The following is a 69,899-nucleotide window of genomic DNA, read 5'->3' as shown; positions in this document are numbered from 1 at the left end:
CTATCTTGGACCAGAATTTGGAATGCCACACGTAGCAAACGGTTAATGATCAACCGGTCACCCCTCTCCAAAAGACCGAGAACTAATAGGGCCATAAAATGTGTGAAATATCTGCCCCCGACCAGACTAGACATGACAGCAAGGGAGTGGACATTTATTGGTCTCCCCTTTCGATAACGTTGTTCTAGAAGCAGCCCATGGGGAACCATCCCTGGAGGCAGACCACTTATCTGGAGAAGATTCCCATGCCCTCGGCTCACACTTCCCCTTGCTGGCCAAGACCCCTCTCCCCTGCGGCACTGCTCGGGGGACAGGTATCCTTTCCCAGGCTGTCATTTGGGGAGACAGCCTGGAGTCGTTTAAACCGAGCATGTGTCAGTCCCTCAAAGGGAAGCGGCGGGAGTGGGGGGCTTGGACAGTTGGGCATCCTCTCGGGCCTCCGGTTCTGCAGCTGACACCTGGGGAAAGGGCTTTCTGCAGAGCTGCTGACCTGTGCCAGTTTATATGCTAATTCCAGAAATGATTCTTCCTACATTAAATAAAAGCTGAGGAATGTTCCAAAGGTCTGAACAGATTGTACCATTAACAAACAGGGGAGCTTTGAGCGTGTGAACCCAGTTCAGCACAGACTTGCCTAAATTTAGGCCCACGTGCTCCTTCAGCTGACTTGGCCCAAATGAAACTGCTTCGGCATCTAAAGCATCCAAGTGCCCATCTTGACCTTGAGGTCCCCTTTCAAAGCAACTTTCTGAGAAAGCAAAAGACTGCGAAACAGACCTGGAACAGCCCACGCCACCAGAGTGATTGACGGACACCGAGGAAGTCAGCGGCATCAGGAGGTGCAGGAGGTGGCTCCCCCGATCCGAGGCAGGGCCGGTCCCCCACTCCCCTCCCCCCTACACACTGGTTTTCTCTCTGTTCTTCCCACCTCCCCAAGGCCTTCCTGCTTCAGAGGCTTTGCACGTTCTGTTCCCCCTGCGCCACTCTCTTGACCCGTTTCCCCGACTCATCCCACTTTCAGGTCTCTTCCTCAGAGAAGCCCACCCTGACCACCAGAGGAGGCAAGTCCGTGGTTATACACTCATTGGGAGCTGCATCTTCCCTCCTGGTGATCCTCACAATTCTAGTGCAATTATCATTCGTGCAATAATTTGTTCAGTGTCTTTGGCTACCATTCGGTGGTGAGAGAAGGGACCAGGTCTGTCGTGTATCCCCAGGGTCTAGAAGATTGTTTGCCATAGAAAGCAGAGGGAGGGAGAGAGGGAGGGATCGATGGATGGATGATTAAATGAATGGACAGGTGGATGGATGGATGGATGTTTGATAGATGGATGGATGGATGGATGGATGGATGGATGGAAATAATGATTGGGTGTTGGATGGATGAATGGATGGATGGATGATAGATGAATGAGTGGATGGTCCTCCCTGAGCCTCCATTTCCTCATCTGTAAGAAGGGCATACCATGGGGAAGTGGCAAGGATTAAGTTTGGTAGCGTGCAATGCCAATCCAGTGCCTGGTACACAGGAGATGTTCAACAGTCAACACGCATGTCGATTGATTGATTGATCTGAGACTCTGAAGGGACTGATGTTCTTCAGGGAAGCCCGGTCAGAGATTCCTTTAAACATGGCAGAGCCCTGTAAACAGAACTACCCTGGTCCCAGCACTACCTCTCGGCTCCTTGTTGGTGCTGAGCCTGACCCTGCCTTTAAGTAGACAAGGAAATGGCCACCCCTCCCAGCTTTGGTTTCAATCGTTTGTGGTGCCTGGTTAAAGGGACTGTCCTGACATCTCAGAAACGTTCTGGAGCCCAGGGTCATGAGCGACCCCTGTGGACACTCACCTCCAGACTGCCCAGCTCACAGGCAACGGATGTCCCAGCCATCAGGGAGAGCATTAAAAATGTGCATCGGCCCCCATCCCTCCTCCGCTCGAACCCTGCAGGGGCTCCCTGTCTCCCTTTCCCACAGAGTCCCTGTGTCAGCCCGTGATCCCTCACACCCCAGAGTACCTCTGCCGCCCACGCAGCCTCCTTGGTGAGCCTGGACACACCGAGCAAGCCCCCCTCAGGGCCTTTGCACATGCTGCTCGCTCTGGCTCTTCCCCCAGATCTCCACCAGGCTCCCTCCCTTCCTTCCTACAGGCCTCTGCTGAGATGGCCCTTCATCAGAGAGGCCTTCCCTGACCCACTGAAAACGGCAGCACCCCGGCCTGGCCTGAATCCCCAACACTGTCAGACACACCAGACAGCTCCTCTGCTTCCCTCCACCCGCTCACCCCCTACTAGAACGCCCGCAGAGGCAGGCGCTCCTGTCTGTCCTGTTGTCAGCTGTACCCGCAGCCCTGGTACCCAGTGGGCACTTCAGTGGATGGATGGGTGGGTGGATGGATGGATAGATGGATGAGGAGTCATTCATTCACTCATTCATTGAATAATAATCAAACTAATAATAGTGGTCAGTAAGTGACTCCACATGGATCCATCAGTGATAGGAAAGTGCCCGGTCGCAGGTTGGCGTGGGGTTCCTAGGTGGGCGCTCGGAGGACAGCAGGGCGCCCCTCTCTCCGGAAGTGGGGCGACGCTGAGACCCAAAATGTGCATGAGAGGGTGTGTGTCAGCCAGAGGGAGGGTGTGCGTGTCCTGGGGCGGCAGTCACAAGGGACCACAAAGCGGGGGCTCAGAACAGCAGAAACCAATTCCCTCCCAGTCTGGAGGCCGGAGTCTGAGATCAAGGTGTGGGCAGGGCCATGCTCCGCCCCCAGGGGAGGACCCTTCCTGCCTCTTCCAGCTTCTGGGGGCTTCTGGAGGCTCCGGGCATCCCTGGGCTGTGGCCGCGTCCCTCCAGCCTCTGCTTCTTCTCCACAGGGCTCCTCCCTCTCTGCATTCTCCCCTCTTCTGTCTCTTCTGAGGATGCCTGTGATCCCTTAACTTGGTTACATCTGCAGAGACACTTTTCCAAACGAGGTCACATTCACAGGTTCCTGGGGGGGCAGGGGGACTCAGGCACATCTTTCTGGGGTCACTACAAACATCCTGGACAAAAGCCCCAGTGGGGAAGGTGAGCGTGACCAGGTGTGACCCTCCCGCAGGGCTGAGGGGTGGGGACAGCAGGAACCCTGTCCCCTGGATGTGACCTGATGTGGAAGAGGCCGAGTTGGCCACAGCAGCATCTGGGCAGGGGCCGCACCTGCCATGCTCACCACAGCATCCCAGGAGGGTGCAGTGCTGATGTGGTGCTTAGCAAACCCCGGGCTCAGCAAACACTTGCAGCGTCAATGGCAGGGCCTTCCTTGAAGTTCCAGCACAAACACAGTATCCCAGGCCCTGGGGCACCCACTGTGAGGGGCCTGAGGACCCTCCCAAACGAGCTCTTGGCATGGGGGCCAGGGGTCCTCCCCAAGTGGTGTGCCCTGGGCTGCTCCCTGCATCCCTGGATCTCAGCTTCCCCAGTATCGGAGATCTGAGGCAGAGGTCCGCAAAGGCCCTTCCTACGTTAAAGTTCTCCTGTTCCAAGAAGGTGCGGGGCTTGCCTGTCTGGAAACCCACTCACCTGAGGTATCACCCACCACCCAGCCGCTCACTGAGCAGACAGCTCACCCCGTGGGCATCAGCCGCCAGGCCTCCCCGTACCCCCTCCCCAGCCACACGTCCCCTCCTTCCCCTCCGCCTGGACCCGCCCTTTGAACCATCCATGGGGTTCTCCTTCTGCCGCCCAGGGGCTGCGGTCCTTGAAAATCCCGTCGCCGCTGGTTGCCGTCCCCCTGTCTTTCTGTGGCCAGGCCCCCCCCTAGCCAGATGCTGTCGCTGCCCCATTCGTGAGCAAGGGCTGGCCCGGTAGCTATGGCCGCCGAGTGGCCCCAGGCAGGATGACGGTGAGAAGGAGACCTGTGTCCACGGGCGGGGCGGGCAGGAGGCTCAAACAGGCTCAGAGAACCGCCCAGGGGCGCCTTCCCACAGAGGCCTCCCTTGGAGGCCAGGCCAGCAGGCCTCGGGGGAACTGGACAGTTTGGTTTGCTTTGCGGATCTGGATGGACTGCAAATGCACAGCTGCACACCGGGTGTGCCGAGCCGGGCGACCTGGAGATGCTTCAAAGGGCTGGGAGCTGGGCCGGGCGGCCAGTTCACACGGCCATGGTCACTCACGCCACCTGCCAGCCGGTGGTCCCCCCCAGACCCTGCACACAGAGCGGGGCCTCCGAGCGCCAGCTCCTTGGCCGTGGGACGCGCCCGCCAGCCAAGCGCCGGCCTCTCTCAACGTCAGATATTAATCAAACACATCCTGATAATGATCAATGGAGGCGGCTTGGCAGAGCGGTTCTGGCAGGGCTCCAGGCCCACCTCCAGCCACAGGAAAGTTGAGGATGGCAAAAGGGATCCTTGGCAAGGGACGGCACATTGTCCCCGGGCTGTGGGAAAGTGCTCTGTGAGCGAACGTTTCCTTAAAGCCAGCTTACAAGGAAACATTTGCGATGGCCTTATTAACCACTGCCAGCCTGGCTGAACGGGACACAAATCAATTAAGGCCCCATCCGCGGCCCAGACTCTGAGAGCCTGTAAGTGGCCCGATGGAGCCTCGCTGCCCCGGAGCAGGTGGTGGTATTTCTTTTGGTTTTCACACACGTTTCCAGGTTGCCACCAGGGAAGCCCAGCCCCCTCCCACCCCAAGCTCACTAAAGCTCCAGAGGGCTCTGGCTGGCATAGATGGGCAGTGGCTGCACACGGTGGGGGGCCTTGGGGCCGCCACGCAGGAATGTCGGGGCCTGGCGCAGGTTCTGAACCTGCCAGATGGCCCTGCATCCTGGGACCCAGGCTGGTAGCCAAGGAGGAGCCCTGGGGCTGGGTCCACAGCCCTCCAGGCCTCTGCACAAAGCCATTTGTCAAAGGTGTTTCCCAAACGTCTCTCGAAGGAGCTGCCCTTTGAGAGGCTGGCTTGGGCTCAAGCCAGGCAGAGCCGTCTGGGGCTCTTGGCAAGAGTACCAGCCATCCTGAGATCCAAAGCCCCTCTCTCCTGCTTGTCCCCGCTTCTCTGGGCCAGGTGAGCGAGCCGCAGGGCACCAGGGGCCGGCGAGGCCAGGGTTGTCTGACCCAGACGACCACACGGGGGTGGGGACCCCCGGACCCACGCAACCCCCCATCACACAAGCTCCACGGTGGGGCCCCCTCAAACAGGAGCTTTCCCAGCACCCTACTCCGTGTGGGATCGTTAGCTATTTGGCAGAGAGGCCCGGAGCGAGGGGGTGTGAGGCCAGAGGGAAGGGAGACCCTGCCGGCTGACGTGGCGTCGGCATCGAGAAGGAAAGACGGTCATGCAGGCACGAGGGGGTACCGTAAAACCAACAAAATGTGAATTCCTCTCCATGGGGCCCCGTTTCTGAACAAGGAGGCTAGGTGCAAAGAGATGCATGCTTTTCGCCATGCGGCAGGGGCGCTGGCAGCCTGGTGGTCACACTGCCCACATTTGTCTTCTGGTGGTGGCCACACTTCCGCACAGCCCAGTGTCCTAGCAGTCCAGCATCCGAGGAAAGACTCTGGGATGTCGCTGATGCCGGGAAAGCCTGCATTTCCCACTCCCGACGTCTCCTGTGCCACCCTACTAGGACAATTAATCTCTAAACGTGTCTGATAATTATAATAGTTTCCCAGGTTCGTCCTGTTGGCACTCACCATTAATAATGCCAATAAAACCTATGTTGGACCAAAGTATTCGGGAGAGAGACAAGGTCCGCAAGACCCTCCTTGACCATCTCCAGGAGCCGGGACCCAAGCCACACACTCAGTGAGGCTGGTCTGTGCTGAGCGCCGGCCCTGGGCCAGGCACTGGGGGCCGTGGCGGGGATGGGGCTTCCTGCTGGTCTCTGGTCCGTCCTCACTGCAGGCTGGCCAGGTGGGCACGATCATTATCCCATCCTGCAGATAAGACAACCGAGGTACAAGGGGTTTGTGCAGCCACCGGGCGGCAGGACCGGGACCCTCGGCCGTTCCTGAGGACGCTGCTCCTGGCCCCACACTAACCGTCTCTTCTCTGTCCTCTCCATTTCCTTCAGAGAATCAGGCACTGACGTCAGTGTGGTGGTGACGTCAGCAGACCCATTTTACAGACATAGACACTAAGGCCAAGCAGGCTCAGTAACTCACCAAGACCAAACAGCTACCAAACGGCAAGGCCGGCGTTGGAACCCAAATTGAGCACCAAACTCCAGCCCTGATTCCTGCAGCCCCTCCACGTTGAGAACCCTTGTGTCCAGCACGCGGCCACTGGAAGTTCTGCTGGGTTCATTCACGTCCCCCCACCCCCGAACCTCAGCACGTGACCTTATTTGAAAACAGGGCCTTCATGGATGTAACTAAGATGAGGTCACCTGGGTTAGGGTGGGCCCTAAAGCCAGTGAGTAGCATCCTTATAAGAAGAGAGAACCCAGACAGAGGGACAGCCACGTGAAGACAAGGCAGAGGTTAGAGGGATGCAGCCACAAGCCAAGGATTGCCGGTGGGGCCCCAGAACCTAGAGAAGGCAGGAAGGATCATCCCTCAGCGCCTTCGGAGGGAGAGTGGCCACGACAACACCTTAATCTAGGACTTCTGGCCTCCAGGCTGTGAGAGGAGAAACCTCTGTTGTTTAAAGCCACCCAGTTGTGGTGCTTTGCTCCAGCCTCCCGGGAAGTTAGTACTTCACCCCAGCACCCTGTGTTCCGGGAGGAGGAGTCATGCAGGTCAGCTTCCGCCCTGCCACGAGATCTTTCTCTTCCTGCCACGTTACTAGTTGACTGGGGATGTGGGTGAGCTTGGTTCTGGAAAAAGAGCAACAGGTGCCAGAACTCTCCACCAAGGAGCACGGGTCCCAGGCCACAAAGGACGGCCGATCCTCCCACCAGGACCCAGGAGGGGCCCTTCTCCAGCCTGGGTGGCCTCACCCCCACCCCTAGCACCCCTCCCCCGCTGCGGTCCACCCGACAGGCAGGGGCAGAGCTCCGTCCTGCACACCTTCGCGGCCATGTGGTCAAGCGGTCACTGCCCATTAGTTATGTGGCAGAATTATGTACCCGGTGGAAAGCGAGACCATCCGGTGCCAAGCGCCCCCAAACACGTTCCTCGTGTCTCAAAACAGTGCCAAAGGCATCTGATCAGGGTGAGGGCGTTCCCAGAGCGGGGTCTCCCAGCCCTGCGAGACCCTCCTCGAGGCCCCAGTGCCGGCCGGTCTCCTGCCCCTGCCAGCCCGCGTCGGGCTCTGCAAGGGACTCGGCCCGTTTCCCTCAAGCCCCTCACCCCACGACACCTCTGGACACCTCTGATGGTAACAATATCCCCCACCTTCTGAGCTAAAATCAGTCTCACCGGGGTGACCTCTAACCCTGGACAATCCCCAACATAAGTGGCCAACATTTTGGTTTCCGGAAGCAGCCAGCCAGGCACGCACAGGGGGTGGGGTGTTGATGCTGGGGGGGAAGTGTTCTGGAATGTTCTCAGCCCCAGTTCCCTCCTCTATAAGACAGAAATGAGAACGCATGAGCCTCTGGGGGCAAAGAGAGACGCCCTCGGCAGGCACCCGTCTGCCCTGATGCTGGCCGAGCCCCCAGAGGTTTCTTTAACCGTTTTTCCAAGGATGTGAGCTCGGGTCCCTTTCATCCCCCTCCTTGTTGATTTCCCTGGAGCACAGATGGTGAGCCAGAATCTCTTCCAGCCGCTGGGGTGGGAGGTTGCTGGCCCTGGACAGAGAAGAGTTGGGATCTGTCCCCCTGTTTCCTCGTGGTCCATCGTCCTAGCTACATCCTGGTACCTCCCAGGCACCACTGAGCCACACCTCCAGGGCCTGGGCCCACCTCACGGAGCCCCGTCCTTTGTTCCAGGGGGCAGGAACAAGAGTTGAGCCAGAGACAGTCGGCCCCCAGGGGTCTCTGGGCCCAGAGTAGACAGACTTGAGTCCCTCTGCCAACCAGGTGTGACTCAGCCCCGGTGCAGGTGACAACAAGCCTCTCCAGCGAGAGGCAGAGCAGATCCCACATCTGAGCACAGGACACACAGCCCTGGCAGACGACCAGGGACCCCTCCCCACCTGACCCCGCCTGACCCCACCTGGGCCAAGTGGCCACACCTCCCACAGTGGGGGACCCGGGCAGGACAACGGGGTGCAAGGAGGGGGCTTCGTCCTCTCACCTCACCTTGCCCCCTTCCACCCAGCCCCGCGGCTGCTCAGAAGTGGGATGGGGCAGCCCTGGGGGCGGGGCACGGGGTCAGGCCGCCATTCATTCATTCAGTCAACAGATGCTTACAGCGCACCCCCTACGTGCCTAGCAGTATTCGGGGCACCGGGGACTTGGCAGAGGATACAGTAAAGTCCTCGCCCTTGTGGAGTCTACATTCCGGTAAGGAAGGCAAACAACAGACAGATACCACACTCAAGGCACCGTGGGGAGGGGTCACACTGAAGAGACCTGGGGAAGCAGCGGGGGGGGGAGCCCACCCGCGACCCAGGTTCCTGGAAAATATGGCCGCACGAACCGAGCATCCATAGAAGCGAGAGGTCTTTTCAGCCACGACGGAGGGGCCCTCACTGCCCACCCCCAGCACCCGGACTCTCCCTGTAGGCAGCTGAGGCGGACACCTCCGGTGCCCCTGTGGGGGAGACGGGGCTCCACGGTGTCACCGCAGCAGCCGGCAGGTGGGCCCAGCGCTGGGGTCACTGCAGACCCACCCAGAGGGGTTCCTTCAGCCAGAGAGGCCTGGGCCACCACCCTGCCCGCCAGACGGCACAGCCTGCCAAGTGTGGTCACGCCATCCCCCCACTTTCAGGCCAGGTTGCCCTCCGTCGCATAGCCTGCAATTCAGCAGGTGTTTACTGTTGGCCCCGACACATCACTGCCACCACTCCGGTCCCGTGGCGTCCCTCAGACCAGCTAAAGCAGTGACAAGTGAGCCCTAAAGGAGGTGGTGCCTGCCAGAGGACGTTCCCAGCATGGGCCTGGGAGCCAGGAAGGCTGCAGAAGGAGGAGACCCTTTGCAGAGAAGGAAGGGGGCAAAGTTCCAGACTGGGGCACCTGGCCCCGGGCTGAGCGGGGCGGCGCTGGAGTTGGGGTGGGGCTGGGGGTGGTCTAGGCCGGGCCTCCGGGGACCCCCGCCGCTGGAGCTCTGCTGCCCTCTGCTGGCCAGATCTGGTACTGTGTACATGCCAGGGAGCGTCTCCAGGCATGTCCTACCTGGCCCTCTACCGGGCCCTGCCTCTGGATGCCCAGGGCCTCTGTCTCCAGCCCCCACCTGTATGCACATCACCTGTGGGACCCCCAGCCCACTGCCAGCAGGGGCAGCAGGAAGAACCTGCATTTGCTGTCACCTGAGTGTCTGGTGGATTGACAAGGTGCCCGCTCCAGGCTCACAGGCAGCCCTTCCGTCCTATCTCACACACCAGGCAACTAAGGCCAGAGGAGAGACGGGGCCCAGTCACAGAGCAGGGTCCTACTGGGCTGGGGTCAAGCCCTGGCCTGTGTGACCTCCAAGCCATATGGTCACCTGTGCTCTGCTGTGGCTCAGCAAATCTCCCACTCAATCAGTGGGCCTCCTGGGAGGTCCCCTAGACCCCTGTGGCTTACGGGGCCACACTAGGACGGCTGGTAGCCCACGGGTGGCTGGAACACCCACCTCCATCGTGCAGCCGCAGGCCTGACACGTGGACACATGCCTTAGGGCCCAGGGCAGGCTGTTTGGATTGTTCCCGTGGTACCTGGACCCCGAAAGTCACCACGTGCATCCTCTTCCTGGCTCACCCAGGCTCACCCTTGGGGCCACCACTTAGGAGATCCCCAGACCCAGGCTGCTTGGGCCTAGATGTGTCCCAGAAGTTGCTTTGGGTCACCTCACTAAGAACAGCGGGAAACAGGACAGAGCATCATCTGTTTTGCTTTTTTCCCCTTGAGCACTGGCCCCACTGGACGGGTCTGGGCTGCCTGGAGCTTGTGATCTGAGGTCTCAATGAGCTTAGCAAAAAAGAAAAGCTGCAGCCGCTTCGCACATTGTCAGGGGCTGCGCGAGTGCCCTGGGGTGGCCGTGACGAGGTACCACGAACGGCGCTTGGGGCACTCCCCCCAAAGGCTCTAGGGGAGGGTCCTTCTTCCAGGGGCTCCAGGCACCCTGTGCTCGTGGCTACATCCCTCCAGCCTTGCTTCCATGGCCACGTGGCCACGTGGTCTCTCCTCCGTGTGTCTCTGCGTCCTCTTCCTGTACAGACACCTCACCCTGTTCAGGGTCCACCTTCAATCCAGGGTGACTTCGTCTCGAGATCCTTAACATATCACATCTGCAGAGACTATTTCCATATAAGCGCACATTCACCGGTACCAGGGGTAAGGACTCGGACATATATTTTGGGAGGGGTCACCATTGATTTCCCTACAGTGGTGCCAGGGAAGGGAACACCCCAGTGGCTCCCAGAGTCCTGCCCCCAGCCAGCAGCAAGAGCATCCCCTAGGAACTGGTTAGAAATGCAAATTCCCAGGCCGATCTCCCCAGGCCTGCTGAATCAGAAACTCCAGGGTGGAGCCCAGCAAGCTGTGTTCCATAAGCCCTCCAGGCATCCTGAGATTTGCTCAAGTTTGGGGACCACCTAAATGATACCAGAAAATACCATCCCTTCCTGCCTCACTAACCCATACGCACAAGAGTCCTGCTTGGGGTTGCACTGGGTGCCACGTTTGCTGGGACTCATTTTATTTATTGGGATTGAGGAGGCATGAGACATCTCGTTCCCAGGCCCACACCCACCTGTGACTTAGGGGTGGGGTCAGTGGTGGAACAGAGAGAAAGGGCAGTAGGAACTGGGGAGGGGGTTCATTCCTGCGGGGGGACCAGAGAGGCCTCCTGGCAGAGGGGGCTGGGCCAGCCTCCCCAGCCACGGCTGACATCAGAACTGAGCTACTTTCACCATCCTAATTCAGCGACCACGGGGAAGAATCCTGCCACGGTTCCGGCCTGTGAGCGTGCATGGGAAAAATCAAACTCTGAGGGCTTCCCTGGTGGTGCAGTGGTTAAGAATCCGCCTGCCAATGCAGGGAACGCGGGTTCGATCCCTGGTCCAGGAAGATCCCACATGCCATGGAGCAACTAAGCCCGTGCGCCACAACTACTGAGCCTGCGCTCTAGAGCCCGCAAGCCACAACTACTGAGCCCACATGCCACAGCTACTGAAGCCCACGCGCCTAGAGCCCATGCTCCACAACAAGAGAAGCCACCGCAATGAGAAGCCCGGGCACCGCAACAAAGAGTAGCCCCCGCTTGCCACAACTAGAGAAAGCCCGCGCGCAGCAACAAAGACAAATAAATAAATTTATTTTTTTAAAAAAAATCAAACCCCACTGCGTCATTCCCTTCTATATGAACACAGGCCACAAGCCAGGGTGACGGTAGGACCACCGGCCCGTCATCAGCAGAAATCACAGGCACATTTCTCACTGTGGCCACTGTCGCCCATGTCTCAAAACAGGCTGTGGGGCTGCTCTGTCACACATGGGGGTCTGATGCTGTTTTGTTGACAACTTTTCAATATCATTTCCTTGCACCCCGTGTTTTTTAGGTTATGTTTTTGGCAGGTGCCCAAGGGCCACTGGCATCACGAGGGCTATAGGCTTTAACCCTCTGTCCAATCTAGAACTTTCTAGTTCATTTTAAAGCAGTTTGCACCTACTTTTTCCACAATCAGGACATAGTATGGAGGGAAGGGTGGGCATTCAGTCCTTTCTTTAAACATCTCTCACGTTCCCGCCATCCAGAGGAAAGACCCACCGGCCCGAGAATTTCTGGGTTTGCGTCTGTGCAGACACACCAGCGGGGGATGCTACAGATGATGTTTCCACCTGCACCCGGGAGGCATGACATCCCAAGGTCGGAGCCCTTTGGACGTAAAAAGTATCGACAAAGGAGAGGGATAAAAACCAGCTCCCCGATTCTTAAGCCCCCTTGTCCACTAGAGACTAGAAAGCGCCCAGAGGGGGAATAGGTAGGACTTGCACCGCTGTGCTGCACCTCTTCCCCACATCTGACAACACCACACCTGTACTGGGGCTCAGGGTCCCCTGGAGGGCTGTACCCCACAACTGGGGACCATGCACTGAGGCCAAAGCAGCACGGCAGCACCCCCAGACTCCAGTCAGTGGGGCCAGGACCACCTGAGGCTTCCCGGGGCCAGATGTGGGTGATGCGGGAAGGGGAGAGGATGCTGGGATGGAGCCGTTTGAAGACCTGTCCAAAGGGACCCCTGGGAGGACAAGGGTCTCCAGCGGCAAATGTCATCCCCGGGGACAGTCATGGCACCTGTCACAAGAGGCACTGGACGGGTAGGAGGGACCCAGCAGAGCCCCAAGGAGTCAGCTCTGAACTTGTGCCACCCGGGAAACCGTGCCCTTCACCTGGAGCCTCCTCTCCCCTGAGCCCACTGCGGGGAGGGGCCTCCGTCCGCAAATCAGGAAGGAAGAGCCGGGAGGGAGAAAGCAGTGACCACATACCGGAGCTCCAGCCATGGCCCGCGGGACGTGTCCGGTGGAACTGGGAGCACCCCAGCCTCCTCCCTCCGCCTTCCCTCTGCTGTGCACTTCTCCAGGTGATGCTGTGGGGCAGGAGAAAGGAAGGCACGCGAGCCTGTGCTCGTCCACATCCTTGGACACAAGGTCCTTCGTGCCTCCCTCCCTTGAATGGTGGGACACCTGTATGGACTTCGGAAACTGACTATCAGAGCCAGAGTTTTACTTTCTTTTTGGTTTTTTTTCTGTTTGGTTGGTTGGTTGGTTGGTTTTTTTTCTTTTTCTTTTTCTTTTTTTTTTCTTTTCTTTTGGCCGTACCACGCGGCATGCGGGATCTTCCCCGACCAGGGATCAAACCCATGCCCCCTGCAGTGGAAGCACGGAGTCTGAACCACTGGACCGCCAGGGAAGTCCTATTTCTTTTTGTTTTACGTTAAGGACCTGTGAAATTTTGGAGAGGTTAAATTGACCGTGTGCCCTAGGTGTGCCTCACGACCCCGTCTGTGTCCAGGGCTGGACCCTGTCTTTCTCCTAAGTGAGAAAGGGAGCTCGTGAAAGCTCACAGGTGGGGTGGGTGAAACTCCCAGACAGAGGGAGCCCACTGGCCTCAGTGACCCAGCCCAGGGAGGGGCCTGGACTCTGTCCCCAGGTGGAGGAGGTGGGGCTGACGGGGCCTCTGAGGATGCTCCTAAACATCCAAGTACAGGTGATACACTAGGTATCACCGGGTACCCGGCACTGGGCGGGGGGAGGGGAGGGGGATCCCCAACGGAAGGTTCAGCCCTTCCAGGTGGAGCCCACCCAGAGCCCCTCCCTGCCTCAGCCACCGCCAAGCTCAGGGTGACAAGGTGCTCGCCGAGTGGCCCGTTGACAGCTGAGGACATGAGTACAGAGAAGCCAGTGGTCCACTAAGACCCACAGTCATTGTGGCCGAGCCAAGGGCTGGAAACCCAGGAGCCAACACATGGGAAATTCAGGGCCACAGCCGTGAGGACAGCAGGCTGAGAGCACGTGGCCTCCGAGACAGCCCTGGGCTCATACTCTGCCTTGCCACCTGTGGGCTTGGGCCCCTGAATCTCTTGTGCCTCAGTTTCCCCACTTGCAAGACGAGGACAATGACCCCCACCTACAAAGAGCTCAGAAGTGCTATTTGCATGTGTCTGAAGTGCAAATACTGCACCTGAGCCAGCACAAGGGCTTCCTAGACGTCATTTCTGCAGCCGCCTATCCATCTCCTTTACCAGTGAGGGAACCAGTGCCCAGGAAGGCCAACCACGTGTCCCGGTGTGCAGAAGGCAGGGTGCAGACCCAGGCCTAGATTCCAGGTGCCCTGGGCTACTTTGGATAGTGGCTAAGACGGAAGAAAGTCACAAGGAGCCCAGCCTGCGCCCTGAAGGTCACCTCATCATGCGTGTCACCTCCCACCTCCTGTGGCGACACACAGAGCCCACCAGGGCCTCAGGGACTCTGCCAGTCCTGCAAGTTACACCTAACGCTCCAGCACGTGCTCTGTGAATTCTCCCACTGATGCACAGGGGGACGGAAACAGACACAAGCCTGGGCCAGGAGAGGAGGCAACGCCATCACCAGCTGTGTGGCCATGAGCAAGTTCCCCAACCTCTCTGTTGCCTCAATTTCCCCACCTGTCAGGGGTGCCACAGCTGGGGACTTCTCAGGATTAAACAAGCCAGTGTAAAGTGCTCAGAAAAGCATCCGCAGAGAGCAAGCACTCAAACCGTGGTTTTTATTGTGACTAATTATCACTGTAACAATTATTCTCCTGAGGGTTCCCTTAAGGGAAATAAAATGCTGACACCTCCTGTGTGCACTGCTTCACAGACTTGAAAGGAGGTGTTTTCACATCCTTACCTCGTGGGGCCCCCACGGTGAGCCCTGAAACACGCGGATGACAAAACCAAGGCTGGGGAGGCTGCAGTGGGTAGGGGCTCGTTTCCCTTTTCCCAGAGGCTGCCAGGAAGCTCGGAGCTGGCCTGCAGCAGCAGAAGGTCCTCAGGTGTGTTTGCAGTCCCTTCCCTTCCTCCTGGCCCCGCCTCTTCTGTTTTCACCCCCTTTCACTTCTCTCTCCCACATCTCTTGGTGGCTGCCGGCTTGAGTGTGGCTGCCCAGGTTCCCTGCTGCTCCGTGTGTGTTCTGGTACACAGTGACCCCCAGGACATATTTGTAGAGCAAATGCTAGTGTTTGACGTGGAACTCCTTGTGTCCTCTCCGGCATTAGATGGTGTGAATAGCTGCGGATTCTTTCATGCACAGATATTGGCTGCGCGCCAGCTACACGCTAAGCACCGCAGGCCCTGGGGACAGAGGAGGGAGTGGAAACACCCCACTGTGGGCAGGAGTCGTCCAGGGGAGTAGCGTGAGAACACAGGACTGTGGACCTGGGAGCGGGTGGCTGGACCCCCATCTCTCCCCACTTCTAGCCCGGGGGCCCTTGGCGCTGTCCCAGCCCACTCCACCCAGCCCACCCAAGACTAGGCGGGGCCCTCAGGGTCCAGCCGGCTCTCCACGGCCAGTCACGCAGTTAGGGCACAGACCCTGAGCCAAGGATGGGCGGCACCGTCTGCCTGGACCCTGCTGACCAAACCGTGCATCCCGTTGAGCTGACATCTTTCCCTGAATCCTCTGCCCAGAGGGGACAGTTTGGGCAATTCTGACCACCCAGAAAGGGGTCCTTTCTGTAATAGCTCCTTCCCAAAATGTTGCTTTTTAAAAATTTACCAACAGCAGCTGTGTGTGCTCGTTACATACTTGCTAAAAGAAAGCAAACAAGGGAAGGGGTGGGAAGTTCTCTACCTGTGGTCTCCGGACCGGCAGCAGCATCACCTGGGAACTATTAGGAATGCAGGTTCCCAGGCCCCGGGTGCTGTGTGGTTGGGGGCCCAGGACTGGTGTTAACAAGCCCTCCTCCAGGGGATTCTGAGGCTCCCACAGGTCAGAGCCAATGGCAGAGACTCCTGCCCGACGCTCAGCCCTCAGCCGGCACCAGGCTTCAGCAACGGGTGCGGCTGTAGAATGGCCTCGGCCGTGGATTCTGGTGTCAGCAGCTCCTGTATCCCCACACATCTTCCTGCCCATTAACTGCGATGAAAAAGCAAAGGCCAGGCAGGTCTGGCTCACCTGGCGACAGGTGTTGCAGGGCCCAGGCACGGATTAGCCAACTGCTGTTGGACCCAGGGCAGCAGCCGGGCCGCCCAGGTCCTGCAGGTGTGGGCCAGCCGCCCTGGTGCGGCTCCGATTGTGTTTCCCAGGAGAATAGCTCGGCCGAACGTGATCAGAGGGCCGGGGGGACGCAGCATCTGCTGGCCACTTTGATGTGAGGGGCGTTGTGAGCCCCACGCCCCCTTCTTTGGTTTTTAAGAGTGGCGCAGCGTGCCTGCCTTCCACTTTTTTGTTTTAAGCGAGGAATTGTTCTCATGTTTTAATAAGAACCACCAATTATCAGCAAGGCAGGAAACCAAACCCTGGCTGTTTTGGTGAAAGACAAGATTCGGAGACCACATGAAACACCCGCACCCGCTTGCTGGGACTCCGCTCCGAGGTTCCACCAACAGATCGGGCCCCGGGCCTGGACCCCGCCCGGCTGCCAGGGCTGGGGGGCGGCGCGTGGGAGGGGGCCCGGGAAGGGACCTCGGTGGTCACTGTTGCTCCCACGAGGAACCTGGGCCTGCGGGGCCGGCAGAAACCCCACACACAGATACTGCTGGCCGCCTCTAGGGCGCACAGAGCCCCCCAGCCCACCCCATGCCCCCGCTGCTGCCCACTGCCCTCATCCAGGGGGTCACGCCTGTCCCCCACTCAAAGCCAAGGCTACAGCCACTCCCCTTCTCACCCCTGTGTCCCTGGATCTTCCCCAGAGTCCACACAATTTCTCCCACGTCAATAACCGACGTTGTCTTGACCCTCCTGCCTTCCAACCATCGCTCCCATGTCTCTGCTCCCCTTGGCAACAAAATTCCCAGGGGGAGCTGCCCACACCCTGTGTCTTCAACTCCCCTCCTTTTGTGCTCTTCCATTATTATATTTTAATATATTACACTTTGGTGTGTACAAAAGAATATACAGTAAGTCCCCTACATGCGAACGAGTTCCATTACGAGAGCGCGTTCGTAAGTCCAATTTGTTCGTTAAGTCCAACGAACTTAGCCTAGGTACCCAACTAACACAGTCAGCTATATACTGCTGCTTTTACACTTGCTTCTGGACATCCTGGGCTTGAAATAAAAATACCGTACTACTGTACTCTATGCAGTACTGTAAAGTACACAAAAGCACAGCCACTTTTACAGGATGCATGCACGTGACAATGTACGCCAGACACATGAACTTATGTGATTGGACATGCGAACGCACATTCGCATCTTTGAAAGTTCGCAACTTGAAGGTTCGTTAGTAGGGGACTTACTGTATGCAAATGTGTGTCCATTATAAAGTTTAATTACACACCCATATCACCCAGATGGTCCTTCTCACTCTGCCCCCGTCTCCCCAGTGCTGACCCCTCTGCTGGATTACAGGCTGCCCCTGTGTTTCACTTTTAAGTAATCCTACTGCCAACGTGTACGTGCCCACACTATAGGGTTTAACTGTGGTTTTGAATTTTATAAATAATATGGTGCCACACGGAGTCTTCTGGAACTTGCTTTGTTCACTCGACATTGTGTTTCTAAGACTTGGTCACGTAGTTGTTTGTGGCTGGAGATCGTCCATGTTCATTGCTGCATAATATTCCACTGCATGAATAAACCTCAGCGTATGTGCATTCTGTTGGGGACATCTAGGTTGTGTCCATCTCTCTGCAGGGCTCACTTTGCTCTTTTGGACATTTTACCACCTGGCACACGTGGGCAGGGGGTTCTCTTGAGTGTGTACCTTGCAGGAGAATAAGGTATGTCATATTCAACTACAATAAATAAAGCCAAATTGTTTTCCAGAGAGACTGAGTCCATTTAAATTTCTTCCAAGTATATACAAAAGTTCTAATCATTCAGTTGGTTAGACTTCTTCAATTCTGACCTTGTAGTGACAGTGAAATTACTGCCATGTGGTTTTACTCTGCGTGTCACTAATTACTGGTGAGATCGAGCGTCTTTTCACATACTTGCTGGACTTGGGAGTTTGCTTTTCTGTGAAAAGCCAGTTCAAGCCCATTTTTTTTCATTGGTTTGTTTGTCTTTTCCTTGCTAATTTGTAGGCGCTCTGTATGTGGTCTAGATACAAGTCCTTCATCAGTTATATCTGTTACAAATATCTACTCCCAGGTTGTGCCTTGCCTACCTTATGGCATCTTTTTTCTTTTATTTATTTGGCTGCGTCAGGTCTTAGTTGTGGCACGTGGTTTCTTTAGTTGCAGCATGCGGGATCTTAGCTGCTTCTCTCTGGTATGGGCAGCCCCGGGCCCAAGGTCCAGGCCACGGGCACCCACACCACCTTGCCCCACCGGTGCCCCTGTGCTGCCCCACAGCCCTGCCCTCCCGCTCCAGCCATGCTCCCAGGTGGGTGCCAACCCCTTCCCCCTTCCCCCGGGCCTGCCCCCCCCACCAGGCCGGCTGTCTCCAACCTACTTCCTGCCAACACCCAGCCCAGGGCTCCCCGGTCCCTGGAGACACAGGCCCCGCCTCACACCCTAACCCAGGCCCCAGGGCTCCTCCAGCCACAGCCACCTCCCAGCCCGCTTCCTTCTGTCTTCATCAGGGCAGACACAGCAGCTCCCGGTGTCCTTGACTCCTGCCACTGTGCTGGGCAATCCCAGGGTCCTACAGGGCTGAGCCCCCTGCACCTGACACTCAGCCAGAGTGCTGGGGGGTGACCAGAGCCGCTGCAGCACAAGAAACAACAGGAGACCTCACCAGGGCCGCAAGGGTGTAGTGAGAAATGCGAGCACATGTTCTTTGTCAAACGCATCTTTGGTGCGGCCGTGATATCCTCTTGAGCTCCACGGAGCGCCTGGCTGGGGACAGAGGACACCGGGAGCACTGCAAACCGGGTGACCCCCACCAGCCCTGCCCCCCTTAACGAGCAGCCAAGCCCCAGCGCAGCCTTGAATTCGGCCCTAGTTCTCGTTCAGACAAAGGCTCAGAGGCTGGCATCACTTGACACAGGGAACTGACGCAGGGACGGGTGCCCCAGCTTGTGTTCAGAAGGCACCGGCACAGCAGGCACCAGCACCGGCTTCAGTTGTGCCCCCCACCCCCTGAGGGCAGAGCCCGCATCTCCCAGAGCCCAGCGTGGGCTGTCCGGAATTATCTGCCGCGGGACAGCATAATCAGAGGGGGCCTCTTTGCACACAAGACATGGAACGTGGACCCTCTGAGGTGGACCCTCAGCTGGGACCGGCACAAGGGCAGGGCAGATGGCACATCGCCCACGAGAACCAGGCTCACTCTGGGTGGACAAGCTTGCAGTGAGGCCGGGCTCCCAGCCTCGGACCACAGGCGGGTCACAGAGGAAGCAGGCCTCCAGGGGGCCTGGGAAAAGCAAGAAGCTATCCCCTGGGGATCACGGGGTCCAGCTTACACTGAGTCAGGTCAACTGAACCTGAATCCACCACTAGATGGCGCTCAGACCTGGATCCGGGGTGGAAATACAGCCAGAAGGCAGAGCAGCTGACCAAACAGGCCTCACCCTTGTCCCCAGAAGAGCAGGGCCTTGCTGAGGCAAGCTGGGTATCGACTTCTAAACCATGCTCCATGAGAGCCTCCCCACCCAAAAACAGCCTTCCAGGAAGGCAGCCTGCACAGGGGGGCAGGTCTGGGAGAGTCCTGTCTACCTCCAAAGGTCCCCAAAACCTGAGGAATATTGGGTGAATGCCCACAATTTCAGAAAAACTCCGGGATCAGAAACCACAATGTGCTTGGATACACAAAACGTTACCAGCAGTTAGAAAACCTCAAGCAGTTGGATTTCGTGACATTTTAGAAGTGCCGTTTTTTAGTTAAGCTTTCCTCTCATCCCATTTCCCAGACAAGCTGGGGAAGATTGAGATCACTTCCTGCAGTGAAGTCAGCATCTGTACCCTGATTTCCCCTTCAGTGCCCACAGCAGACATCACTAATAGATCCCAGCAACCCTTCCCATGAAGATTCCAATCCTTCTCAACAGAACCGCCAGGAGCTACCACCAACCCCTCGAACTGGCCCTTGAAATGAGAAACCCATTTATCAACCTGGATCAATGGCAGACCAAGTGGCAACGTGGCCTGCCACGCACTGCTCACTTTACCCTCCTCCCCACCCCAGCCCCCTCTGTCACACACCCTGAGGACACACCGCTGACTTATACATGTCTTTATGCAAATTAGAAAAAGGTGTCCCCCTCCTGGGGTAGACAGTCAATGCCAGGACACACCCTTGCAGCCAGGTACCCTTGTGCAGTGCACAACCTACACAACCATACCCAGGGGAGTGTTAAGCCCCGACAGTTGTTTTCTTCTTTTCTGTAATGCAAGTACCTGTCTTAAGCTTTGATTGCAGAGGCGTCCACTTCAAACACGGCTATCTCAAATAAACACATTGGCAGCCGCTCGATGAGATAAAGAGCCAGGCCACCTTCCTCCACTGAGGCTCCTTTATTTTAGAAATCTTGGTTGATTTTGATAACTGACCATTTGGACCACTTTTTTTTTTCTTCCTTGGCTTTAAATTCCTGCTCTTATGTTTTAAATTCACCAATAAAGAGTGAGCCCCTGAAACCCTCGATCCCACCAAAAGCATAACCCCAGGCCCACACTCTCTCTCTCTCTACCTGAGACCTCACTGTGTGGCCCCAGGTGTACTATGTAATTTCCAGGTCTTGTAAGTAATAAACCTTTATTTTTTCAAAGTTTCCTGACGGCGGTTGCTGAAAGGCATCTTGCTAACACAGTACGAACCACAAGGGCTGGTCCAACCACAGCACTGGCTTCTGACAGGCTGAGACCTGGTGGCCCCGTTCCAGAGAAGCACAGTCGTGTCGGAATAAGGATGACAACCTCATTCTGTGCAAGACTTATTGATGAAGATGACTGGCATTCTCACCCATAAAGAAACGCACCCAATCGCACTCACACGAGCCATAAAATAATAAAACAGTCCAGATTCTTATCATGTAAAACCAGGATCCCAAGCTTAATGCCCTGGAAAGCTGCCGGGTGGCCTGTGCGGGCCTCACGTGGGCCTCTGGTCCCTGAAGGCCACCAGCAGTGAAGGCACCACGGAAATCACAGGGCACAGGGGGAGGGCCGCTGCCTCTCCCTTTCACACTGTCTCAAAGGTCCCTGTGGAGTCACCCTCTTTCCACATTTAGAAAAATAAGTCTCAGGGAAGCAGCTTGTAAAAGAAAGTGGTGTGGCCAGCGCCCGAGGGGCTGCGGAGGCGGCCCAGCTCGGCTACAAAGCAGAGCCTGCGTCTGTCCCAGCCTCGGTGCGCTCGGTGGTTCTGCCCAAGGGAAAAGCCTCTCCACTGGGCCGCAGCCGCCTCCTCCCCCGACCGGCGCCCCTCCCGAGGCCGCATCACCTGCCGCCGCCCCAGCCAGGAAGGCGCCTGGACGTCACCTGCACAGCTGCAGGTGCGGGTGGTGGCTCAGCTTCTCTATCAGCTCCTCCTCCGTGGGCTCCTCCAGGACATCCCTGCGGAATCGGGGACAGCATGGACGGGGAGCCCTGGGCACCTCCAGAGGAGCAGGTGAGCACAGCTGACGCAGAAGCCCCGTCAGCGCTCGGGATGAGGGGCCCCTCGGAACCACCCCCCAGGGACTCGGGTCCATCTCTGGGATGCGTACGTGGCGTCCCTCAAAGCCCGGGAGGACACCTCTCCGCGTGGCTGTAACAACACAGCAAACGCTCAGAGACGGCAGTTTGACCACCCGGGGCTGACTCTGGAACGACTGTCACTTCTCTGAACCAGCAGAGGGACACTCTCCAGGTTACCATGGAGAAGAGAAGGGCGAGGCTTCCTCGGGCCACCTGGCTACACCCACCAACAGAATCACCTGGAGACCACCGGAACCTGAGGGTACGTCCCCAAATATGCTCACCGGACAGCAGGACAGAATCCCGGTCCCGCAGCAGAAGCAGAGGCAGACCCCGGGCTCGTGGGGACCAACCGCCCGCCCACTGCCTCCGCCCTCCACGCACCTGAACAAGAGCTCCACGGTCACCTCAGAGGTGGCCTCTAGGTCCCCTGTGAGGGACTGCAGGTGACTGCGGCGGTCCCACTTGTGAAGGAAGTTCTGGCAAGAGGGAGGGAGGGACGGGTGGCCAGTAGGCGTGGGCCCTGCGTGGAACCAGCCTTGTCCCCCTACCCCAACCCCCCAGTGTCGGCCTGGCTGAGAAGCCCACCCTGGACATCGGGACCCAAAGCCACCAGCTCCTACGGGAGCACATGCCTGAGAGCCCTCCTCCAGCCCCCCTCCCACAGGTCAAAGGTCAGGAGCATTCCAAGAGGCCCCCAGCAGCCAGGGCGAGCAGCCCTAAGGGAGGACGGAGCCCGAACCCACCAGGGCTGCCCGAACCCAGCACGGCCTCTTTGGACCAAGTTCCAGGTGGGCCCCCATCACCAAGTTAGCAACTCCGACTGAGAAGAGCCCGGGCAGGGTCGCCGATACCTCCAGAATCAGAGCCAGGAACAGGTTGACCCAGATGACGGACGACACCAGCCACCATAGCACAAAATAGATCTTGGACCACCTGCGGAGAACGAGGAGGCCGCCGGGGCCGCCCATGAGCCGAGCGCGGCTGCTCCCGCGACGTCGCCGTTCCCGCCCTCGAGCTGGCCCAGCCTGGCCTTTAGGGGCGCTCGGCCAGCTGCCGGGCGGCACGGCCGGCGAGAGCGGGGGCCGGTCTGAGCTCTGCCAGCTCCAGGCTGAGCCCTTTCACCCCATGAGCCCCGCCGTCTCGGCCCCCAGCAGCCACCTGCTCCTCCACGCGCCCCGCCGTCCCCAGGAGGTGTAGACCCAGACGCGCTCCCCGTGCAGAGCCGCGGTCGGGGCCGCCAGGACGGGTCACTCACGGGCCCGCGTAGCGTCGGAAGGCATCCAGGAACACCTGCCAGTTGTTCACGACCATCACGTCCCACAGAGTGACCAGGGCGGCCTGTGGGGCGGCAGACGCAGGGTCCAGGAGGCCGCGGGAGGCGGAGGCGGGGGTCCCGGGGGGCGGGGGGTGCAGGACTCACGGCAAAGTCGTCAAAGTTGTTGGTCCAGTACTCTAGCTGCTCGAAGCTCCCGCAGGGCGCGGAGCCGTCGTCAGGGGCCAGGCTGGTGGGGGCACAAGCCGGGTCGCTGTGAGGCGGGGGCAGGACCCACACCCGGGCGCCGTGGCACCGCCGCGGCCCCTGCTCGGCGTGGACCCAGCCGGGCCCCTGAGAAAGCGGGGGGAAGAGGAGACGGCCCCCGACCTCGGAGGCGCTGAGGGCAGCGAGAAGCCGAGCGCTGTGGACACACACGGCCAGCGGCCGGCCCGGGGGGCCCTCGGCCCTACAGTTCAGGCCTGGCCCTGGATGCCCCCTCTGCCAGCGCGCGGCCTGGCCTGCAGGTCCAGAAAGGGGCACGGCTGGGGGCTCTGAGCCGGCACGGGAAACACCCTCAGGGCAGGTTCTAGGGAGGGCTTCGGTGAGGGGCGGGTGGGTGGAGAGGCCAAGGAAGAAAGAGGAGCCAGGAGGCCCCTCCTGGGGAGCTGAGCCTCACCCCTCCACCCCCCGCCCTGCCCCGTCACCCCGGCTCCAGCGCCCCCAGAGGCGAGGCGCTCTCTGCACCTAGGAGCCCCCCTCACCTGCTGTTTCCAGGAGCCACGATGACGCCTCGGAACAGGATGATGCCGATGACAGCAAAGACGTAGTAGACCACCTAGGGAGGCAGGCGGGGCCTGTCAGCACCCCCCAGAGGGACCCCCGCAAAGCCAGGCTGTGGCCTGCGAGGGCAGCATGCCAGCAGGGATTCCCAACTGCGGGCACTGCCGGCCTCCCCGGGAACACTGGGGCTCCCAGGCACCTGCGCCAGAGGGAAGCGGGAAGGAGCCACCGTTGGGAGCCCCAAGATAAACCAGAGGCCCAGGGGTAAGAACTGAGGCTGTCCACCCCTCCTCCAGGGCTGGTATGGCAGGAAGAGGGTTCCACTGAGAACAGGGCAGCGAGGGCCAGGGGACGGCGTGCCGTGGAAGGGTGGCGGGAGCTGGCCAGGTCCCTCCGGAGAAGTCCCACCACTCTCCCCACGTCCTTCAGGAGACGTCTGAGTGCACCACTGGGCAGCCTTGTGCCACAGTCAGAGAAGGGGCTGCTGGCCGCCCCTGACCTGTCCCCAGCATGCCCGGTGGGGGGCGAGGGGTGCAGGGAAGAGGCGCACACCCCAGGCTAACCCAGCCCCCCTCTGGGCCTCAGTTTCCTCCACTGTGCAAATTGGGGGCTGGGGGGCAGTGACCGAAGCAAGGTACCACCTCTAGCATCCCATGACAGCCCAGAGCGCCACAGGAGCCCCCTTATTGTCCAAAACAAGAAGCAGCAGGGCTTTGTCACCTTCTCTCCTGCCCTCCAGGCCTCATGCCTGGAGCAGCACCCAGGGTCCCTGCTCACGGGGCCCTGCCCCGCCTGGGCCACAGGGTAGAGTCAACAGCAGGGGGGTGCGGGAAGGGCTGACCCCAGGGTGGGGGACATCGCGGCTCTCTGAGCAAAAGTGACTGTGAGTTCTCGAAATCTCTCTGAGCAAGGATGGTTGACCAAACCCGACTGGGGGCTCTGGGGGCCCTGAGGGGTCCCTGGTGCCTCTTACATCTTTCATCTTCTCAGTGTGGCCCCTGGCCCAGGACACAGGAGGGATTCAGAAGTGACCAAGAGGATCTCTGGCTCGGGAAGGGGTGTGGTCAGGCAGCACCTCCAGCCAGACCAGCCCCGAGCTCCTCTCTCTGGCTTCCTGCCCTGCCCTGTGCTTCCTGGGCCCTGGTCACCCGCTCCCCTAACACAGGGACCCTCCTTCCGAAGGCCACCAGCTTCCTGTTGAGCTCTGGCTCCCCATCCAACGGTCCAGCTCCACTCCCCCGAGGGGCCAGCGCAGGCAGCCAGACTCACCGCCAGGATCCCGCCGAAAGCCCGCATGTTTTTGATCAGGTCCAGGATGGTACTAGCCACCACGGCCATCAGCTGAGACAGGGAGAAAGCACAGACCCGATTCCTCCTGGTCCCACTGAGGTAACACCAACCCGCCCACCACCCAACGCTGACCTGGAAAAGCAGGAGGAGACTGGTGACTTCCCAACCCACACACCTGTACACGCACCTGTACACACCCACAGGCCCCCATACACACCTGTATACCCATACCTGTCCACACACCCCACAGCTACCCATACATGCCTCACCTGTACACACACCTGTACACACACCCATACACACCTCACCTGTACACATACCTGTACACACGCCCACAGGCCCCCATACACACCTGTATACCCATACCTGTACACACACCCCAGCTACCCATATACGCCTCACCTGTACACGCACCTGTACACACACCCACAGGCCCCATACACACCTGTATCCACATACCTGTACACACACACGCTCATACCTCCATGCCCACCCATACATACTCACACTTGTGTACACCCACCCACGCAGATGCATATACCCCCTTCCCTGCAGATACCTCCACCCACCCAGCCTCAGATGGGTCTAAGTCCAAGCCCCTTGGTGAAGCCATGGTGTGCAGGGCCGAGGCCCACACTGCCCACCAACCCACTCAGGCCGGGTCAGCTCCTCCCTGGTCTGGATGCTCCTAAGAAATGCCGACCTGGAGACGGCCAGTCAGCCCCGGGTGACAGGGTTTGAGATGGGGCCTCAGAGACCCCGTCAGGAACCCCAGCTACAGGCCACCCTGAGCCCCGGAGAAGGGCTTTCCGAGCAGCCTGGTTACCCCACCTGGTAAGTCAGGAGAACACAGCGCTGGATGGTAGCAGGCGGGGACCATGCTGTACGTGCGTGCACATGTGATTATGTGCATGTATGTACGTGCACGTGCACGTGTGTACAGGCGTGTACAGGTGATCACGCATGCGTGTACGAGCGCATACGTGTGATTATTTGTGTATGTATATACAGTTGTGCTTGTATAAGCGTATATTGTGTGTGCTCTAGTGTATGTGTATGTGTGTGTGTGATTACATGCATGTGTGTGTACAACTGTGTGTGGTTACACGTATACACGTGTCGGTGTATGCACGTGTATAGTCATGTGTATGTGTGAGATGACGCATGTGATTGTGTGGATGTGTGATTACATGTGCATGTGTATAATCGTATGTGTGCTCGTGGGTCTGTGTGTGTGTGATCACATGCCTGCGTACACTATGTGTATACGCGTGTATAATCACAGGTGTGTGTGTGTGGTGTGTATGAAGGCCTCAGGGCAGCAGCCCCCCTCTGCACCCAGGACCCCCCCCCCCGAGCCCCCTTCAGATGGGAAATGCCCCTGGGTGACAGGTCACTCCCCTGACAGGCCAGGAGCGCAGCTTGGTAGGAAGGACAGACGTGCACAGGGGAAGGACCTGGACACTTAGAAAGGGGTCAGATATCCTCGGTTTCTTTTCTCCCGAAAAGCGCTTAGGAAAGCAGACGGGAGCCTCCGGGCCGGGCGGGAGCTGGGCCTGAGCACCCGACCCCCGCCTCCCCTCCCCTGAAGGTGGGTGTTACTCCGGGTGGGAACATTAAGAGAAACCGAGGCTCAGAGACGGACACAGGCCGCCCCACTCCTGCTCTGGGGGTCCTGGAAATGAGCACCAGTAGCCACCAGCAGCCCGTGCCGAAGGCCTTTCAGAAACGCAGGATGCCTGGAAGCACACCAGTTCCTCGCAAAGGTCAGGGACCCCAAGGAGCACGAGGCCACCCCTGCAACCGGCCGAGGGGCTTCACACGGGTCCCCCGCACCCCTTGCTGTCCTCACCCACAAAGCAGGGCTGGGCACTCATACTTCCAACCGCCGCCAGCATGGCCCAGCCGCAGTGCAGGGCGGGGCCGCAGCCCGAAGGGCCCCAGGTGGCGGGGGCAGTGCTCGGCCCCGTTCCCTGCCCGCCAGGCACACCCGCTCCCAGAGCAAGGCCACGGCGTGCGCAGGCGGGGGTGGTACCTCCATGCTGGGAATGACGCGCAGGAAGCGGAAGACTATAAGCATGTTCACCAGCCGGGTCACGTCCCACAGCGACAGCAGGCCCAGCATCTCTGGCTTCCTGCGGAGACACGTGGAGACGGGTTGGGGGAGGCCGGGAGGCCAGCGAGGAGCAGACGGGAGACACGGGGTCCAGAGACAGAGACGCAGAGACTCAGAGAGAGCCACAGAAGTGCCGGGAACGCGCCCCGTAGCCAACCCCAACCGGACAAGCTCCATCGTGACAAGAGGGCAGAGCCTGAGCCGCCCACGCCTGCAGCCCCTGGCGGTCACGGCAACATCTTCCAGGGCACAGCCCCCCACAGTGCCGCAGGGCTACCCGACCCCCGTCCTACACAGGAGAACACTGAGGTTCCGGACGCCCAGCTCGGGTCCCAGCAGAGCCAGGAGAGACGGGGCCCCGACCCATCCCCTATCCTCTGACCCCATTCCCTAACCTCTGAGCCATCCCCTGAGCCCTGACCCTGTCCCCTTGGTGTCCCTCATGGCCTTACTGGCCTCTCATTTCTATTTAAATTTAAACCCATTCTCACCCAAGATGTTACCCCCCCACCCCAGCCCACCCCGCCTCCCCAGTGCGGGTTTTAGCGCACTTGAGAAACAAGGTGAGCCGGCCCCAAGGTGCCGGGCGGTGCAGCAGCCCCACTGCTCCCAGGGCGCAGGTCCCCGCCGAGGACCGCACAGCCCCCGTCTTCCCGACACAGACCCTTCCCGGGACCCTAAGGAGCTGCAGCCTTCCAGCTCCATCCCCGTCTTGGGCAACTCCCAGCCGCTCCACTGAGACGGAAGCAGCCCAGCAGAGGGCCCAAGACACCAGGGCTGCCCGAGGGCCCAAGGTCGGCACGCATGCTTGCTGGCGGCTGTACTCTGGGCAGCGAGACCCCGAGGCTGCCACAAGCCACACTGTGAGGCGCCCTGGGACCCCTGGCCAGATGTCCATCGCTCTGCGTGGCTAGAACACGTGGCAGCGTGAGTTCAGCGAGCCCCGGGCCATCCCTGCCATCTACAGGGAGGTGAACTGACATCCAGGGTGGGAGGTGACGACCCCGGGTCCCAGGGCCTCCAACCAGAGGAGGGCCCCAGCCCGATTCCAGTGCCCCCAGGACCTCCCTGCTTCTGGCCCCCAGCACACCTGGGCCCCGCGTCCCATCCCGGGGTGGGGGTCAGGGGGCGCTGAGCCAGGGCACTGCAGGCGGCACCTCCACAGCTTCCCGTCCCGGCTCTGGGAACGCTACCCTTCTGAAGGCGGCTACGAAGCACAAGCACAGAGTCCCCAAGAGCGATGAGAAGGGGCCTGTCCCCATAGGCCTCAGCAGGGCAGGAGCCGCGGCCGCTCCCCCGACAGTTGGGTGTTTGGCTCTAGAGCTGCCCAGGCCAGCGGCCAGAAGCCGGGCGCACACCCTTCCCCGGGGCGCTAGCCAGGCCTCCCTGGGTCCTCCACAGTCACATACCAGCCCGGGTGTGGGAAGCGGTACACAGCCAGAGTTGAGATCTCCAAAACCTTTAATCACAAAAGAAAAGAAGCTCGCTACGGCAAGGCTCACTGGCAGCTCTAACACGCTGTCCCCAAAGGGGGTTCCGGGAAGAAATCAGGACCAGGGGGGTCCTATCCCCACGGTGGGTGCCACGTGGGGACATCCTGCAGCTGAGAAAGACACCTGGCCTCAGGAGTCGGGCTGCACACACGAAGGGCAGGGCTCGGGAAGGGCCGGCCGAGTCCCGGGCACGGGAGAAGCTACTCGGTCAGCTGTCTCCCTCCTGCTCCCAGGGGCCCACAGCTCTAATCCATCAAATACGAATACGTGTCACGCCAATATCGCCGCTGTGACACGCCCACCGGGCGTGGCCCCTCACTCCACCAGGCCCTGGGGAAGGGTGTCCCGAGACCCGCAGTGCCTGAGAACCCCTGCCCCTCCCTCGCCCACGTCGAGGCCCCACTGGGCAGCGGGGACTGCGGGTTCCCTCCGGGCCTCCCTCAGGGGTCGGGAGAGGCAGCCTGCCACCGCAGCCCACCTCCACCCACGATGCGCAGATGCAGCAGAAACCAGCCTCCTGTAGCCGCCCGCCAAGCAGCTCAGCCGGGGGAAGCCAGCCCCTGCATCACCGGAGGCGGGAGCCCCAGCAGCCGCGGCCCCCGGGCCCAGCCAGACACCGAGCACTCCCCGCCCGCCCGAGAGCGCGCCTCGGCCCGTCTCAGACTTTACCAGCAGGACGATGGCGAGGAGCCCATCGAACACATTGCTGGAGGAGACCAGGTACCCCTGCAGGCCCAGCGCGAACACCTTGAGCAGCATCTCCAGCAGGTAGTACAGGATGAAGACGCAGTTGAGAATCTGAAAAGGGAGAAGCGGGACCCGGCGTTCAGTCCCGGTACCGCCCGGCTCCCCAACCGCCCCTGCCCCCCGCCCCCCCACCCCACCGCAATGGGGCCCAGGAGGGATCCACGCGGCTTGGACGCCACAGGGCCCCTTGCATCCCGCCCTGCTGCACACGACGAAACCCACCACGGGAGCTGCACACGGCGAAATCCCGCCCCTGCCGGAGCCACGTGACCCTCTCCTCCTACTTCTCTGCTGCCCCTCGGCCCCTCTGGGCTGCTCTTCCTGAGCCCCCCACACCCCCAGACACGGGCATCTTCAGTGCCCCCTTCTTGCCCCATACCCTCTCCTCGGGTGACCTGCACCCCGTGCACGGCTTCAACAACAATTCGCACGTCTGCATCCCCCGACCCAGACTCCCCCCACCATCCGACGGGCCCTCAACCCCCCAGGCCCGGTGTCTCCCAGCCCCACATCATTTCTATGCTGGCAGGGCCTGGGTCACCCACACCTGCCCCATGGCTCCCTCCCCACGGCCACAGCCGGAGCCCCACCCCCAGGCCTCTCTCCCCTGGCCCCCTCGGGGGTCTCCGCCTCCAACCTGGCCCCTCTGGTCCAATCTCCTGGGGACACCGGGCAGTGTCCTTCCCTAACGGAAACTCCTGGCTCTCAGCGTCCTCCTCCCAGTTGCTGGGGGGATGTGTTTAGGAGGCCTCATCATCAAAGCTGGTCTCAGGCTATGGGGTCACTGTCTTTTTTGAAGCCACTAAGTAAAGTATCAAGTAGCTCTTCCCTTAGAGGGGGCTACGTCGGGGTGGGGTGAGGGGGGTCATGGGGTCAGCTGAGCACTGCAGTCACCTTGCCCGGTGTCCAGTCTAAATTCTATATTCTTAGCCAATGCTGTCTCATTCACACCTACACAGAGATCACCGTTAAAGGCAGAAGAATAAACATTTCTGACCCTGCATTATGAGCAGTTATCAAGGGGCGTAAAATGATGGAATTCTGCAAAGTCACCTCAAGAACCCTACGTGGCATTGATCTGCCCAGAAGTCTCTCATAAGCAATCAAGCTGACTCGAGTGCTTAAAAAAACTATTGTTAAAAAAGATAAAATACAGGTCAACTGTATCCAACTTGACATTTGTCAGGAATAAAAACCAGCCACCTCTGCAATATGTTATTCACACAGAGGAGACTGAACAATTCCTGTCGAATCCAGGAAAAAAAAAAAATTAGGAAAGTAGAAAATTTGATTTTCTTTAAGTGTAAAATAGAGGAATTTCAAATAGCAGGTCAAGAAGCCACTTCTTCAATTTTGATGCTGTAAGTTTAACTCTATGTTTAATATACATGACCTAATGGGTCATTTTTTAATTGGACAAATCAAGCTTTTCTTATATAATTAGAGAACATTCAATGGTTTTCATCAACTTAATATCATTCATAATATATTTCATTAAAATAAACTTTAAAATACATGCTTTGTGAAGGTCTGGCATTAAGTAATATGGGCGGGGGGTGGGGGGCGTGTACAGCTTTTTGCTTAAAATCCAAAATGGAAAAATTGTTTTTAAGTTCCTAAGGAGTTTGACAAGACCTCAGAATGTTAGGAAAGGAATTCTCTCTACACAACTCTCCCTCCGCCATCCGGCCCGCATGCCGGCTCACCCGGGGCTCTGCACGGGCTCCCGGCTGCCCTCCCATGGCCGGCACCCCAACCCCTGGGCCATCCCTGTGATGCACTAGAACAGCCCAGCCTCCCAGGGACCTGGGGCCCCAGGTGGGGAGGCTGTGCCCTCTACCCCTCTAACTCCCCATCACCTCGCACGGCTGGAGAGCTCACCCCCAGCACGAAGTCATCACGGTCCTCGGGCAGCACATCTGCATCCAACACCAGGAACACCTGCGGAGCCAGAGCGGACGGCAACTCAGCCCCGAAGCCAGGAGGAAGGGCAGGTGAGAGATCTAGGGGGTGGGAGACGCCAGGGCAAATCCTCACTCACACAGATGGTCACGAGGTTTCCAAGGGCCATGAGGTTGCCCAGGTAGTCAAAGTAGCGGTGGCCGAAGAGGAACTGGGCGCTCTGCAGAAACAGAGACCGGTACCCGGGCCGCGGCGGGTGCTGGGGGGACACACACGCTCAGAAACATGCCGGAGGTGGCCATGGCCACAGGGGCCCAACGATGCCTGTACCCACTTATCCTGGGATTTGACCTCTTCCTACCTTACTTCCTATCCCAGGCTCTCCAGCCTAAGGAAATCGTCTCAAACACAGTAACGGTTTTATGCGCAAAGATGTTCATCACAGTCTTTCTAACACCGAGAGACGTGGAAATAACCCAGACGGCCATTGATGCTGTAAGTAACCCGTGACGGACTATCCCACAGTCGTCTTAAATGTATGCAAAGCGCCATGTGAAAATACATGTATAAATTACATGCTAATAACTATGAAAACTCAGCACAGAACGAAGGGACCTCACACACTATGACCAGGCTGGAGTGGAACTCAAAGGAGGGCAATTAGGCAACAAATACTAACGTGAAGACACCCGTCAGACCCAGCACTCCCATGCTCGGCACCCCCCAGCGCCAGGACAGAGGCGCAGGGCGGTCACCGCAGCATGAGACGGACCACGCCTGCGCTGTCCCACGCAGGGGCCCCTCACTGCACGTGGCCACTTGATTTAAATTTAAATCCGATCAAATTAAACACTCGGCTTCTCTGTCACGACAGCCACATCTCAAGTGGGATGAGGACACCCATGGAGCTCTGACCCAGCCCCAAACTCAGATGCATGGTCCCTCGGTGACAGACAGCCGCAGCCTGACCCGGTAAGAATGTTCCCAATCTTCCCACAGTCCTCCACGTGGGAACTGGTGCCCAGAGGCCACCTGCCCACACTAGTACGGTGCGGGTGCAGAGGGAATTAGGTACCAATTCCCTCTGCACCCGCACCCAACCCTGCTGCACCCCAGCGGGTGGCTTCCTGTTTGCCCAGTGACTGCAGACCAGCTCCAGGCCAGGCAAACCGGCAAACGTCTCTGTCTCCCTGTGGGCTGGACCACAACTTCTCCAAGGGAGTGTGAACCCTGGCCTTGGGGAAGGCACCCCCTCCCAACTCTGCTCTTCCTCAGGCATCTCCCTCACCCCTCAGGTACCGCAGAGTTTCCTCGTATCTTACAGTTACTCTTTTATCACAGTTGACACTTCTTAATGTTAAACTTCCCCTGCTAAACCCACTATGTGGTTTCTGTCTCCTGCTTGGACCCAGATTGATATATTAGCCAAGAGAGAGTTCAGCATTATCCATGGTGTTTAAATGGTTACAAGAAGTATGGACTCATAGATTACCTTGTTATCAAGAAATAACAAACCTTGAAATGATTTCAGTGGTTGTCTCTGGTAAGGGGAACAGCTGGGTGGGTTTTTCTATTTTTCTCTACTACCTATAATGAATGACTGCTATGCTTTTAACCCAAAAAGCTTCTTATTAAAAGAAAAACAGACTTTCAGAAGCTGGCACAGTACCTTCTCTACAACCAGTTAGCAAGAACTGACCAGCACTGGAGGCCAGGCTGATGGACAGGGGTTGACCACACATGGGAGGGCTCTCGTGAAAGGCTCATGTTTTCCTGGTGTCAGCCTGCCTGGAGAACGCCTCTCTTCAGCAGCGATTCCAAATCCACAGGCTGCCAGGGCACCTGGGACAAGCCCCCACATGCTAACAATCCATGAAGCACCTGCCTGCCCCCTTGCAATCAGCATTTCGGGGTAAGAGGCTGTCATAAAACCAAGGCAAGGACACCACAGCTCCCCAAACCTCTAGGACCCAAACTCCCACCTCAAATCACAATTCTGGACTTTAGACCCAGGGAGCTGTGGGAAGAGAGAACATCCCATGGACCACACTAGGAAAGGCGTGGCCAGAGCAGGGGCGTGGTTAGGGCAGGGGCATGGCCTGCGTGTTAGACCATTCCTGAGTCTGTGCCCAGCATGTGCCCTGCTCCGCCAGTCACAACCACAGCACATCCTTTTTGATATCATCAGATCCTGATGCCAGAAGAGGAAGGGAGAGTTGGTTTTGGAAGACCCGGACCCAGCAGCATCCTACAGGCCAGCAGGCAAGTGCCCAGGGAGAGCCTGGCTGGCCCAGTGGACCCCACCGAGCGAACCCTGAGAAAGGAGCCCACCTTCCCAGAAGTCTTCCTGCCCAGTTCAGCCTGCACCCAGAAAAGGGCTGGATCACATGACAGCTGCCAAGAGCTGCGTCCTGGGCCCAGCAAACCTCCTGCCCCAGGATGAGGACCATCATCTAGAAAGGTGCTTCCTGATTTTCTATCATTTGAGGACCACTGTCACAGTTTCTGCAAAATCTGCATCTGATGGCACGTACTTACTATTTCCTTCGAGTCACCTGGAAGCAGACACTGTTGCTTAGCCTCTTCCCAAGAGAGGTGCGATGTGCACTAGCATACAAAGTGTCCGCCTATGTGTCCCTACAACCATCTCCCGTGCCCCGAGGGTACCGCAATGAGTATGCTGCTGACAACAGACATGCTACGTACGCACCCCCCGGAGCTCCAGGCCCAGCAGGGCCTGCCTCCAGGTGACCTGGAAAGACCTCAGGAAAACATGTTCTTAGGAAAACCACCTCTGACCGGGGCCTGAGGCCACGGAGGCTGACCACAAGACCTGGAGAAGCTGACATTTGTTGTGGGCTAAGATGTATCCCCCAAAATTGTATTTTGAGATCCTGACCCCCACAACCTCAGATGTGACTGTATTTGGAGTCAGGGTCTCCTAAGAGGAAATTAGGGGGAAATGAGGTCACTGGGGTGGGGCCCTAGTCCAATGTGACTTGGGTGCTTATAAGAGGAGGAGACCGGGACACAGACACACACAGAGGGACGACCCTGTGAGGACACAGGGAGAAGACGGCCGTCTACACATCAGGGAGAGAGGCCTCAGGAGGACCCAGCCCTGCCCACACCTGGATCTCAGACTTCCAGCCTCCGGGACTGGGAGATAATAAGCCCCGTTACTTAAGCACCTCCAGGCTGTGGTATTTGTTACAGAAGCTGAGCTGACTGACTCAACGGTGACACAGAGCTGCTAGGAGTCCGATCAGCAGGAGATGTCCGATTCCACCTCTTCACTCCAATCCCCGTTCGAGTCCGGCTTGGCCCTTTCAAGGCCAAGTGGCTGCAGTGGCAGCCCCCTCCGCTGCCCCCACGGTCTGCCTGTGAACAGCTCGGCTGTCTCTCAGCACCTCTGCCACCCCCCTCACCCACCCCACCCCACCCCCCCGCCTCCCACAAACCTGCTACGTAAAATGCAGGCGGTCCAGGGTCTTATGGACACAGCACTGAGCTGGATGCTGAGGCCCACTTGGTAACTTTAAAAATCAGTGTCAAGGACAACAAACAAAGGTTTTAGACAAACTCAGGAACCCCCCCAGGTTAGGACACATGGGAAGAGGATAAAAGTCTACCACGGAGACGGAGAAAACTGTTTGGAAAGTTCCTCTGGGTCAAGACAACAGTCCCTGTGGTCTGTGAATTTCATGAGGTCAACAAAATCTCCCCAAAAGCCACACCATCTCTGTTCCCACGCACCATCCTAGGGACCAGAATCCCTGGGAAGGCAAGTCCTGGCATGGGTCACTAAGCGTGACCCAGATGATCAATGCCAACAGACACCGAGGACTTCCCCCTAACCCCGGGTGGCCCTGGCACTGGGCAGGTGACTCCGGTCTGGCCCGTTACCTCTTTAATCACCCTTTTGTCAAACTCATCGAAGAGTTTCTGAAACTCGTCGGCTGACAGCAGGTCCCCACTGCGGGAATGCAGCTTCTGCAAAGCAGGAAAGCACAGGTCAACCGACCAGCTGGGCTGAGGGCAGGAGGGGGGAGCTGCCCCTGGCCCCACCCGGACTGGGCCAGCCCGGCTGATCCGCAATGACACCCACTTGACGCCCGGAGCCCAGAGGCGCTGGCAGGGGAAGGCGGGGGCGGGGGTACCGGTACCTCCGTGATGGCCTGTTTGCGGTCACTACCCAGCTGGACTTTCTGAAGCACCCGCAGGAAGTCCTGGGGCTTCACCCCGACTCTGTGGGGAAAACGCCCCCCCGTGAGCCCAGCCAGCTCAGCACCCTCGGGCGCCCCAACCTCTGGCCTGAGCAGCCCCGGGCAATGACAGGGCCTCCAAGAAGGAGCGCCTCATGGTTCTCCTGTCTCCAAAACCCTGAGACCTCATCTTCCACCTTAGAGAGGAGCAGCTGAAGCTGGGAAGGGGGTGCAATCCGACAGGCCCCGCGGCTAACGAGCAGGGGGCACTGAAGCTTCCCCGGTGACACGGCCTCCAAGCCAGGCGGCAGAGTCGATGTGTGTCCCGGGCCCCTCTGGTCCCAACACACAAGTCACAGCACCAGGGTGTGGGAAGGGTGCCCCTGGAGGGGGACAGGTCAGAGCACACGGCCCCTCACCAGCCAGGGATCTCCAGCAGGTCACGAGGACACACGAGTTAACTCAGACGCAAGGACCATGGAAAGAAACCCTGGAGCCCAGGGACGTCTTCGTGATCCCAAAGGAGCCTTGCAACCCGCTGCCGGCAGGGAGCTCGGCACAGAGTGGGTGCTCAGGAAACATCCCCCCCCCCGTGAAGACCCCCTCGCAGAGCAGCCCCAGGGGAAGAGGGCCGGAGCCCCACACTCACCCCTCGGGGTAGGCTTCTCCCTCTGCCGTCATGGATGAGAGGACCTTGTAGGCAGCCCGGATCCCCAGGCGCCTCCGCAACAGTGAGGTCTGCAGAGACTTCTGCAAAGTATAGCTCTGAGGGGCTCGGCTCAGCCCTCTCCCCAGCCGCCCAGCCCCTTGTGCTCGGGCAGCCCCCGCCCACCGGCAGCCTGGGGAGCAGCCCCTTGCCCCGTGGGCATCAGGGGAACAGTCCCCGACAACAAGGGCTGGTCCTGCCGACAGCCACTCGCTGTGTAATTCACTAAGGTATGCGTTTCTTCTCGGCAGATTTGGGGTCCCTGGCCCCCCTGCAAGGTGGGTTTGGGGTCACTGCAAGAAGACTGCAGCTCCCTCTAGAGGAGGCGGGGCAGGGGAGGGACTCTAGGGTGGCGTTGGGGACAGCACCGCCTGGGGGGCAGGGAGGGAGGATGGGCCCAGTTCCCCTCACCCACAAGAGGGAGCCGGGGCAGTGCTGAGACCACTGCGGACCCTGTCCCCCCTGCCCCCCGCTGGTCAGCTCCCCGCCAGGCCTCCAGGGACAGCTCCCCTCACAGCCGGGCAGGGTGGGCAGCTCAGCTCACCATCAGGTAGCCCCGGAACTGATTGTAGATGATGGCCGTCAGCAGGTTCATCAAAAACAAGCTCCCTTGGAGAGGAAAAGGCCATGGTCAGTGGGGACCCCTGTCAGTGGGGACCACACGGGCAGGGGCAGAGTCTGGAAGGAGCACCAGCGTTGGGGGCCCAGAGGGTCGACATGGGCATAGCAAGAAGGTGAGCAGCAAGAAGGGCCCAGATGGGCAGAGACAGGGCCTGGGGCCTGGGGGCCTCGTCTGCGGATGGGGGCGCCACCCGGCCTGCCCAGCCGGGGCACTGAGGACAAGTCATCGGTGGTCACAGAATGAAAACCACGGACGGGCCACAGAGAGATGAAGTCATAGGACTAGGGAGGTCAGGCCGAGGTGCGGTCACAGGGTTAGGGGGTCCACTGAGGTGAAGTTGCGGGATCTGGGGAGCACACCCAGCCCCGAGTTTTCGGGATCTTGTCTGCCCCACGTGACCCTGCAGACCTGCCCAGACTCACCTATCAGGGTGAAGGCTATGAAAAAGATGGCGTAGAGCCGGTTCTTGGAATAGGCAGGAATCATCACTGAAAGAAATTAAAGGAAATAAAACACACCCACAGAGCCAGTGTCCAGTGTGATTCCCTTCATTGCCTCACACCGCTGCCTTCTCAACAGAAAGGCGGGCCCCGTGTTAGGAGAGCTGGGAGGTCTTCTTGTCCAACTCTGCCCCTCACGCCTCTGCGTGCACACCCACGGGGACAGGGAACTCACTACCTCTCAAGGATGCTCATCCTCTAGGCTTCCCCATGACCACGCCTCCCAGACTGAAAGTTCAGCTCTCCCTTGGGTGACTCGAGGACTCACAGGACACGTGGGGACGGTGCTCAGGGTCCCAAGCGCAGCTCTCCCCAGGTATGAAAGCCAGTGGCTACCCTCCTGGGAGGGTCTCTATGGTCAGTGACCATCCGAGCCCAAGATGAAAGGCCTCAGCCAGGGCGGCCAGGCCACAGCTGAGCCCCAGAGGACCGTGACCACCCCATCCTGGCCACATCCCCGGCCCGAGCAAACAGAGGCCCCCTCAGCAACCCTGACACAGTGAGTGCCACAGCCACTGGAGACCCCAGGGCCTCTCCCACGCGGTGCGGCCAAGCCTCACCCCACGGCTGGGCCGCAAAGAGGAGACCACCAAGGGCCCCGCTGAGCACAGCTTGATCCGTCACCACACAAAGAATACCGTCCATCTCTAGCTTCTCAGGACGCAGAAAACAAGGGGAAGAGGAGAAAGGAACAGAGAAAGAACATCGGAAAGGAAAGGGAAGAAAAAGGGAAAAAGTAGGAGAGAGAAGGGAAACTAGAAAAAGAGAAAAAGAAAATCAAGAAGGAAAGGAAGGTAGGAGGGAGGGCTCCAACATCACACTTTGATTCCCCAGCTCTGGACAAAAAGGCTTTAGGGGCTCCCACCCCCTGAGCTGGGCTCTCAGGCTCAGCACTGACTCCGCCCCACCCCGCCCCACCCCGCCCAACAGGCCCCCAGCCCAGCCCCACCCTCCTGCGTCCCGCACCATCAGGGTTGTTGGCGGTGGTCAGCAGCACCAAGAGGGAGGTCAGAGCCTCGGGCAGGCTGCGGAAGTGGGCCAGTCGCTCCCTGTCCTGCGGAAGCAGACGTGGCAGCGCTGAGGTGCCGCCCGGGCCTTAGGCCACCAAAGCCCAGGCCCCGGACCCAGCAAGCCAGGACCACCCACCGAGGCTCAGCAGCCCCAGACCTGCACCTCCCCAACACCTCCCAGCGGGCTCCGAGCTGGAGGCCAGACAGGACCTAACTCAGGACCTCTGGGCCCAAGGGCCAGCGTCCGGGGATGCCACACACCCACACGGACACCAGCCACCGGAGCAGGTGAACAGCTCTCGGCCAGCCTGGCAGACAGCATCACAGCCCAGACACAGAGAGGGCCCACGCGGGGGCCAGCCAGCCCGCTCTCAGCCAGACTCTCCACACGCTGTGCCGTGTGCCTTACACCCAGTGTGGGTGGAAGGCGTGGCACCCAGACACACAAAACCACCTGATCACTTAGGGAGCCTGGCAAAGCCACTTTCCCAGCTGCCGCCCGAGGGCCAGCCCTCCAGCAGACACCCTGGAACCCTCAGCGTTCCCAGGTCAGAGGCCCACCCCAGCCCCCCAAGCCCAGTGCACCCACCCTCCCTGTCCTGGGCTCCGCGAACAGCAGGGTCACTGGACAGACACGCGGGGCCTGAGAGTCTGTTAGCCAGTCCCACCTCACAGCCTAGGTGCCCCCGACACCCAGACACGCACACACACCCGCACCCATGCATGCACACACACACACAGCACCCACAGAGATATACAGAGACACACACACGCACACACACCCGCACCCATGCATGCACACACACACACAGCACCCACAGAGATATACAGAGACACACACACGCACACACACACGCACCCATGCATGCACACACACACACAGCACCGACAGAGATATACAGAGACACACACACGCACACACACACGCACCCATGCATGCACACACACACACACACAGCACCCACAGAGATATACAGAGACACACACACGCACACACACCCGCACCCATGCATGCACACACACACACAGCACCCACAGAGATATACAGAGACACACACACGCACACACACCCACACCCATGCATGCACACACACACACACAGCACCCACAGAGATATACAGAGACACACACACGCACACACACCCGCACCCATGCATGCGCACACACACACAGCACCCACAGAGATATACAGAGACACACACACGCACACACACCCGCACCCATGCATGCACACACACACACACAGCACCCACAGAGATATACAGAGACACACACACACGCACACACCCACACCCATGCATGCACACACACACACACAGCACCCACAGAGATATACAGAGACACACACACACGCACACACCCACACCCATGCATGCACACACACACACACAGCACCCACAGAGATATACAGAGACACACACACGCACACACACCCGCACCCATGCATGCACACACACACACACAGCACCCACAGAGATATACAGAGACACACACACGCACACACACCCGCACCCATGCATGCACACACACACACAGCACCCACAGAGATATACAGAGACACACACACGCACACACACCCGCACCCATGCATGCACACACACACACAGCACCCACAGAGATATACAGAGACACACACACGCACACACACCCGCACCCATGCATGCACACACACACACAGCACCCACAGAGATATACAGAGACACACACACGCACACACACCCGCACCCATGCATGCACACACACACACACAGCACCCACAGAGATATACAGAGACACACACATGCACACACACCCACACCCATGCATGCACACACACACACACAGCACCCACAGAGATATACAGAGACACACACACGCACACACACCCGCACCCATGCATGCGCACACACACACAGCACCCACAGAGATATACAGAGACACACACACGCACACACACCCGCACCCATGCATGCACACACACACACAGCACCCACAGAGATATACAGAGACACACACACGCACACACACCCGCACCCATGCATGCGCACACACACACAGCACCCACAAAGATATACAGAGACACACACACGCACACACACCCGCACCCATGCATGCACACACACACACAGCACCCACAGAGATATACAGAGACACACACACGCACACACACAGGCGCGAAGCGGAACTCCTCCCCGGGGGTCTGAGGGATGGTCTTCGTCTTCCCTCACGGGCAGCACAGCCACAACCTCCAAGTGTTGCCACAAACTCACTGCAGACCGGCCCTGGCCAAGCACCGGGCACGATCCCAGGACAGAGGCGCACGACAGCCCCGCCGGGACGTGAGGAAAGAACACGGGACGGCAGATGCAAGGCAGGCCCCACGGGTGACACCTCCGCACAGCAACAAGCTGCCGGGGGCCGGGCAGCAGTGAGGGGCTGGGAGGGAAGGGGGCCCATGCGGGGAGGGGAGGAAGTGGTGGGAGGTGCCCTCTGGAGAGGCGGGCAGGGGCAGAGAGAGGGGCCATCCTGATGGCTACTCTGAGGGGCCTCCATCTAAGTGAGGTACGGAGAAGGCAGGTCAGCAACCGGCCCAGGACAGAGGGGACTTAGGAAGGGGAGGAAGAGGCAGCCAGGCAGAGCCGAGTAGCCAGAGCCCAGGAGGCCCGGGGCAGACACCCTGGAGATGTGGCCGCTTGAAGAAAGATGCCTGGAGTCCAGGTGGGCCACTACTGACCTCCTGGTGACGAGGTGGGCGGGTAGCCTAACCTGGTCCCCATCTCTGCCGGCCCGAGAGCTACCTGGCGGATTAACCAGGGGCCGCGCTGTCGATCACCCTGCAGGGAGCCTGCCCGGCTGGGAACAGGGCAGAGAGCAGAGAGCACGGTACCTTCTCGCCGGGGAAGAGCAGCATCCCAAACATGGTGAAGAGACACAGGTGGATGGCCAGCAGCAGCCCAACGCTGGGGGCGAGAGCAGCACTCAGCGCTGGGCACACGGGGGTCCAGAACAGCCGACCTGGCCGCGCAGGGAGCTCCCCGCAGCCGAGGCCCTGGGCCAGGTCCCTCCTCCGCCCCAGACCTGCCGCCCTCCCGCCCAGGGGTCCTGCTCAGCGGAAAAGCGCAACCCAGGGGAGTGTCCCAGGGGCCTGGGAGAGGCAGCGTCCCAGGACCCCCGGACTCTCAGAGGGGAAAGGCCACTTCCATTAACCTGGGCCGGACGGGGAAGGGTCATCCACGTGAGTCATGGGGGTGGGGTGGGGGATGGCGGGGAGGGGAGGGGTCAGAGCCAAGGTGGGAAGTGCCCACAGGATGGAGCAGGGGCCAGGGCTCAAAGCAAGGTCATTTAGGGGAACGCCCTGAGTGTGAGACAGAGACCCCCAAATGCCCACCCACCGGCCCCCCCAGATCAGGGGAGGGCAGCCCCCGCCCCGCTCTGCCAGCCCACCTGGCCATCTCTGGCAGTGACCACCTGATGCACTTGAGCGTCTTCTTCATCATGGAGGAGTTCTGCATCAGGAAGAAGGGGCGCAGGAGCCGGCGCACCCGCACGGGCTGGAAGAGACCAGGAGGCGGGACCCTGAGAACAGCCACTGCAGGCTGGCAGACGGCACGCGGGCCCAGAGGCCCGACGCTCTGCACGAGGACGGCCACGGCCCCGGCGGTCTGTGGGCTCCCAGCGCACCCGGCCTTGACCTCAACACCCTCCCCGCTCCCTCCCGGGGCCCAGCTGGGAACCCCAGCCCCCAGACCCGCCAGCACCGGGGAAGGGGGGCGACCAGCGTGCCTCTCCAGCACCCCACTCCTGCTCTGGCCGCGGCCGGGCGCCCTGCACTTGTATGTGAAGCCGGCTGTCCTGCCCTCTGGGGGCTCGTCAGGCCTCCTCTCCGCGGCCCCCAGGCCCTCTGCTCGGCTCCGGGCCTCGGCCTCCAGCACAGATGGACAGAAACGGAGCAGGAACCCCACACCTCCACTCACACACACACGTGAACACACACACACGTGAACACACACACGTGAACACACACACACACACACACTCCTTTCTCTCCTCCCTCCTGTCACAACCCAACAGCCCTCCTCCCCGTGCTCAGGACCCCGGCCCCTCAGAGGCTCCCCTCAGGGGCCCTTCCTCCCTCCCCCACGTGGACACAAACAGCACATGTTTCCACAACCTGCCACTCACAACAAAAACGACACTCGCCCCTTTGTTCACCCGTTTCCCGCTCCCACCCCAGCCAATCTGTCCTCCTGTCCAAGGGCAGGGGACCCACCTGCGGTGACCGCCAGGCCTCTGAGCCCAAGGTCACCTCCCATCCTCCTGCCTGGATTGGCGGCTGCCTCTCCCCCCGCCCGGCGCCCTGGCCGCCTCCTCTGTGCCCGACCATGTGCTGGACGCCCTGAGCCCCCACCTCCCCGCTCTCTGGCCTCACGCCTCAGGGGACATATGCATCCTTGGGATTTTAAGGGTCGCAACATGTTCAATCTCCAACCCAGGCTCTCAACTCCAGACACGTCCTAATGGACATCTTGTCTCAGAGACATGAGGCTGATGGAGTCACCTCCCGGCCCAGCCCTCCAGGGCTGTCTGGAGGCCCAGGGCACCCACCCCTCCCCGTCCCACTGGCCGCCGCGCTCGGCACCCCCACCCCCCCAACCCCGCTCAGCGGGCTGCCCGCCGTCAATGCCACCTCCGGCGCTGCATGGGCGACCTTCCTTCTCGCCACCCGCCTCGCTTTTTTTTTCCCCCCCGCACACATCTGGTGCTTCCTGGTACCGTCAGCCCCTCTCACAACAGAACGAGGCCCCGCCAGCAGCAGCGCACAGTAGGCCCTCAAAATGTCTACAGCGTGAGCGTCCCAAGGACTCACTCAGCCTCTCCGGGGCTGCACTCGCCCTCAGAAGGGCCCCGGCTGCCGACAGGACTGAGAAGGGAGAAGGAAGCAGCGGTGAACGGGCGAGGCTCAGGGGTCTGCCCCACTCCCAGGCTGAGGGACCAGTGCCCCAGCTCACCCACGACCTGCTCGCTGCCCCTGGGCAAAAACTCCAGTCTCGGGGCCCATATCGGGAGTCTTTCAGCCCATCCCCCAGGCCGAGCAGGAGCTAGAGGTCCAGCCGCACCCACTCCCCGGGTTCTGGGCCCTCACCTGTAGTCAGACACAGACCAGAGCACGGTTTCTTCCAGACGCAGTAACCCCACCCAACCCAACCCACCGAGGGCCTTCCCGATGGCTGGGGCCACATCACTGCCGCGGATGCAGGGAACACATGGGAAGGGTGGGAAGACGTTCCCACGTGACCTGCCTGCAAGGAGAGCCAGCCCAGTGCCAGCTAAGCCCCTGGCGAGGCTTAAATCACACCGAGAATCACAGCCTAGACCTCTGAGCCTTTAGAAAGAAGCTACCAACTAATCTGCAGAGAACTAGTCTCTTATGAGAAACAGCCACGGCAGTCATGACTATGGCCTATCAGCTGACCAGTAGACCATGTGTGACCTGACCCTCCAGCCACAAGGCTGGGGAAGCAGGACTCCATCAGGTGCAAAAGGACAGGAAAGACCAGACTGGAGCATGTCAGAGGCCCCGGTCCTCCTGCAGGCCCCAAGGCCGGGGGAGCTCTTGAAGACCAGCCAGCTGACCACGGAGAAGAACCCTGGGCTTGGTGTGCAGACCGTTCTGGGTGATGGGCCAGTCCCAGCCAGAAGTGGACGGCGTGTGGCATTACAACCTCCACGGGAAAGTCCCTGAGAGGCGGTCCCACAGGGGGTGCTTTACAGAGGGCAGGGTCCACCTTGTACGGACCAGAAAGGTAATGACTCCCAGGGGGCCAGGGCCATGGAAAGAACAGCCTGGGCGTCTGGGGACGAGACCGTCCGAGAGGACACGTGTGGATGGGCAGAGAGTGCCCCCACGAGGCAGCAAGAGGAGGCTCTCTGGACAGATGACACGCCTGTGGATGTCCTCAGCCTCTCCCCTGGCCACCCGGCACCGATCTCCACAGGCCACAGGCAAAGTGGCCACAGAGCAGGGACGGGGGTGACGCCCGGGGCCAACCACATGGACCCCCCCCCACCCAGGCCACTACTGGGGGCCCACCCTGCCAGAAGCAGAGCCCAGAGCCGGCCCCCAGGCGGCCCCCGCGGGGACCCACCAGCTCCTCCCCAAGCAAGGCCCTCAGATGTCCTCAGCGCACATGCAGGCAGGCGGGTATGGGCTCTGCCTGCCCTGCCCTCCATGCCTCTCCCAGGACCACCATCTGAGCCTCAGGACCAATGCTGCATCCAACCCGGGCATGGCCCACAGCTCCCACCGGCCTTACCACGGCCCTACCCCGAAGCAGCTGGCCTGTGGGAGGGCCTGGTGGCCCTGGGGCAGGGCGGGGAGGAGAGCAGGACAGCCCTTGTGGGGTGGGAAAACCAGCAGGGGCTCTGAGCGCTAGGACAGAATGGGAGCAGCTACACCTCCACCCCCACCCCACAACCCCGGGCCCTGCTGGTCTGGAAGCATCCGCTCCCGAGATGCTTCTGCCAGGGACGCACGCTGGGCCCACTGGGCTGGACCACAGCTGTTCATGAGAAGAGGGCTGGGGGCCAGTGTGGGCAAAACAGCTCCAATTACCAAGGACAGGTTGGGATGTTGCTGCCCAGAGGGGCAGGGAGGTCTGCGTCCAACATGAAAACATATCACAAAACTCTAGTAATAAAAAGCCAGGACCACCGAGGACCCAGACCCCTCGGGAAGGAAAGTCTGGGTCCCCGTACGAGGGGACCCAAGGCATGTGGGGCTGGGGCAGGGGGCAGCAGGGCTCCTGGGCCACGAACCAAACAAGACCTGCGGGTCTTCATGGCCAGTTCCACAGAGACAGGTTTGTATACAGCCATGGCCCTCTTTCCCCTCCCCCTCCTCCTAATCGCACGCAAGGCTCCTTGGTGGTGGTGAGGGTCACAATCCAGCCTTCAAGTGACAAATGCTCAGGTGACATGAGACGGTCACTCAGAAGTGGAGCCGGCGGTGGTTAGGCTGGTGTCTGTCCCCTTTCTGGGGACAGGTGAGGGCCTCCTCCTTGATACGAAGAAGGCAGCGTCTTCTCAGGGAGAAGCATGTGCTGTCGCGTTCCTACGGGGGCCATGGCGGAGGCATGGGGGCTGCAGGGGGCACTGCGCCCTCCCCCCGCCCTGCGGCCCTGCTGTGAGCTGGGCCAGGACCCGCCACTGACACCTCTCCTTCATCGGCCGCCCCGGCCCAGCGGGAAGGAGGCAGGAGGTACGGGCTGGGGACCCGCTGGCTCCCATCATCTTGTTGCTCCCGCCGGCAGCACCCAGGGCATCCAGCCTCCCCCTCCTCCAGCACCCCCAGAACCAGCATCATGGTCGCGCCTCCTGGAGGAGCCAGCACCCCGTCCCCAGAGGGCAGGGTCCCAGCTCTCGGAGCCCCTCCCATGAGCTTCCAGGTTCCATAACCCCAATCTCCTTCCTTTCCTCCCCTAGCCCCAGGGGGTTGCTGCCTGCAGTTCTGTGTTCACCGGGCCCCCTTCTCGATTTCTTGCTTCCTCAACCCCTGTCTGAGGCCCTATGTTAAATTCTCTCGACTAAAGCACCTGATGGGCTTCTGTGTCCCCGACCAGCCCTGATGGCTAAGGATGTCCCCAAACCAACCACTCCCAGCTCTGCTCTATCCAATCACAGGGCGATGCTTCTGGGTGTTCGGGGGGAACACAGATGCTGTCGTCAGCAAGGCTGGGGGCTGCCAGCTCGGCTGAGGCTGGGCAGGAACCCCGGAACTCGCCCCCAGGGCCCCGCGCCTCCCCTAGGCCTCAGTGTCTTCATCTGCAAGATGGGGACAAGGCTCCCTGGCTGGTGGGTGACTGACGTGCTCTGGAGGGCGGGCAGAGCCGGGCAGGTGGGCCGGACGGATGCAGGGCCTCGGGACTCCCGCCCACCGTTCACCTGGGCAGCTGCGTCCCCCCAACCCCCAGAGCTCCCCGCCTCCCCCCTCAGAGCCGCCTCGCCACCTACCTCCTGACAAACGAGGCTCAGCGACACGATCCAGTCCACGAGAGACACGAGCAGCACCACGAGGTAGGCCAGCAGCCAGGGGTTCTTCCGAAACTGGGCCCACCCAACCAGGTAGCTCTGCAAGAGGGGCGTGGCTGAGCCGGGGGCCGGCCGGGCAGCCGGTCTGAGGCCCGCGATGCACGCGGGCGAGGCTAGGCAGCCTCAGCAAAGCAGCACGGTCCCCGCGTGACTCAGAGCAGGAAGCTGAGCAACGGTCAGAAGGCCCACGGTCCTCGCCCAGCCTGCTCGTGACCCCGGGCAGCTCGTGACCCCGGGCAGCTCATGACCCTGGGCAGCCCGTGACCTCAGGCTCCGCACTGACCTGCTCCAGCCCATGTCCTCGTGGGTAACGGGGTCCCTGCCTGTCCTGCCTACCCAACCACCGCTGTGGCTTGTGCGTAGGAATCGTTCCGGAAAAGACTAGGAATCTGAGCAGATGCTCGGGGAATGTGCCTTGGGAAGGCGGGATTTTGTCACCTGTTCGGCTGCACCTAACCACCCTTTCCCATCACTGACCCCCATCACTGACCCCTGCCAGAGGTCACAGCTTGCAGATAAAAACATGTGCTCTCTCTCACCTTTCGAGACTTCCGAAACGGACCAACCATTCCAAACAGGCTAATGAGAACTTCTAACCAGTTTCAGTTCCGGTTTAAAAACCCCCAGACCTCCCAACCACATTATAGGCTAAAAAAGAAGAAATAAGAAACTGCCGGGGTCCTCAGTCACACACACATGCACCAACGCTCACCCACATCCCTCAGGGTCAGGCCACAGAGGCCAAACCACCCTGTAAGGGGGTGCCCTGCAGGCAGGGTGTGGACGTGCACATGGGCCTGGGGCCAGAGCGGTGGAATCGCTGTTATTGGTTAGAAGTGACAGAAGGCGTGGCCAGTGGCACAGCCTGCATCTCAATGGGAAGTCGCTACAGCGCTGAAGCCCTGACACAGCTCAGCTCAGCAAGCAAGGCAGGGCCCACCCCCAGCTTCTAAAAGGACCCGCGTCACAGAAGCCAGAGCTGCACACGGCCGGGGGGCGGGACAGCAGCCCCTCCGCCCCAGGACAGCTCCACCCCTCCGGGCTTCTCCTCTGTCATCAGGGCGGGAGCATGGGCCATGGGGAGACGCCCTGTCCCCTCTTGTTCAGTGGGGGTCCCTCCCCACAGCGGCACTGCCGGACCCTCGGCCACTCTCTCCCGGGGTCCCGCGAGGCTGTGCGCCCCCGAGGGCTCAGCCATCCCCCGTCGATGGTCTGGGAGGGGGAAGAGCCGTCCAAGAGGCAGCCTAGGCCTCTGCTCCGTGGGTCGAAGCGCACAGTGGGACAGGCAGCTTGCTCCAGGAGCGCGAAAAGTAAACCCAGGAAGCAGCCGCCGGGCCGGGAGGGCGCGGGTCCCAACCTCAGCACCCGGGCAGCCCCCTCACCTTCACGGAGACGTCGGCCGCGAAGACCAGCAGGCAGAGTGCCTCGACGCCCTCGGTCAGGCCGCAGGGCGGCTCCCAGGGGGCCGGGCGGTAGCGCACATCAGAGGTGCTGGTGAGTGAGGAGGGGGTCTCAATAAAAGCCAAAGCCAGGATCAAGAAAATGGTGAAGCTCAGAATCCTGGAAAAGGGACCAAAACTGGTCAAAAGGCAAGAAGCAGCCACACTCTGGGGCCAAAAAAGCAGATGAGCAGGCGGGACGCCTGGAAGGCAGCAGGGCAGGCTCCACGGGACCAAAGGCCAGAGCCCACACTTCGTGCTCCGTGGCCACTCATGTGTGTGGTCAGATAACACGTATCGGCGCAAAACTCAATTGCCATGGCTGGCCGGAAGGTTCTGGAAAGGAACCCTCACCACAGAGGGGCCGGGCTCTGCTCCGATAAGGAGGGGAGACGGCGGGGAGGGGAGCCTGCCTGCCCCCCGAGACCAGCCCCCTCCCCAGGCCCAGCTGCGGGAGCCCCGCAGCGCGCGCGTGCGTTCTCACCACTGGCTCATGCTGGAGTAGTACCATCGGTACAGCCACAGAGACCTGGCGTCCACGCGGTGGTTGATGGAGCGATACTGGAAGTGAAGGTCACGCGGGGCACGTGAGGGTCCCCTCCGTGCCACACAGCACAGCCAGCCCCGTGCAGGGCACCCCTCTCGCCCACGACAGGCCCAAGGCAGGGACACAGGCTGGGGATCGCAGGGTCCACCTCCACTCAGTACAGGGACCAGGGGCTCGTCGGGACCCAGCACGGTCAGACCCTCCCAAGCTGCAAGGTTTCCCCAGGGCTGGCAGGTGGACGGACACTTGCTGGCTGGATGCACAGTTGTGCCCTGTCTGTGAGGCTCTCCCCTCCTCTGTGCAAGACTGACCCCACCCCACCTCAGCTGTGTCACCATGCAGGACGCCCCCAGCCTCATCCCCTACGTGGGGCACTGGTGGCTTCTACAGTCTGTTTCCCTAATTAAGCCTGTGTGTCGTCTGCAGGCGGGGGAAGGTCTTGCCACCTTTGGGCATCTTTCACGGAACCGAGATCAGGGCAGCACACGACAGGCCCTCGGCAGGTGGTGAATCAGTGAAATGAGGGATGAGGGACCCAGAAGAGCACCCAGCACATGTCTCCTTAAGGTGGACTCGAGGGGACCATGCCCCAAAGCCCAGTCACCGCAGCTACAATGACCACACGGTCCAGCAACCGCAGCCCTGGCCCCAGGATGGCAGGAGTGAAGGGGCCAGTGGGGCAGCCATCGCGCAGTCCCCACAAGCCCCAGGGACAAGCCGCCGGGAGCAGGCGCCGCCCACCTGGATGGCGTCTTCGATGAAGACCACAGCCTGGTCCAAGCACAGATCCCGCCTGGCCACGGCACCTGCGGGCGGAGGGGACACGTAGGGTGAGAAGGGGGCTCAGGAGGCGCTCACCCGCTACAGGGCCACTGAGAGCAAGGCAAGAACCCGGCTGCATTCTTCCCAAGGCTCTGGAACGAGACGCCTCTTGCCTCTTGCCCGGCAGCGTGTGTGTGCACGCCCACAGGGCAGGACCCCCGAGGGCTGGGCCCCAGGTGGGGCAGGGTCTGAGCACGGGCTCCGGGCCCAGAGGAGAAGCAGCTCCCACGGTCCCCACCCCGTGGGGTGGAGTGGCAGAGGGCACAAAGCAGCCAGTGAGACGGAACCAGGCTCAGGGGGCTCAGACCCCGCCTCCCCACCTACTGGCTCAAAGGCTGAGTGCCGTGGGGTTAAGCTCACCATGCCCATCTCCCCCTGTCAAATGGGGGTGTTAACAGCCACACAGCTTGGCCCCCAGTGCAAGTGCAGAACCCCCCAGGGCCGGCCCGGCACACAGAACGTGTTCACGGCCACCCTTCTGCCCCGTCCCACCACCGGCCTCCAGGTGACCTTTGTCAGGACGCTGCACCCCAGCTTACGCGACTGTAAGACGGGGCAGCGCTACCGGCCTACCCCCTCACCAAACAAGATCACAGATTTAACACTCACACAGGAAGATGATATCTAGAAGCTTGAGGCGCTGCGTGACCCTCCATCAAATACTGAGCACTAAGAAGGACCTTCTGAGGCCATCGTGGCCCCCTGCTTGTGTCACGAGCCCACAGGGCCAGGCGACCGCAACCGAGTCAACCCGAGGGTGGGAGCCGAGGGAACCTTCACCAGCCAGGGACTGGGGTCCTCGGGGCCAGGGAGGCTGCGGTGGTGCAGGTTCCTGACTACGAGGGGCCTTCAGGACAAGTCACATGGCTCAAACCTCTGGTCTGTCACCTTGGCCTAGGGTTCTGCCCACCGCATGGTGGGCAGCTCTGCACAGAAGCCTGATGTAAAGGGCCAAGAAAGGCACGAGGAGCCGCAGCTCACAGGACAAAGGACCCCCCAGAGAGGCCCCGGAGAGGGTGCAGCCCAGGCCCCTGGGGGAGCAGAGCCCGCACACAGCCCCCAGCAGCTCCCAGATCCAGGCTTGGAAACGAGGTGAACGGGCCTGTCACCATTTCTGTTGAAGATTCTACTTTCACATCTGCCCTTGAGCCCAGCAGCTGCCCAAACCGCCCTTAACCGGTACCGAGAGATGCAGAGAGGCCGAGGCCAGAGGCGGGGGAGGCCGGGCACCTGGGCAGAGCTCCGGGCCCCTGCCCACTCTGCCTGCCGACCCCAGGGACGCAGCTGCCGCTGTCCTCAGGGCCCGGGGACCCACCGGGGACGTGGGGGACCCTGGACAGAGACGGGAGGCTGGACTCTGTCCCGTCTCTGCCATCACCTTGCTGGGTCACCAGAACCAGCACCCTCCTCCGTCTGGGCCTCAGATTCCTCCCCTGGACCACCTCCATGCTCACGCGAGGGGCCGAGAAGTTCTCCCACGGAGGCTCTGAGGGTGGCGACTGCCTGCTTCCCCTGGAAGCGTCCCGGGAACGCTGTGATGTGAAGGCACCCTGTTTTGTTCCCTGCTGTACCCACAGAGCCCAGGACAGCGTGGGGCTCAGCACACAGCAGCCCCCAAGTCCCACTGACCGACTGAGTGAACAGCCGAGGGGAGCCTGGGAGGGCAGGGTGGTCTGAGGGGCCGCAAGAGGCCCCATGTCACCAAATCCCCGGGTGAGAATGGGACTCAGCCTGGAGAGGTCCAAGGAGACAAGCTTCCTGGATAAGCAGAGAGAGGCAGCCAGGGCCCCCAGAGCTCGCTCCAGGACCAGGACTGGGTGCGGCGGAAGGGGCTCCCTCTGGCCACACGGCCCTCAAGGCACCAAACCTCAGGAAAGCCATCCCACGCCGCTCTGCGGCCCCGACACCGGCCTCCCTTTCCCATCCTGCGGTGGCCGCTTTCCGTGGGTCCCCACTGCTCCAGGAGAAAGTCCACATTCCGCCCCCAGCCCGGCAGCTCGGGCGCACACCCCGCCCACCTGCCCGCCTCCTCCCCTGCTGCTTCCTCCACCCTGTGCCCTCCGTGCCACTCACCCTGAACTTGGCTCCGCCAAGGCCAAGCTCTCCAAAGCCTCCAGGCTGTCAGCCCTACCAGGAGCACTGTCCCCCAGCTTGGCGTCTAGGGACTCATTGCCTCAGGTGGCGATCAGCTGTCAGCACCCCCCCACCACTGTAGAATGTCGGAGCACAGAGGACATGGGGCCTCAAACACCTCAGCCCTGCACTGGTCCCCCTGCCCCAAGCCTGCCCTCCCCAACATCCCAGAATAAACCCCCCTCCCCCTCTGGCTCCAGCCCCTGCCCACTCCCCACTACCTGGGTGGAGTCCTGACCAGCTGCCTCTGTGACCCTGGACAAGCCCCTTAACCTCTCTGCGCCTCAGTTCCTGCGGGCCCTACACAACAGGACTGATGGGCAGGCTGAATGGGTTACTGTAGCTAAAGTGCATGCACAGTAAGCTCTTCATAAACATTTGCTATTATTGTTATTCTCAAAGCCCCTTCTATGGCACAGTGACCCCTTGTCCTCTGACTTTTCCATAACCAGTAAGAGGGTAATTCCCTGACCAGGACCAGGAAGAGAAAATGACTATCCCCACCCTGCGGTCATGGCCCATGAGGTGGGGCTGGGTCTGGACCTGACCACCGGGCCCACTGGGGTCCACGGGGCACCCAGCAGCAGCCCTCCCCCACCCTTGTCGGTAGGAGAGTCCAGCTAGCTGCGGACAGGCGGACCCTGAGCTCAGGGCCCCATCCAGGAGCCCCGCACGGGAGCTGGGCAGAAAATGAATGAGGCTCTGCAGAGCCTGGCAGGACAGCCTGACCAGGGAAATCCAGAACACAGAGTGTCCTGTCCATGTTCTCAGAAGCCCCCACCAAGGCCATGGTGTCGGGACAAAAAGCCGTCCCCAGGGTCCCCCCTCACCAGCCACGCTGCCTGCCCCGGCTCCTGTCTCTAGTGTGGGTCTCATCTGCCCTCCATGCACTCTCCCGGGGCTGGACCTGCAGTGATCACAGTTCTCCGCCCAGAATGGCCATCAGCACTGATGCGCACCAGCTCTGCCACCCGGCCGGGCACCTGGACTCTCTCTGAATCCTCACAACGCCCCGACCACCTCCCTTTTATTGAGACTCAGAAAGGTTAGGCAACCTGCCAAGGTCATACAACCGGGAAGTGGTCACACAGCCGACGCAAAGGCTGCATCCCCTGAATGCCACCACGTCCAGGGCCCCCGGAGATCTGGCACGGACTGGACGGAGAACTTTCCCAGGACAGCCTCTGAGATGGGCAGGTGGGCATGTTTTCCATCTCCTGCCAGGGACCCGCCCCAATAATCCCAGGACAGGCACACACTGGGGACCCCTCCCCAACAGAGGAGGAAAGTGGGCCCAGAGACAGAAGGTGGCCCGGAAGGAGCACCCAGTGCGGGTGCCTGCAGCGGCTGAGACAGATCCCAGGTCTATGTTCTTGGACAGGTCCTGGACACTCTCTGGGCCTCAGTTTCCCCCTGTGCAAAACGAGGCTGAGGCCCTTCCATCCCTAACCCAGCACCCAGTGCCCTTGGGGTCTGCCAGGGACAGAAGGACTTCACCCTCCCGCCCTCCTTGGGATTCAGCAATCTCTCTGCGGGTAAACAGGAAGAGCAGGATGGAGCTGCAGAGAAGGAAGGAAGGAAGCCGCCCCGGTCTGGGGAGGCCTGCCCCAAGCCGACGCTGAAGGAGGAGCCTCACAATTCACTCCCAGCTGGGTTCGAATCCCACCTCGGCCACTTCCTGGCTGTGTGACCTTGGGTAGGGGAATGCCCCTCTCTGTGCCTCACTTCCCCCGTAAGAACTGGGGAAAACGGAAGTGCTTCCTCCTAGGAATCACCAAGGCGATCCACGGAAAGCACGAGCCCCCGGGCGCACCGAGGGGGCTGCAGGGGGCTGGCTGCCCCTGGGCTGAGCGAGGCGTCTCAGCCCGACCGGTCGGGGCCAGGGCGCGACCCCGCAGAATCTGGTTGAAGCCCGCGCCCTGGCCGGGGCCGGGGTCCGCACGGCACAGCCGTCCCGCCCTCGGGAAGGCGGCTCCCTGGCGCGCCGCGCCGCCCGGGCCCGCTCGGACCCCGGCCGGGGGAGCGGGGCGCGCCCGCAGGGACAGCAGTGACGCGGCGCGGGCCGGCGGGACCCCCACGCGCCACCCCTGCGCGGCCCGGCCCCTCCCCAGGCCGCGGCTCACCAGGGCCGACTTGGACGCTGTGACAGGAGGGTACGCCCGCCGGGGAATCGCGGCCACTGCCGCCGCGGGTCCGGCTCAGAAGGGGCTCCGATTCCTCCCGGGGGTCCGCCATGGGGGTCACAGCCCGCCACCCGGACCTCACACAAGCACAAGACGCGAGCGCCGAGCTCCACTGCGCAGGCGCAATGTCCCCGCCCCCGGGGTTCGGGAGGAGGCGGGGACAGCCCTGTGATGTACGGGACGCTCCTTCCTACCAGCCAGTGAAGACGGAGATCATGCTCTTGGAGGCGGGAGCTTAGCCGACCACGCCTCCTGGTGGGTGGGGCTCAGCTTCCTTCCATCAGGGAGGGGCTCTAAGGAGCCTCCTAGGGCTGGAAGGAAGGCCTTCTCAAAGGGTGGTCCCCGGCCAGCTCCGTCAGCATCACGTGAACACGGATTAGAAATGCACATTCTTGGGCCCCCTCAGACCCGCTGAATCGGAAACTCGGGGCAGGGCCCAGGAATCTGTGTTTTGCATGTGACTTTTGGGTACATGGGAGTGACGCCAAAGGTCATCCCCCAAAATGGAATTTGAGTTTACCCTCTGATAATGAAATTAGGGAGGTTAAGTATAATTGAGGGTAAAGTTTATAATGACAAATGACACATTTGAAAAAAATATTTACACTATATATAAAAAGTATTTCCAACATTAATATGTAAAGAGCTTTTTTTCTATTGCTGCAGTGACACATTACCACAAATTTAGCTTAAAACAACTCCCACTTATTATCTCTAAGTCCTGGAGGTCAGAAGTCCAGTGGCTGGGCAGGGTTCTCATCTCAAGGCCTCGGGAGGCCAAAGTCAAGGTTTCAGCCCACCTGGGCTAGGCTCATCCAGGTGGGTGGCAGATTCACTGCCATGCGGCTAGGACTGAGGTACCCATTTCTTCTCTTTTTTATAAATTTATTTATTTTATTTATTTATTTTTGGCTGCATTGGGTCTTCGTTGCTGCGCACGGGCTTTCTCTAGTTGCAGCGAGCGGGGGCTACTCTTCGTTGCGGCGCACGGGCTTCTCCTTGCGGTGGCTTCTCTTGTTGTGGAGCACGGGCTCTAGGCACGCGAACTTCAGTAGTTCTGGCGCGTGGGCTCAGTAGTTGTGGTGCACAGGCTTAGTTGCTCCATGGCATGTGGGATCTTCCTGGACCAGGGCTCAAACCCGTGTCCCCGGAAGTGACAGGCGGATTCTTAACCACTGCGGCACCAGGGAAACCCTGAGGTACCCATTTCTTGCTGGATGTTGGCTGGGGGTCATTCTCAGCTCCTAGAGGCTACTGCATTCCTTTATTTATGGCCCCCTCCATCATCGGAGCCAGGAAGAGAGCACTGAATCCTCCCATGCTTTGAATGAGATGCTTCGAGATGCAGCAAGGTGCTTCCAATCCTTCTGACCTCCCCCTCTACAGCATCTCTTTGCATTTAAGGGCTCATGTGATTACACTGGACATATGGGATAATCCAGGATAATCTCCTTAGCTTAAAATTAGCTGATTAGTACCCTTAATTACATCTGCAAAATCTCTTTTGCCATCTAACTGACCATAACCACAAGCATGATGGGGAGGGGGAGGTCGTGGGGCCCATAATTCTGCCTCCCATAGAGCTCTTAAAAATCAGTAAGAGATTATAAAGCAGAAACTAACACACCATTGTAAAGCAATTATACTCCAATAAAGATGTTAAAAAAAAGAGAAAAAAATCAGTAAGAGGGACCTCCCTGGTGGTTAAGAATCCACCTGCCAATGCAGGGGACGCAGGTTCGAGCCCTGGTCCGAGAACTAAGATGCCGCGGGGCAACTAAGCCCGTCCGCCACAACTATGGAGCCCACGCGCTCTGGAGCCCGGGCACCACAACTAGAGAAGCCTGCATGCCGCAACGAAGTTCCTGCATGCCACAACTAAAAGACCTGAGGCAGCCAAATAAATAAATTAATTTTTTTTAAAAATCAGTAAGAAAAAGACTAAATTCCCCCTAGGTGGGAAAGGGGCGAAGGATAAGAACCAGAAGTACACAAAAGAAGAAATATGAATAATGAATGCTCAAAGCAAAGCTCCACCTCATTAGAATACAGGCATGCAAATTAAAATAACAATGAAATCCTTGAGCCCATCACTTGGCAAGTATTTAAGAGATGATACAGCTCTGGAGGGCAAGAGTGTGGTTATCCCAGGAGGGTAGAGAGAAATCACAGGATGCGTTCATGGGTTTGTTTTGTTTTTTTCTTAAACAATCTGCATGCATTTTAAAACCTAGAAAAGGCTCTCGCCCTGTCTCCATCTTGGAATTGGGAGGAAGAGGGAGAGGGACACTGGGACGAGACCGGGGCTGTGGTGAGGAGAGAGGCCGAGACTGAGAAGAGGAGAGGGGCAGAGGGCATCGGGACCGCCCTCAGCTACAATCTTTCAGCTGTCCTCGGGAGACAGAAAGGGAAAGGGAGGGGGCCGGGGCGGGAGTGGGAGCTCTCACCCTCGGACTCTGGCGTGAGAGGGGCTGTGCGGTCAGAAGTCCTCAAGGTAGGCCCCCTATCAGTGGCCAAAGACCTGGGGCTCAGTCCCCTCTGTCCCGAATTTCCGGGCTTGACCCCATGCCTCTCAAATATCCGGGTCTCAGCTCCTGCGATTCCAGATATCTGAATCTCTAAACCTGTGGCTCTGTTTCACAGGATTTCAAATATCTGGGGTTCAGGACCCTGCGTGCACCAGTATCCGGGGTTCATTCCCCACGAGTTCAAATATCAGATTCGGCCTCCCCCCCGTTCAGATATCTGGGGTTCAGACCCCACAATCAGAAATCCGGGATTCAGCAACCGGCACCCTCGAGGAGGAGGAGGAGGACAGGACCGCGAGGTCAGACCAGGTTGTTACCCCCTCCCCTCCAGGGAGGCGGCCCCTCAGGAAGGGACGGGAGGATGGCGGAAGAGGTGGCAAGGGGAAAGCTCTCCTTGCCCCTCTCCCTGCTTGGCAGAGCCGATGGTGGACCCCAGGAGAAGGTGGAGGCTCTGGGCACCAGAGTGACCCCTGCCAGGTCAAGCCCCACTCTCAGGGCCCCCAGGGGCCACCATGCCGGGCCGGGAGCCTGAAGGACCCCGACGTGGCTGAGCTGTACTTCAAGGACGACCCGGAAAAGCTCTTCTCTGACCTCCGGGAAATTGGCCATGGCAGCTTTGGAGCCGTGTACTTTGCCGGGGATGTCCGGAATAGTGAGGTGGTGGCCATCAAGAAGGTGTCCTACAGTGGGAAGCAGTCAAATGAGACACGGCAGGACATCATCAAGGAGGTGCGGTTCCTGCAGAAGTTCTGGCATCCCGATGCCATTCAGTACTGGGGCTGTTACCTGAGGAAGCACATGGCTTGGGTGGTGGTGGAGTATCGCCTGGGCTCAGCTTCTGACCTTCTAGAAGTGCACAAGAAGCCCCTTCAGGAGGTGGAGATTGCAGCTGTGAACCACGGGGCCCTTCACGGCCTGGCTTATGTGCACTCCCACAGCGTGATCCGTAGGGATGTGAGGCTGGAAGCATCCTGCTGTCAGAGCCAGGCTTGGTGAAACTGGGGCACTTCGGCTCTGCATCCGTCATGGCACCTGCCAACTCCTTCGTGGGCGCCCCGTACTGGATGGCTCCAGAAGTGATCCTGGCAATGGATGAGGGGGCAGTACGATGGCAAGGTGGATGTCTCGGTCCTTAGGCATAACCCGCACCGAGCCGGCGGAATGGAAACCACCGCTGTTTCACACGAATGCGATGAGTGCCTGACACCACGCTGCACACAGCGAGTCCCCCGCGCTCCAGTCAGGACACTGGTCTGAGTACTTCCGGAATTCTGTCGACTCCTGCCTTCAGAAAATCCCTCAAGACAGACCAACCTCGGAGGTTCTTCTGAAGCACTGCTTTGTGCTCCGGGAACAGCCACCCGCAGTCATCACGGACTTAATCCAGAGGACCAAGGATGCCGTTCGGGAGCTAGACAACCTGCAGTACTGCAAGATGAAAAAGATACTGCTGCGCTGAGGCCCCAGAGGAGGAGGAGGCCGAGCCGTACACGCAGCGGGCCGAGACACGGGCCGGTCTAGGAGCCCTCCAGCCAGGGCAGCTCAGTCAACAGCCTGGCAGACACCTCTGACAAGGAGGCACAAGGCCCTGAAGCCCGGGAGACGGCCGCGATGCAGGAGGGCGAGCGCGCCGTCATCTCCCACAGCTCCATCATCCGCCGGCTGCCGGGCTCTGACAGCCTCCGTGACGACCCCTGCCCGCCAGAGCTGACCCCGGGCCCTCTTCAGCCACCTGCAGCCCCGGGTCCCACACCCACCACCTCTTCTGCCCGCCGACGGGGCTACTGCCGCAGCCGGGACCGCTCTGCCACCACCGGTACTGCCTGCCGGGTCAGCCGTCAGACCCAGAAGCATGAACAGGGCTGAGCCCTGCGGGAGCAGCTGTAGGCAGAGGCGACAACAGCACCAGAAACAGCTGCGGGCGTTGGAGCTGAGGTTGAGGGGTGAGCCTCAGGGGCGGGCGCTCGAGGGGCAGCGCGCTGGCTTTGGGGCTGAGGCCGAAAAGCTGTCAGGGCGGCACCAGGCTACCGGTGAGAAGGCGGCGCGAGCTGCCCAGGCTGAGGAAGGTAAGTCCCGGCCGCACGTCCTCTGGCAGCAGAAGAGGCAGCTGGCCGCCCCGCCGGAGGCGCAGAAGCGAACCTACAAGCTTCGGAAGGAGCCACTGAAGGAGGTGGGCTAGGGCTGCAGCGCTGCGTGGGGTTGATGGAGGGTCAGGCGGCCCTGCCCTCCTGGCTGTCCCGCTGCCCTTTCCTAGGAGCTCCAGGAGAAGCCCAGCACACCCAGGCGGGAGAAGGCCGGGTGGTTTGGCGGCAGAAGGAGAAGCTACAGCCGTGCCAGGCGGAGGCGGAGGCGGAGGCTGGGCTGCGGCGGCGGCGGCGCCGGTACTTTGAGCTGCAGTGTCGCCGGTACAAGCGCGAGATGCTGCTGGCTCGTCACAGCCTGGACCAGGACCCGCTTCGAGAGGTGGGCCGCCCCCTCCCCTGTTCCCCTCCCAGATCCCAGACACCTACATCCTTTCCCATTTGCCTCACTTGTGGTTGCCTTTCCCCTCTGCCCTCATTCGTGTTACGGCTCGGCTTCTCTTCATCACCTCTTTCGCTTCTCACGCCCACCAGACCCTGCTAGAGTTCCCAGGCCCGCCAGGAGCTTGGCTCCCTTTCACCTCTCACCTGCACCCCGCATCTCCCCACCCTCGGCTCCCTCTGCCCAGGAGTCCTGGGGCTCTCACTTCCTTGACACCGACAAGGCTTTCGGACCAGTTTCTGGGCCCTGCCTCCCATTTGCCTCAGGACTTGAGCAAGAAACAGACACAGAAGGAATTGAAGCGTGCATCGCTGCTACGGCAGCGTGAGGCCCCACGGGAGCCGAAGCTACGGCAGCTCCAGGCCGTACAGCGCACACGGGCTGCGCTCACCCGCCTGCAGCAGCAGACGGAACTGGGCGACCAGCTGGAGTACAGTGAGCGGCGTGAGCAAGACTGCGGCAGAGCACGCGGCCCAGGATCACCAGCAGCCCAAGAGCCTCAAAGTACGTGCCGGCCAGGGTTCCCCGGGCCTCCCGCTCCCTGCTCCTGGGGCTCTGGGACCACCTAACACAGGCACCCTTAAAGAAGAGCAGCCTGCTAATCTGGCCAGGAGGCAGACCAAAGAATCCCGGGAGGGCTTCCCTGGTGGCGCAGTGGTTAAGAATCCACCTGCCAATGCAGGGGACACGGGTTCGAGCCCTGGTCCAGGAAGATCCCACATGCCGCGGAGCAACTAAGCCCGTGCGCCACAACTACTGAGCCCGCGTGCCGCAACTACTGAAGCCCGTGCACCTAGAGCCCGTGCTCCGCAACAAGAGAAGCCACCGCAATGAGTAGCCCGTGCACCGCAATGAAGAGTAGCCCCCGCTCGCCGCAACTAGAGAAAGCCCGCGCGCAGCAACGAAGACCCAACACAGCCAAAAATAAAATAAAATAAGTAAATTTTTTTTAAAAAGGAGAAGAATCCTGGGAGAGGAGGAGGAAGCAGTTCCAGAGAGGAGGATTCTGGGGAAAGAAGGGGCTGCCTTGGAGCCAGGAGAGCAGAGGATGTTGGGGAAAGAGTCAGGAGCCCCTAGTCCCAGCCCACAAAAACAGGGGAGTTTGGTTGATGAGGAAGTTTGGGGGCCACCTGAGGAGGAGATAGAGGAGCTTAGAGTTCCATCCCCGGCACCCCAGGATGGAATATCTGGTGAGGGACAGCCATCTCCAGGCTCCCTCGGGGTCCTAAACGGAGCCCCCTCCTCCTCTTCCTCCTCCTCCTCAGGGACTGGGGCCACTGTTGGAGCCTGGACCCAGCCAAGCTCAAACTCCTCATCCAAGAGGCTACCATCCTCCTTCCCCCACAACCTCCATCCCCCGGATGCCTCCTGGCCCACGGCGCTCTGTGGCTGGCTTTTTTTTTTTGCTTAACATTATGTCTGAGAGAGCCATCTCTTCTGTTGTGTGTATCAATAGTTCATTCTTTTTTTATTGCTCTATATAAATATGCCACAATTTGTCCATTTTAATGACAATCGTCATTTGAGTTCTTTCCAGTTTTGAACTTTTGTAAATAAAGCTACTGGAAGCTTTAAAAAAAAAAAAAAAAAAAAAAACAGACATCCCCCCTGGACCCCGTCCCACACATCTGAGGCCCAGGCCTACTAGCCAGCTCCCTGGACTCCTGTCCCATGGCCTCTCGGCTGGACTCTCCCTTGCGGTGGGGTCGTCCTCTGCCCTCCTGCCCTGCAACTTCTACTGACGCTCCCACTGCTGCGGCCGGGGGGTGGGGGTGGCCTGTAGGCAGCCCTGCTGGCCCTCGAGGTGGGGGGCTCCTACCTACTTCTTTGTACAGCTGTGCCCCTGCCCCCCCGTCTCTTCCTACTCCTGGCTCAGGGCACCGCACTGGGGGCCGTCCACAGTCTGAGCTGGCGTCGAGGCCTCATGGGTGTCCCTCTGGGCCTTGGGGCTGCCTGGCTCTACCTCAGGCAGCTCTGGCAGCTGGGGGCAAATGGGTGCGGCGGCAGGGCCCCCGGATGCGCCGGGGCATCTCTTCACTCTGGTTGTGTGCTCTGCTGCGTCTGTCGCCCATGACCTTCAGGGCCCTACAGGGCCGTGGGGGACCTGGGCCTATTCGCACTCTACCCCAAGACCAACAAGGACGGATGGCTTCTGCAGCCGTGTGCCTGTCCCTGGGCCCCGGCGGGGTAGTCCTCTCACTGCCCAACACCCACTAGCCCTGTTGGCAAGGTTTTGGGCCCCGTGCAAGGGCTGGAACAGGCGCCTGGCACAGGCCAGCCAGGGTTTAGCCACCCGCCTGCCCCCCTGGGCCATCCACACACTGGCCAGTTGGCCGTGAGCGGCCCAGCCGTATCCCCCCGCTGCTACCACGCAGCCAGCGCCGGCTAAGTGCCCCTGCTTCGCACCAGCCACCACCAGGGACTCTAGCTGCGCGGAGATCCCGAACCCGCCAGGGGCCCTGCCTCCCTGCAGGTGACCAACTCTAGCTCCTCCCCAGCCCAAATGTAGAGCACTGAAAATGCGCTTTATCTCCCACTACTCAGTGAAGCGTCTCCGGTCCCAGTGCTGTCTTCCCCTTCACCACTCCTTCCTCGGGATGCTTCCCCACCTCACCCCCTAGCCCTTTGGGCCTCTAGACAGGCAGCGTCCTCTGCCGTGGAGTCCGGAGATTATATTTGGGCGTTCTCCTGATGCTCCCCCCCCACCCTAAGTTATTGCTGTTCTCCCCCGTGTGTGCCCATCCTCACCCTCGTCGACTCAGTCCCAGGACCAGGGGTGGCAGTGGGTGGGAAGAGTCATGTGGTTTTTTTTTTTTCTCTCTTTGGTTTTGTTTTTCTGTCTCCCTTCCAACCTTTCCCCCACCAAAAAAAAGAAAAAAGACAAACGCAAATAAAACACCTGAGCAGACTGTAAAAAAAAATAAATTAAATTAAAAAAACCTAGAAAAAAGTAAGACATTTTTGTTCTGAAAAAGGAAATAATAGATGCACACAGCCCTCTGCAAAAATGGCCCATCCCCCAAGGACTTGTCTTTACTGCAATTAAAGAATTCCTTTGATGTTCGTACAAACTCATGAGGCCTGACTGGAATGCAGTGCCGTGTAAGCATTTACATGGACGTTATGGAGTCAGCCAAGGCTGGTTTGGATGCAGGTGGGGTTAACAGAAGGAGTACTCATAAAAGGGGAGAGAGAAACAAGGTTTCTCAGATGCCAGTGTATGCCCCTGTACAACCAAACTGACCCTGGGGTGCAGACAGATGGCCTCTGTGCCATGTCTACTACTAGCTTTCAGTAAGTAAGTCAGCCTCGCGCTTGGAGGTGCCCATGGGGAGAGAAAGGGCTGGCGGGGCCCTCTGGGTAGTCGGGTCCTCACGACAGCCTGGTGGTCCCATGTGTGGGTCTCCTGGAGTCCAGGGTACCGACTGAGGGGGACAGGGCCAAGGGAGCAGAGCTGGCCCGGGAATGAAACCAGAGGGGCACCAGCCTGGCCTCGATGTGACCTCAGGCAAGTCACAGCCCCTCTGCGTGCCTCAGTTTCCTCTTCTGTGAAGTGGGATCATAACAAACCCAAGACCTCTGTGAGGCATGAAGGGGATGGCACTGTCCCTCAGGACTCTCTGGGCATACACAGCCCCCCTAGCGGCAATGTAACCTCCGCTGAGGTCCAGCCGCTCTGTGAGGTTGACCAGGAGCCATCACTCAGCCAGTCCTGCCCAGCAAGTGTCTACTGAGCACCTACTGTGTGCCCGATGCCATCCTGGGTGCTGGGATACAGCAGTGAACAAAACAGGTGCTTTGGGATGCCGGCATCCTGGCTCTGCTGCTTCTGTTCCTAGGCTGGTCCAGCTCTGAGGCCGTAGGCATGTCATGCCCCCCTCTGAGCCTGTTTCCCCATCTGTAAAGTGGGGGGAGAGTTACACCAGCCTCACACGGCTGTTGGGAGGATACAAGCAAGGTGACACATGTCAGGCGATGGGCAGAGGGAGGCACTCGGTGACAGGGGCCAGCTGGCCCTCGGAGCTCCTCGTCTGTCTGGTCCGGTGGAGGACACAGACGGAACTGGGAAAGAGGATGCTGTGACAGGCTTGGAGGAAGGGACGCAGACTCAGTGGGCTCTGGCCACACCCCCCAAAAGGCCATGGGATGGGGAAACTGAGACCAGAGGTGACAAGGCTCTGCCAACGTCTCCCCTTGTCTGTGGCTGACGTTGGATGAGGTCACCAGGCCTCCTCCCAGCTCTACCCATGGGTCTTTCTGGTGCCCCAGACCAGGAAGCAGGCCTGCAGGAAACCCGGGAGGGGACAGTGACATCACCTGACACCCCTACCCCCATCTTCCTCTCTCCTTCCCCTTCCTCCCGTGGACCTACTGTCCCTCCTCCTCAGCCCACAGGCAGGTGACGGCCACAGCCAGAAGCTGCCCTAGGGACTTCCCTGGCGGTCCAGTGGTTAGGACTCTGCACTTTCACGGCCAAGGACGTGGGTTCAATCCCTGGTCGGGGAACTAAGATCCCACAAGCCGTGTGGTGTGGCCAAAAAAATTTTTTTAATAAAATAAAATTTAAAAAAAACAAAGAAGCTGTCCTAGAACCAGGGTTCCCAGATCCTCGGTCCTCTCAACCCACTGGATACTGGGCAACAACAAAGAGGCCACAGAGCCACTCCTCCCGCCTTGGGGATGCTGCACCCTGCGTAGGCTGTGGAAGGGGGCAGTAACCGGGGTGATCTCCTGTGCAGCCTCAGCCCCCTCAGCAGAGCAGAGCTCAGCCTGGGAAGAGGCAGCCCTTGCTGCACCCTGTAGACAGCTGCACCCAGACACAACCCAGAATTATCTCTGAACACACCTGCTGTGGCATCAGTGACCCTCCCATCAATATCTCAGTGCTCACGGAACTTCAGTCAGTCATCTTCTTCCTCGTCCCGATTTCTGCCGTCCCACACCCATCTGTACATTTATTTATCTTATCGGTCTCTTCAAACTGATTTAAATGGATTGCTTTTCCCTGCTTAGTGTCATTGCAAGCAATAAATGTCCCAAACCCAATTTCACGTGCTACTTATGTTTTTCCTAAGACACATTCAATGAAATCTTTGTATTGGTTATCTATGGCTGCATAACAAGTAACCCCAAAACATTATGGTTTAAAATGACATTTGCTGTCTCCCAGTTTCTCCCAGACTGGAAGCCGAATACAGCTTAGCTGGATGGCTGCCTGCATCTCTCCAGGCTGCAGTCAAGGTGTGGCAGGGGCTGCAGGCACCTCCAGGGACCGGGCTCACTCAGCCCCAGCGGCTGTGGGCTGGGTGCAGTTCCTCACGGGCTGATAGACCAAGGGTCTCAGTTCCCTGCCCCATGGCCTCTCCATAAGGCAGCTCACAACAGGGCAGCCAGCTTCATCGGAACAAGAAAGTGAGAAAAGTCGGAGAGGACTAATGTGATGGAAATCACGGTCCTCTAGAACCTAATCTTGGAAGCAACATCCATCACTCTTGCAACAGGGCAGTCGCAGAGCCGCTGGTTTACAAAGCAGATGAGAAAGGGCATCCTTGGCACAAACTCTGTTCCCTGCCCTGCGCCCAGGCAAGGAAACAGACCTGAGATTCATAAGGGGCCAGCGTCCTCCTGTCTCCTGCCTCCCCCTACCCCACACACACCGTAAATGAACGAGGAATCCACCCACCCCACCCGCGCCCCGCAGCTGCCTTTCCAGCGTGGCTCTTGTGGTCCTTGTCCCCTGGAACCTGCAGTGGAGGAAGATGTCCTCCTGGTGGGGACACTGGCTTTGAGTCAGCCTGGGCACCCTTCATGCCATACCAGGGCCACTGTTGGCGGCTCGCAGCATCAACAGAGAGCTTTCTCTCCCAAGATACCTGCCCGCAGGACGCACCAAATGTGGTTCGAACGACAGAGATGCCCCCACGGCTCCCGAATGCTGGCCCCCAGCAGTGTTATTTTGGGCAACGTGCCAACCGTGTTGGCACATTTCTGCATCGTTTCATAGAGTTATAGGGTTAGAGGCTGCCAGGGCATGGAGGAGACCCCAGAGGGGCCCAAACGTCTTCCCAGCCTGGGCCCATGACCGTCAGAGGTCGGGCACCCTGGGCCTGCTTCTGACACTTTTTGATCTCATCCATTTCCTTCCTGGTCAGTTCAGGCCAACGCCCACCATGGGGCTGGGTCTCCCCTGTCACCTGCAGGAGCAGAAAACATGTGCCCGTGGTTTATGTGCCCATAAAGCCAACGTAGCTTTATGGTTTAATTCATTCACTCACTCATTCATCCATGCATCTATTGAGGGCCTCCTGCATGCCAGGAACTGGCCTAGGTACTACTGAATAAGACAAAAGATGCTCCTCGTAACAGTTTCAAATGATTTCTAAAAGCACACGGAAAAAAAAAATTTAAATCACCCGTCCTTATGGTTACAAGGGAAACTCATGGGCCTGGAATCATGCAGATCTGAATTCATATCCCTGCCCACGACCACCTTCCTTAGCTCGGGCAGCCCCACCCCCTTGCTGAGCCACGGTCTCTGCCTGCATAAAACGCGGATAATGATGGCGGCAACTCCCATCTGCAGCGACAAGGGACACGCAACAGGGCCTCAGACCCTGTTCCTTCTCTCCTGCCCCCTCCCTTCTGTACCATCTCTAGGAGAAACATGACGCAGTGTTTTAAGATCACCAAGAACTCTCAAGTCCCTTGTCACACTTCAGTCTTGAAATGACCACCAAGATTAGGGCAGCGACGATCCTCCTGTTGCACTTGGGGAAACTGAGGCTGAGAGAGGCCACGTGCTTTGTCCACAGTCACACAGCGAGTGAGGGACACAGTGGACATCAAGCCTGCCCAAGCGTGGGAAGAGAGCACGTCGGCTGAGCACGGGGCCAAAAGCAGGGGCGTTGGCGAGCAAGACCTCGTCTGTGCCCTGGGGACCAACCCCTGGGAAAACCAGATCCTTCCCAGGCAGGGCACAGGCCGCACTGGCTATTTTGAGTTCTCCCACACATGACACAAGCAACAGGAATCTGGGGAGACCCGGATCACTGGTTGCATCGGGAACCGAGCTGCTCGGGTGGCGGCCAAGGGAAGGGCTGAGGGTGACAAGGGTCTGCGGGGCGGGGGCTGGAGAGCAGAGCCCAGATGCCTTCAGGGCTGGGGTACCTGCTGGAGAGAAGGCCCGTGGGGAGCTGGAGTGAGAGCCTGGGAGAGGCGGGGGCCGTGTCAGGCTGGGGAGGAATCTGGGGCCTTTCCAGGTCAGGCAGGCACACCCGTGTCCTCCTGGGCTGGGATCCTGAGACAGGGTTTGAGCAGTGTATATGGGTGGCAATCCCAGAAGCAGGTCAGGGAAGGGAAGGAAGCCATAGAAGGTGCCCCATCAACTGGTAGCAGCCAGGCTCAGTCCCCAGGTGGACCTCAGATAAAAAACCTCAGGGTGTCCCCGCCGCCTCGGGGCGAGGAACCCTAGGTACTCCCCCAACTCCCCTGCAACAAGGCCATTGGCTGGAGCCATTCCTAGGATGTGAGTTTCCCAGCGCAGAAAGGCACAGGTGCTGGCGGGAGGGTATCGTTGGCCTGGCCTGGATCCGTGGGTCCACAGCGCTACCCAGCCGGCACCAAAAGCATCCACTGAGACAAGGCTGGGCGGAGCTCAGACCATCCCACTCGGGGCGCCCTATTCACCGAGCACCCCGGTGCACCCAGCCCTGGCCATGCACCGAGGCACGGCCAGGAGCACACAGTCAGGGCCTCCCTCTCGGAGACCGTGTCTCATCAAAGAGACCAAAAGTGAGAAGAGCACCATGGGGAGATGAAAAGCATACACTGGATTCGTGCACAAAGGGAGTGAGGGACGGGTAAACAGAACGTCGCAGATCCATACGAGGGCGTATTATTCAGCCATAAAAAGGAACGAGGTGCTGAATCTTGACAGTAATTATGCTAAGTGGAAGAATCAGGTACAAAAGGCCATGGAATGTAGGATTCCATTAATACGAAGTGTCCAGAAGAGGAAAATCCACGGAGACAGAAAGCAGGTTGGTGGCGGCCAGGGCCTGGGGGAGGGGAGGGTGGGAGAGACTGCTAAGGGGTACGAGGTTTCTCCTCTGGGTGACTAGAGTGTTCTGAAGTTAGAGAGTGGCGATGGTCGCACAATCTGGTGAATATACTGAAACTCATTGAATTTTATACTTTAAAGGGGTGACGTTTATGGTAAGAGAATTCATTAAATCTCGATCCTAAAAAGCACACCCGGGGACTTCCCTGGCAGCTCAGTGGTTAAGACTCCACGCTTCCACTGCAGGGGGCCCGAGTTCGATCCCTGGTTGGGGAACTAAGATCCCACATGCCGTGCGGCATGGCCAAAAAGAAAAGGAATAAATAAACATTTTTAAAATGAAAAACACACACAGAGGGGTCCTCTTTACATGAGATGGTCAGGGAGGGCCTCTAGGAGGAGGTGACATTTTAGCTGAGGTCTGAAGGATGAAGAGGAGCTGGCCATGGGGCAGGGCAGGAGGGGGCATGGCGTGTAGGGGGAGTGACGGCGGGCTGAGGGCAGTGAGCTTGAGGGGAGGGGGCCGAGGTGCAGGGAGGGGGCGGCAGCAGACCCCGTAGGGTTTGGCATCCGTGCTGAGGGGTAGCTCATTCTGACAGCAGCTGGAGGCAGCTGGAGGGTCTCAAGCTTGGGAGAGAAACGTGACGGGATTTATGCTTTTAAAGTGTGGTGGCCGGACTAGAGGGGACAGGAGGCAGAACCCCCAGGAGACCGCATGCCACCTGGGGATCCCTTGGGACTGGGGCTTACCCAGTACAAACCAGTTCTCACCCCCACGCCCTAAGAGGGGCTGTGGGTGGGGACACCTTGCTCCGTTGTGGCCATTTGTATCCTGCAGTATCTTAAAGGCACCCTTGCCCTGAGATGATAAACCCCAGGGTGAGGGAGAAAAGGCCACAGCACAGAAAAGGGGCTGAGCGGGCGACCGCCTCGGGCCGCAGGGAAGGTGAGAGCGAGGCAGCAGGGCAGGGACGGAAGCAGACCCCGGGGCCGCCTGGAAAGCAACGCAGACTTTGAGCTTGCTGCCCGGCCAGCTGCTCAGGCTCCTCGGGGCGGGGAAGGGGGGTTGGGGGGAGCACGGGCCCAAGGGGCAGAGTCCACCAGGACCAGGAAACCTGACGGGGAGGGACTGGTGGTCTTCCGGGCCGGGGACGGCGGTCCTGCCAAGGATCTAAGCCAGGCCAGTGGATCTGGCAGGTCACAGCCAAGGTTTGTTCTGAGGGCGGAAGGGAAGTCCCCACACGACTCAGGAACACATGAGCTCCTCAGAGAGCCAGCGACGTCCCAGCAGCTGGAACAAGGAAGCATCTTGGAGAAGGATGTCAAGGGAACTTCACTGCCCTTCAGAGCTGGCTGAGGGAGCCACACTGGACCCATTCATCCCTCATCAAGTGTCTTCTGTGTGCCAAGTCCTGACAGGACTTCATGGGAAGGCTTCCTGGAGGAGGTGACATTTGAATCGGGCCCTGAAGGATAAGTGGGAGTTTTCCAAGGAACAGCAGGTAGAGAGAACACACGAGCACAGACCTAGAGGTTGGAAAGGGCCTGCACCAACCAGGGAACCGAGCAGCCCTTGCCTGGGCAGGGGTTGGAAAGTTGGGGGGACTCCTCCAGGAGGGGGGTAACCCTGGGGTCTCTCTGCCAGGAGCCCCCTCGAGCTGGGCCGAGCTAGGATGGGCCAGCGACTCCCTACCTGGTTGATTCCTTTGACTCTCCCGGCTTTGCTTGCCCACCTGCCCCCCATCCCTCAGACCCTTCCCCAGGTGAGGATGCAGGTGGCACGGTGACCACAGAGGTGAGGGAACCCCACACTTCTGCTGGGAAGGATTTAGTACAGTTCAGAGCCAAGAGGGCGTGCATTCACCTCGGCAACGGCTCCCACCATCTCAGGGAGAGGCCACTTTGCTGACCCCCTTGTAGGGAATCCCACCGCGGAAAGAGGCCTTAAAGACAGGCAGTCATGCCCTCCCTATGGTCAGGGAAACCACCAGCACATAGGGTGCATTCTCAGGGTGGAGGCTGCAGCCCCGGGATGGGACCCAGGGCTTGTGCATGAGCTGGAATTCAGTCCCACTTGCCCTCTCAGCCAAGTGCACCAAGGACATGTGACCCAAGGACAGTGCACGGTGGCCCCGCTTGCAGCTCTCTCCGCCAGGCCTCAAGGTCTGGTGACAGGGGCCTGGAAAGGCCCAGATCCCCATAGGTGTCATGCTCTGCTTTTTGGTGCTGCTTGTTTCTATTGACAAACAGCCCACCTCGAGCTGCCATCAAGTCTGGGACTTTCAGGACAGACACTTCTGCTGCTATTTCATGCTATTTCAAGAGAGCTTGAAGGCAGTTTGGGGCAGATGGAAGAGTGATACATCTTTTTTGATCTCTCCAAATTCCCCTATAAAAATGGACAGAGCACCTAGGATAGCAAAACCCAAAACTCACGGGTTGCAGCCAGGATGGAACTAGACGGCCAGGTGGCCACGGCAGGCAAGCAGGTGGAGATGAATCCCCAACAGGCGCAAGAGCCACGTGGTGTTGGCCTCTGCAAGAGAAGATGGGGAGGCAAGTCAACGGGGCTCTGATGGTCCTGAGAACTGAGGACCCCCCCACCCCAGTTGCCAACAGTTCTCACTGCAAAGCATGGTGGTCCCATCCGAGAGCAGACGTCAGTACCTCACGTGCAGGCTTCTATCTGTGGTGACCGCAGGAGGACAGCAATGAGGTCACACGGTGCTGGGGCAGTCTGGACCCTGAACCCACGACCAAGTTATTAAAGTACCAGAAAACTTCCATGACTGCCCTTCAAAAGCCCACATCTCTTGTAATCACAGGGTCAAGGTTTTAGAAAACCAGACCCAAACTCTGACCCCGTGGGGTCAGCACGGCCGTTTGAAATCGTGGCTACACGGGTTCCCTGGGGTGAAGTTAGGGTATCGATGGGAAAGAGGGGAACCCCAAACATTGGAACGGATCCCATTTGGAAAGATTGCGGTGCTGCTGGACCTCCAAATCCCTCAGACACTTTGTTGCCTGCAGAAGCCGTCCCAAGTCCCCCCTCCATCACTCCTAAGGGAGACGCTTCCTCTAGGGCCTGCCACCACCTCTTGCTTCTGGATCTGAACTCGAATCGCAGGAGCAGGGGTATAAAATCTGACCCAGGGGGACTTCCCTGGTGGTCCAGTGGTTAGGACTCCTCACTTTCACTGCCGAGGGCACAGGTTCAATCCCTGGTCAGGAACTAAGATCCCGCAAGCTGCACGGCACAGTCAAAAAAAAGAAAATCTGACCCAGGAAGATGTACTGCATACAACAAAAGAAATGACAGGCATTACCAGTTTCCATTGACAGAAACTTCGGGAATAAGCATTGGCAATGGCCCTGCGGGTGTCAGACCAGCATGGAAGAAACGTAATGTTTTCTGATACGGATGCAATCGCCCATCCCAGACTCAGAGTGTTAACCCAGAGCTGGACGTGGCTCTAATAGAATGCTCATGTCATTGACTGAAGTGTGGACCCAGCGGTGGCTCCTCTTTTTTTTTTCCAAAATCAAAATTTAACTTTTTTTTTAATTGAAAGAAAGATTCTTTGAATTCTACAGTGCTTTACAATTTTCAAAAATTTCACACACATACTCAGCCATAAAAAAGAACGAAGTAATGCCATTTGCAGCAACATGGATGCAACTAGAGATTACCATACTAAGTGAAGTCAGTCAGAAAGACAA

The 69,899-nt window shown here is 59.5% G+C and overlaps 1 protein-coding gene and 1 pseudogene across 4 annotated transcripts; one reads left to right on the top strand and one right to left on the bottom strand.

The window, feature by feature from the left end:
* Positions 1–20,159: 20,159 nt before the first annotated feature.
* TPCN2 (two pore segment channel 2) lies at positions 20,160–53,174 on the bottom strand. Of its 4 annotated transcripts, none has more exons than XM_061202211.1 (25): positions 53,010–53,174; positions 48,673–48,737; positions 47,869–47,945; positions 47,328–47,505; positions 45,868–45,984; positions 41,302–41,408; positions 40,745–40,817; positions 37,835–37,922; positions 36,791–36,856; positions 36,291–36,355; positions 35,690–35,790; positions 35,002–35,083; positions 34,742–34,828; positions 30,975–31,094; positions 30,815–30,874; positions 28,856–28,984; positions 28,103–28,152; positions 26,613–26,712; positions 24,557–24,628; positions 23,269–23,342; positions 22,673–22,754; positions 22,508–22,590; positions 22,104–22,185; positions 21,634–21,728; positions 20,160–21,126 (listed from the first exon to the last, which is right to left on the bottom strand). In XM_061202211.1, the coding sequence occupies exons 1-25, from the start codon at positions 53,119–53,121 to the stop codon at positions 21,048–21,050; spliced, it is 2,244 nt and encodes a 747-aa protein (XP_061058194.1). In that variant the 5' UTR covers positions 53,122–53,174; the 3' UTR covers positions 20,160–21,047. The 4 variants fall into 4 exon arrangements, 3 of the variants coding, with proteins under 3 accessions (XP_061058194.1, XP_061058192.1, XP_061058193.1); XM_061202209.1 differs by having other exon boundaries at positions 21,045–21,505; XM_061202210.1 differs by having other exon boundaries at positions 21,045–21,505; positions 41,326–41,408.
* A 2,784-nt stretch (positions 53,175–55,958) lies between these two features.
* LOC133099975 (serine/threonine-protein kinase TAO2-like) lies at positions 55,959–59,191 on the top strand (annotated as a pseudogene).
* Positions 59,192–69,899: the final 10,708 nt, after the last annotated feature.

Source organism: Eubalaena glacialis, chromosome 10 (assembly GCF_028564815.1).
Source record: "Eubalaena glacialis isolate mEubGla1 chromosome 10, mEubGla1.1.hap2.+ XY, whole genome shotgun sequence".
In the NCBI taxonomy this organism is placed as follows: domain Eukaryota; kingdom Metazoa; phylum Chordata; class Mammalia; order Artiodactyla; family Balaenidae; genus Eubalaena; species Eubalaena glacialis.
Note: the sequence above shows the minus strand (reverse complement) of the source record. Positions and strands in the feature narration are given on the sequence as shown.

What these genes read in the sequence shown, in the direction of transcription:
- TPCN2 (XM_061202209.1), bottom strand. Translation starts at nt 53,121, where the DNA reads ATGGCGGACCCCCGGGAGGAATCGGAGCCCCTTCTGAGCCGGACCCGC. An exon ending in GGAGAAGCCTACCCCGAGGG is followed by an intron (nt 35,084 to 35,689) that starts GTGAGTGTGGGG and finishes TTTTCCCCACAG; the next exon opens with AGTCGGGGTGAAGCCCCAGG. An exon ending in GCAAACAGGCCATCACGGAG is followed by an intron (nt 34,829 to 35,001) that starts GTACCGGTACCC and finishes CCTGCTTTGCAG; the next exon opens with AAGCTGCATTCCCGCAGTGG.